We start from the raw sequence: 71,654 nt of genomic DNA on the forward strand, positions 1-71,654 counted from the left end.
GTCCCAGTTTTTTAGAGTTCCACCCCCCATGGCTTTTAGGGTGGTTTTCAGCAAACCATTGTAGTGTTCAATCTTCCCTGAAGCTGGTGCATAGTAGGGTATGTGATAGATCCATTCAATACCATGCTCTTTGGCCCAGTTTTTCACAAGATTATTCTTGAAATGAGTACCATTGTCTGACTCGATTCTCTCTGGAGTTCCATGTCTCCACATGATTTGCCTCTCCAAACCAACAATGGTGTTACGTGCAGTAGCATGTGGAACTGGATAGGTTTCCAACCATCCAGTGCTGGCTTCTACCATCGTCAGCACATACTGCTTGCCAGAACGAGATCGAGGTAAAGTGATGTAGTCAATCTGCCAGGCTTCACCATACTTGTACTTTGACCATTGCTCACCATACCATAAGGGCTTGATTCGCTTAGCCTGCTTAATAGCAGCACAAATGTCACAGTCATAGATGACTTGGGTGATAGCGTCCATGGACAAGTCAATTGACCTATCGCGAGCCCATCGGTATGTTCCATCTCTGCCTTGATGTCCAGACGAATCATGGGCCCACCAAGCTAAGAACAGCTCACCTCGGCGTTTCCAATCAAGGTCATTGTCAAGTTCAGAGTTGGTATCAGCTTGAGCAATCTTAGCAGCTTGGTCTGCCTTCTGGTTATGTTGATGTTCCTCAGTGGCTCTGCTCTTAGGCATGTGTGCATCTACGTGCCGCACCTTCACTGGAATTCTCTCCAGTCGTGCATCAATGTCCTGCCATAGATCAGCACACCAAATAGGCTTTCCTTTCCTCTGCCAACCATTCTTTTTCCAGTCCTTCAGCCAACCCCATAGAGCATTGGCTACCATCCACGAGTCAGTGTAGAGGTAAAGGATAGGCCAATTCTCACGTTCAGCCACATCAAGAGCAAGTTGAACAGCTTTTACCTCAGCGAACTGACTGGATTCTCCTTCTCCATCTTTCGTTTCGGTAACTCTCCTGGTTGGACTCCAAACTGCTGACTTCCATATTCGCTTGTACCCAACAAGACGACAGGAACCATCTGTGAACAAAGCATAGTTCTTTTCCTGATCAGAGAGATCACCATAGGGAGGAGCTTCCTCAGCACGAGTTATTTTCTCCTCTGGAGGTTTGGAACAGCCTGTGCCTTCCGGCCAGTTGGTGATCACCTCCACCAGACCAGGTCGGTCAAGATTACCCATTCGTGCTCGTTGGGTTATCAAAGCCATCCATTTAGACCAGGTTGCATCTGTGGCATGATGTGGTGATGAACCTTTGCCCTTGAACATCCAGTTAAGAACTGGCAGTCTAGGAGCTAAAAGCAATTGTGACTCAGTTCCAATCACTTCAGAAGCTGCTTTCACTCCCTCATAGGCTGCTAGAATCTCTTTCTCAGTTGCAGTATAATTTGTCTCTGAACCTCTGTAGCAACGTCCCCAGAAACCAAGTGGACGACCACGTGTCTCATTTGGAGCTCTCTGCCAAAGACTCCAAGTTGGACCATTGTCACTGGCAGCCGTGTACAGAATGTTTTTAATGTCTGGACCAGATCTCACAGGTCCCAGGCCCACTGCATGGACTACTTCTCGTTTGATCTGATCAAAGGCTGCTTGTTGTTCAGGTCCCCACTCGAAATTGTTTCTCTTACGAGTCACATCATGCAGAGGTTTGACAATCTGACTGAAACCAGGAATGTGTAGTCTCCAAAATCCCACCACACCAAGAAAAGAAAGTGTGTCCTTCTTACTGGTGGGAACTGCCATGGTGGAGACTTTGTTAATCACATCCTGAGGAATGTAACGGCGACCATCCTGCCACCGCACTCCCAGAAACTGAATTTCTCTGGCAGGTCCTTTGACCTTGTCTCTCTTAATGGCAAAACCTGCTTGCAACAGAATGTCAATGATTTTGTTACCTTTCTTGAAGACTTCCTCAGCAGTTTAGCCCCACACAATGATGTCGTCGATGTACTGGATGTGCTCTGGAGCTTTACCTTTCTCCAGTGCATTGTGGATGACTGAATGACAGATGGTTGAGCTGTGTTTCCACCCCTGAGGCAAACGGTTGAACTGATACTGGATTCCTCTCCAGGTGAATGCAAACTGAGGCCTGCACTCCTTTGCTATGGGAATAGAGAAGAAAGCATTAGCAATGTCTATGGTTGCATACCATTTAGCCTCCTTCGATTCCAGCTCGTACTGGAGTTCCAGCATGTCCGGCACAGCTGCGCTCATGGGTGGCGTCACCTCGTTGAGGGCACGAAAGTCAACTGTCAGTCTCCATTCGCCTGTAGGTTTACGCACAGGCCAGATGGGACTGTTGAAAGGTGAATGAGCTTTCTCGATGACAGCCTGACCCTCCAATTGATGAATCAGCTGATGAATGGGCAACAAAGAGTCACGGTTAGTTCTGTACTGCCTGTGGTGCACAGTTTGAGTTGCAATTGGCACTTCCAGATCCTCTATGTCATGATGTCCCAAAACTGCAGATTCATCAGAAAGTTCAGGTCTAATGGACAATTTCAATTTATCATCCTCAGTCTCTACAGATGCTGTTCCATAAGCCCATTTATGACCCTTAGGATCTTTGAAACAACCTTGTCTCAAAAAGTCAATTCCCGAAATGCAAGGCGCATCAGGACCAGTTACAATAGTATGTGTCTTCCACTCTTTACCAGTTAAACTGATCTCTGCCTGTATCTTAGTTAACTCTTGAGATCCACCAGTGATTCCAAAGATAGATATGGACTCTGTCCCTTTGCAATTGGATGGCAACAAAGTACACTGAGCACCTGTGTCAACTAAAGCCCTGTATTTCCGAACTCCTGAACTGCCAGGCCACCTAATAAATACATTCCAATAGATTCTGTTCTCTCCACTATCCCTTTCCTCTTCCTGGCTGGAGGCAGGGCACCCCTAATGCTGAACATGGCATGTGGGGTGTACACAGTGATTGGTGTTGTTGTGAGAGGAACTGCAACTGTTTGAACAATTGCAGTTGCTCTCGGGAGCTGAAGAAGTGACAGCTACCTTCCTGGCATTATTGCCTCTGTTTCTGCCACTCTGCAGTTCCCTGACTCTCTTTGAAAGAGCTGAAGTAGATTTACCATCCCACTTGTTCATGTTCTCACTGTACGTGTCACGCAGAAGTATCCACAGTGACGCACGTGATTGCTGCTGTCTAGGTGGAATTTGTCTCCTCCTGGGCTGGAATTGCCTTGCAGGAGGTGGGCGTCTGTTCCTGACTGCAGAAACATGCACCCACTCAGATGATGCAGGAATGGTATCCTTTACCAGATTAGTAATGTTTTTGAGATCCTCCTTCATTTCTTTCATGCTCTCTTTGATGCCATCTCTAATACCATCTTTAAGCTCTGTAGTCATAGTCTTTATGGCACAGAGTATACCAGAATAGGACAAGCTGTCCTCTATCTGCCTGAGCTGATCAGTGAATTCACCAACAGTGAAAGACCTTCCATTATCACTCCTTGCTAGGAATTTACTGGCCAAGATGTTAGCATAGGATGAAGGAGCAAGCTTAATAAGCTTCTTCATGAGACCTGTTCCCAAAGGAATATCGTCAGGCTCATGAGTACCATGATCTCCATAAAGCACTTCCTTCACAGCAAACTCCTTCAGAAGCTTAATTCCCTGCTCAACGGTGTTCCACTTCTTGGCAGCCCATGGCAAATCATCTCGGGAAGGATATCTCATAGCCACAGCCAACAAAAGGCGTGTCCACAAGCTAACCCTACCAAGAGGACTTGCTAGGTATTTGTCCACTCTACTCTCCTTGGTGTGTGGTCCCAGCTGCTTGGCAGACTTGTCTCCTACCTGCAGAGCATTAGCACCAATGCCACGGCATCTCACTAGCCAGCTTAAGATTGGCTCACCTGATTCCCTTGTGTATTCCTTCCTAACTTCCCTGACCTCTCTGAGTGGATCCTTGGAGCCCTGGATGTCATCTTCCACCTCCTCTTCCCCCTGTTGGTCTGGTGGTACTGGGCCTAACAGAACCTTCCTCATAGCATTCCTAAACTCATTGGAACCATCCTCTCTCTTGGCAGCTAACCTCACAGCGCTCCTCTCACTTGAGTATTGATGTCTCAGCACATCTGCAAGGTCTTGCAGACTAACTGTCTCCTCCTCCTCTTCTTGCTGCTGATCACCAGAGGTCCCCTCTCTTACATCCTCCTGCGAACCACTCTTTGTCTTAGCTTTTGCCTTAGCAGGTGCCAGAAAGGCCTGAACAGCAACAGACTTGGATGTGTCTGCTGGAGGGTTTGAATCATTAGGGGTCTGACCTGGAGCATTTCAATCATTAGGGGTCTGACTTGGAGCTTGTGAGTTCAAATCTGCCTTGCTTTTAACAGGAGGATTTTGGTTCTGGTCTGCTGGCTGGGGGTTCGAATTGGCTGAGCTGGTGTCATTAGGATTTGGACTGATTGGCTAGCGTTACCAGCATTAGTAGTATTATTTGCTTGTCCTTCTGGGGCTCCTGCCAATTTGTGGATTATTTTTGTTATCCTTATCATTGTTTATGTTATTGGTGGGAACATTGGCCGTGTTCCCAGCACTTGTAGAAGGAGGGGCAGAGGCTGGCAAGGGGGAAGCCGATAACTGTGTTCCCTTGTTTTGCTGTGAGAGAGACTGCTTCTGAGACACAGAATTTTTCCTAGCTCTTACAGAAGCTGGTTTTGAATTTTTCACAAATAATGCCAAAATTAATATGAATATTAAAATCATGAGGCAAATATTAAAAACTGTGAGTAGCAAAACAGTTTTACACGAGCATGTGCCTATGCAAACAGTTGGAATTCCTGTCTTAGGCTGAATAACTCTCATTAGAGCCATATTTAAAGCAGAATTTCCATTGATTGTCACATTATTGACCAGAGCTCCTGTAATATCCTTGATAATATTCTCAGAGATATTAAAACCAGCATAACCAAGAATCAAAACACCCCAGCTCCAGAACATATCTGAAACCTTAGCTTTAGCCTTATTATAAGCCAGATCAATAAAATAAGAAGAGAACTCTTTCTTGGCAGCGAACTTCACAGCGCTCTTCTCATCAGAGTACTGGGATCTAAGTATGTTTGAATCATAGAATCATAGAATCATAGAATCAACCAGGTTGGAAGAGACCTCCAAGATCATCCAGTCCAACCTATCACCCAGCCCTATCAAGTCAACTAAACCATGGCACTAAGCACCTCATCCAGTCTTTTCTTGAAGACCTCCAGGGGCGGTGCCTCTGCCACCTCCCTGAGCAGCCCATTCCAATGGGAAATCGCTCTCTCTGTGAAGAACTTCCTCCTAACATCCAGCCTAGACCTACCCCGGCAGAACTTGATACTGTGTCCCCTTGTTCTATTGCTGGTTGCCTGGGAGAAGAAGCCACCCCCCACCTGGCTACAGTGTCCTTTCAGGTAGTTGTAGACAGTAATAAGATCATCCCTGAGCCTCCTCTTCTCCAGGCTAAACAACCCCAGCTCCCTCAGCCTCTCCTCATAGGATTTGTGCTCCAGGCCCCTCACCAGCTTTGTTGCCCTTCTCTGGACATGTTCCAGCACCTCAACATCTTTCTTAAACTGAGGGGCCCAGAACTGGACACAGTACTCAAGGTGTGGCCTGACCAGTGCTGAGTACAGGGGAAGAATAACCTCCCTTGTCCTACTGGCCACACGGTTCCTGATGCAGGCCAGGATGCCGTTGGCTCTCTTAGCCACCTGGGCACACTGCTGGCTCATCTTCAGCCTACTATCTATCAGTACCCCCAGGTCCCTTTCCTCCTGGCTGCTGTCCAGCCACTCAGTCCCCAGCCTATGGCACTGCTGGGGGTTGTTGTGGCCAAAGTGCAGAACCCTGCACTTGGCCTTCTTAAATCTCATCCCATTGGCCTCTGCCCACCCATCCAGCCTGTCCAGGTCCCTCTGCAGGGCTCTCCTACCTTTCAACAGATCAACACCTGCTCCCAGCTTGGTGTCATCTGCAAACTTACTGATGCTGGACTCAATCCCCTCGGCCAGGTCATCAATAAAGATATTGAACAGGACTGGGCCCATGTCATGGAGGGTGGCAAAGCCCCTGAAAGGTCCCCATGTCATGTAAGTTACAGTGTCTCACATTGTAAGCCAAAAGCATCGTAAAACCAAAACAATCTTCCGGTCCCATGAGAAGTTTCCTCCCTAGGGAAGATAAAAGGCAAACATCGGTCTTGTTTTCCAGTTTTCGGCCTTGGTTCTCATGCACACTGACCACCTGCTGATGGGCCGAACTTTGGGTGGTCCTACAGGTTGTTTTGGTAAGAATTGCCCAGTTATACAGGTTGATTATAACTTTGTATCAATCTGTAATAATATAATAAAAATTGTCAGAACTGGTGAGCACACCTCTTTTGAACATTATAAAAATGGTGTGTCTGCCTGGATCGGAGTATGCTGTTGTCGCTGCTGCTACCAACCTACCAGCTACCAAGCCAGCTACCTGCCTGTGGCCCGTTCCGACTGATCAGCCTGCTCCAGCATGCTTGCATGGTTCAGCCTCAGCCCGGCGTAAGACTGCTAACGCCCGATCTTTGGAGGCCGAGGGCCTGCTTGGACCCAATCCTGGCTGGGGAAAAGGGACAACGCCCTAGTGGTGCTCCGAAACCCTGCTAAGCTGCTGACTGTGAGTAGACTGATGAACTCTAAAAATCAAGACTGAACAACTTCAAAGACTCAGAGAACTCCTTAAAGAATCATAGACTCTCTTTTATTTACCATTTTTCTGAAATGTTACTCTAGCCTCATCAAAGAATTCACGTGGGTAACTCGGTTCTTGGGAAGGGGATCTTCGCATTTTAGCAATAAATCACTTGTTCTTTACAAGTCAGCCTAGCGTGTTTTCCCCATGAATTTCCCGTGAAACTGCATTCCACGACAGCCCAGCACTGATCCCTGGGGAACACCACTAGTGACTGGCTGCCAACTGGATGTGGCACCATTCACCACCACTCTCTGAGCTCTGCCATCCAGCCAGTTCTTGATCCAGCACAGAGGGAATCTGTCCAAACCATGAGCTGCCAGCTTGGCTAGGAGCTTCTTGTGGCAAACAGCGTCAAAGGCTTTGCTGAAGTCCAAGTGGACTACATCCACAGACTTCCCCACATTCACCAGGTGGGTAACCTGATCATAAAAGGAGATCAGGTTGGTCAGGCAGGACCTGCCCTTCCTAAACCCATGCTGGCTGGGCCTGATCCCTTGGCCATCCTGTAGGTGCTTTGTGAAGGCACCCAAGATGACCTGTTCCATGACCTTGCCTGGCACTGAGGTCAGGCTCACAGGTCTGTAGTTTTCTGGCTCCTCCTTACGACCCTTCTTGTGTATGGGAATCACATTGGCCAGCTTCCAGTCTTCAGGGACCTCTCCAGTGAGCCAGCACTGCTGAAAAATGATGGAGAGTGGCTTGGCCAGCTCAGCTGCCAGCTCTCTCAGCACCCTAGTGTGGATCCCATCCAGTCCCATGGACTTGTGAGAATCCAAATGACGCAGCAGGTCCCTTACTGCTTCCTCATGGATTAGAGGGGGACTATACTGGTCCCTGACTCCATCCACCACTTCAGGAGTCCAGCTGTCCTGGAGACAACCTGTCCCACTATTGAAGATTGAGGCAAAGAAGGTGTTAAGCACCTCTGCCTTTTCCTCATCCTTTGTCACTATGTTCCCCTCTCTATGTAATAAGAACTGGAGGTTGTCCTTGGCCCTTCTCTTGCCATTCATATATTTAAAGAAACACTTTTTATTTTCCTTCACAGCCGTGGCCAGCCTGAGCTCCAAGTGGGCTTTTGCCTCTCTAATTTTTCGTCTACAAGACCTAGCAACTTCCTTGAACTTTTCCTGGGACACCTCCCCTCTTTTCCAAAGGTGATACACTCTTTTTAATCTTTAATTCCTTCAGCAGCTCCCTGCCCATCCAGCCTGGCTGCCTCCCTCGTCGGCTCGTCTTCCGGCTCAATGGCACTGCCTGCTCCTGTGCCTGCAGGAGTTCTTTCCTGAAGCAGCTCCAACCTTCCTGGACCCCTTTGTTTTCAAGGGCTTTTTCCCAAGGAACATTCTGAATTAGTTCCTTAAATAGGCTGAAGTCTGCCCTTTGGAAGTCCAGTGTGGAGGTTCTGTTAATGCCCCTCCTGGTTTCTCCATGTATTGAAAACTCTATAATTTCATGGTCACTGGACCCTAGGCAGCCTCCAACCACCGCACCCCCTACCAGCCCCTCTCTATTTGTGAGCAGCAGGTCAAGCAGGGCAGTCCCCTGGTAGGCTCACGTAACAGCTGGGATAGGAAGTTGTCTTCCACACACTGCAGAAACCTTCTAGACTGCCTCTTCTCTGCAGTGTTTAAGTCCCAGCAGATGTCTGGTAGGTTGAAGTCGCCCACCAGAACAAGGGCAGGTGATCTTGAGGCAGCCTCCAGTTGCTTAATGAGTAATAAATCAGCCTCTTCTTCCTGGTTGGGTGGTCTATAACAGACTCCAACCAGGATATCGGTCTTGTTGGCCTTCGCCTTAATTCTCACCCATAATGACTCAACTTGATCATCTTTGATTTCTACCTCCATGACATCCAGAGCATCCCTAATATACAGAGCCACTCCCCCACCCTTTCTTCCTTGCCTGTCTCTCCTGAAGAGTCTGTAGCCACTGATTACAGTACACCAATCATGTGAACCATCCCACCACATTTCAGTGATGGCAACAATATCATCGTTTTCCTCCAGCACCAGAGCTTCCAGCTCCTCTTGTTTGTTAACTATTCTGCGTACATTAGTGTACATGCACTTCAGCTGGGCTGCTGCTTTTACCCCTATCTCTAGCCTACCCTTTGATTTATCTCTGGTGCTGTCATGTTTTACCCCCTCCCCCTTCCATTCTAGTTTAAAGCCCTCTCAACAAGTCCAGCCAGCTTATGTGCCAGGGTCCTTCTCCCCTTCTGTGACAGTTGTATCCCATCTGCTGCTTCCAGACATGTGGCAAGATGAAGTTCCCCAAGATCAAAGAATCCAAAGTTATGTCGGAGGCACCAACCTCTGAGCCACTTGTTCATCAAATACGCTTTCCTGTTCCTCTCTGTATTCCAGCCTGTGACTAAGGGTATAGATGAGAAGACTACTTGTGCCCCTGCTCCGTCAACTGCTTTCCCCAGTGTCTTAAAGTCCCTTTTGATAGCTTTTAGCCCTCTGTTATTAATCTCATCATTCCCTGCCTGCATAACTAATAAGGGATAGTAATCAGAGGGCTGCACTACAGTAGGCAGCCTCCTGGTAACATCCCTGACCTGGGTTCCAGGGAGGCAGCAGACCTCCCTGTGGAAGGGGTCTGGCCGGCATATGGGGCCCTCTGTTCCCTTCAGAAGGGAGTCACCAATAACAATTACCCTCCTCTTTTTCTTCTGGGTACTTGTTCTGATGATGTTTGCCAAATCTTGAAGACTATATGTCTCCTCTTCCTCCTCTTGAGCACCATAGGTCCCCTCTCCTAAGTCCTCTTTTGAATCACTCTTTGTCCAATGTCATGTCTTAGCTTTTGCTTTGGCAGGTGCCAAGTTGGCCTGCGCTGAGACAGACTTTGACGTGTCTACTGGCGGGTTTGAATCATTGGGGGTCTGGCCTGAGGACTGTGAATTCCAATCTGCCTTAGAGGTAGGAGGGTTCTTGTCTGCTGCCTGGGGATTTGAAATGGCTGAGTTAATGTTATTAGTTGGAGGAACATCTTGAGTCTCGGTAGTCCCCTTTATTCCTGTCCCCTTTGTCTTCTTGCAAGTCTCCGTTTTTCAAGAACGGCTTGAGAGAGAGCCACTTCTTTGTCCGTAGGTGTTTATCTAGCTTTGACGGCGTCTTCCCTGGGAGGAGCCGCCCGTGTGTTACAGCAGCGACCCCGGAAGGCGCCACCCGTCTTTACGACAGTTGCTACTTCCGGAAGGAGCCTGTCTCTGCGGCAGCTGCCCCCGGAAAGCTCCCATCTGTCTTTAATAGCCGTATTTTGTAGAGATTTCTGGATTTATGTCTTTCCCGATCTAATATCGGTTGCCTGAAAACAAAAAAAAAGGGCTCCTCCTGGGTAACCCCAGGCCGCCTGCCATCTGCCCACCACCAGCAAGGGGTGCCTGAAAATGGCTTTCCCTCTCCAGTAGAGGGCTCCTGAGAAAGAGAAAGGAATAAAAATGGCTTTTCCCACCAGGGGACATCCTAGCGTCCGATCTCTCACGTCTCTGCCAGCTCCTTACCACGTGGAGGTGAAGTAACATTTCATCCCTTTATTGGGGCCCCAACGACCTAATGGCCGGGCTTAGAGCTTTGTCAATTGCGGCCTGGAGGCCTCTCGATGGTCCAGGATGCAGGCCTCAATGCGTAGCCACGCAGCAATACAGTGGTTCAACCAGCCTGTTCGGGCGCCATTTGTCAGAGTCAGGAGGTGAGATTGGGGTACTGATGAGTCGACACAGCAGCTTCTATGCAGCAGTACAATTTATTAGGGTAGTGCAGCTTCTTAAATAGTGCTCAGAGAAGGTGTGTACAATCAGTTTGGGGCTGGCACAAGTGGACAGTACAGACTGGCTCAGAGTTATGTGTAAGGTACACATAGGTTGCCCTGTGTCAAAAACAACCCGTGGTGTCCACCCCAGGGGGCTGGCAGGCTCAACCCCCTGTAGCTGTATCCACCCCAGGGGGCTGGCAGGCCCAGCCCCCTGCAGATGTGCGTGGATTGCTCACTTGTTCACAGCCTATTTTCCTGAGCCAGCAGTGCTCAAGGACACTCCCCAGCACGAGTTCTCATGTTTACAGCTCATGTCCTGCCACGGGAGAATTCTCCCACAGATTACCCTCATTAAGGCTGTAGATAAAGCTGAAGAAGTACTACTTCCATTTCCTGTAATGTTACTGGTGAATGCCCCTGTAATGTTACTGGTAAAAGACTCAGTGACATTAAATCCAATGTAGCCAAGGATAAAATCCCCCCAACTCCAAAAAATGGATGTAAGATTAGTTTTGATCTTCTTCAAAATTAGATTAAACAAAAGGTAACCAATTTGGACTTTGATCCAATTATAAACATGAAAACAGAAAATAGGCCACACAATAGCCCCCACTAAGCAAAATAACTTCATTAGCTTAATTCTGATTCCCAGAGTTAATTAACAATCACTCAAAATCAATTTGCCCCACGCTGAAGTGCCAAAAATAAAGGATGTGATGGTTTGGGTGTTCCCCGCCCCCCTACTTTAGAAATCACCCAGACTAGATTCAGCCAGCTCTGGAAATATGAATGAAGCTTATATTTACAGCTGGCATAATATACAAACAGATATTTACAGTATATACAGATATATACATAAATATACAAGATAAAAAAAGTAATACAGAAACACAACAGCCCTCCCAGAAACCTGAGTCCCCAGGAGGGGCTCTCAACCACTCCACCTTCCCCCCACCCCTCTCAACCTTACCCCAGTCCCAAGGAAGAATGGAGGTTCGGCCAGGGGGTTAGGAAGCAAAGTGGATTAGAAAAGAAAATGGAGGATGAGGTTATAGAGTGAGATTCAGCTCGGAGTTTGCCAGCAGCAGCAGAAGACTCCCTTATCTATGTTTTGCTCTTATTCTTATACATCTCAGCAAGCGTATGATTTTTTCCTTCCACAGCCTGTAATCTAGTTCTCACCAAAACATTCTAGCTAGCTTCAAACTAGCACGCACCTTCACTGGAAATCTGTCTCAAACAAGCACATTTAAGTATATTAATGTCAAAAGAAGGGGCAAGGACAACCTCCAGTCCTTGTTAGATGGAGATTGGAATATAGTAAGAAAAGATGAGGAAAAGGCAGAGGTGCTTAACACCTTCTTTGCCTCAGTCTTTAATAGTGGGACAGGTTGTCTCCAATATACCTGGCCTCCTGAGCTGGCAGATGGAGTCGGGGACCAGTATAGTCCTCCTGTAATCCAGGAGGAATAAGTAAGGGACCTACTGAGACACTTGGATCCTCACAAGTGCATGGGACCAGGTGGGATCCATCCTAAGGTCCTGAGAGATCTGGCAGATGAGATGGCCAAGCCACTCTCCATCATTTATCAACAGTCATGGCTCACTGGAGAGTTCCCTGGAGACTGGAAGATGGCCAGTGTGATATTCATTCACAAGAAGGGACAGAGGAACTCAAAAATTCCAGACCTATCGGCCTGACCTCAGTGCCAGGCAAGGTCATGGAACAGGTCATCTTGAATGCCATCACAATGTGCCTACGGGATGTCCAAGGGATCAGGCCCTGCCAGCATGGGTTTAGGAAGGGCAGGTCCTGCCTGACCAACCTGATCTCCTTTTATGATCAGGTTACCCACCTGGTGAATGTGGGGAAGTCTGTGGATGTAGTCTACTGTAGCAGTTGCGGGAGAATGTGGGCAAAGCTTACACAGAGCAGTATGATCAGAGCAATGCCACATGGACTCCACATGATTCAACGTGAATTCCACCAGAGACCTTTTGTGGTGGAGAGTCCCAAAGGTCACGAAACAGGCTTGAACATATCCTGTCTTCTCTGGACATGTTTACCTGCCTGTCTGCATTGCAGACGTAGGCGGTAAAATAGCGCAAAAGAAACCCAAAACAACCTAGTCTGGTTTAGTCTGGCCGCATAAGAGGGGTTTCATAAGACTGTCATGGAGGGTAGCAGAAGCCCTTAGCAGGCCTCCCTGTTGTGAAAGTTATAGTGTCTCATATTAATGCCAAGAGCCTTGCAAAACCAAAACAATCCTTCAGTCCCATGAGAAAGTCTCTCCCTAGTCGAGATAAAAGGTAAACAATAGCCACTGTTTTGGTTAGGGGGGAACGGCAGTTCTCATGCCCGCTCAACACCTGGTGTGGGCTGAACTTAGGGTGGTCTTAGAAATTGTTTTGGTAAGAATTCTCCAATTGTATGGATTGATTATAACTTTGTGCCAATCTGTAAGAATAACGTAAAATAGCCTGGACTGGTGGCTTACACCTCTTTTGAACATTATAAAAATGGTGTGCCTTCCTGGATCGAGAGCTTTTTAGCTTTTGCTAGCTTGCTTGCCTGCCTGCTTGCCTACTTGCCTCGCTCCTGCCCCGGTGACCTCTTGTTCCTGATCGGCCCTGCCCGACGAGGGACTCGCAGAGACCTGAAACCTGCTTGGGCCCGATCCTGACGAACAAAGGGACACCGCCCAGAACCTCGAACTTTGCTGAATTGAACTATGGAACAGTGAGTAAATCGGAGAAAGAACTCTTTACCTAAAGACTGAATAACTTTAAAGACTTAAAAGAACTCTAAAGAAATTACAGACTCTCCTTTATCTGCTATTTTCTGAAATGTTATTCTACAACTTCAATCCTAAAAGAACTCACGTGGGGAATTTAGTTCGGGAGGGGGATCTCCGTGTTTGAGCAATAAATCACTTGAAAATCCACAAGTGAGTCTCCACGTATTTTCCCCACAACCTCCCAAACTACCTTCCGTGACAAAGACCCACACCCCTGTCATGTGCAAGATGTACGCGTCCCCCCTTATTTGAGAGCAGCTTATGGGTTCTTCCTTTTTTGGGTATATTTGGGTGATTGCCAAAAGGTGATTGGGTGATATTGTGTCCAAAGAGGCCATTGGCCTTGGCCATTATTCTGTAAAAGGGGGTAAACAGGTAAATAAGGTGTTTGTTTGTTCGTTTGTTTGCTCGCCCACCTGCCTTTCCCCACTTGTTTGCTGCTGTTTTGCCACTGCTATGTAACACTTTGCACGGTAAAAACGTGGTTGGCCCACAATTTTCAGCCCGTCACCTCAGTCTGCCGTGCCAGCCCAGAGAGGGTCGCTGACCCCTGGTGCATGAAATCGGGCTATCTTAGCCTTCAGCCTGGATCCTACTCTGCCCAGCCGGCTGAACGTCTGATGACCTTCTGAGAAGCCATGGAGGGACTTTGCCCGTGTCCGTAAAGTCTCCTCAGACAACGTGCCCTAATCTTAATCCAGCAGCTGAGCCACATCACAGCCCACCTGGAATTCACCACAGGACTTCTACTGTATATTTTCCTGTGTACGTTTTGGAACACAGACATTAAGACTGAGGACTAGTGAGTATTCTGAATTCTCTTTCTTCAAGTTGCTAAAAGAATTTGGTTAACCTCACAAGCGGTGAATTAAGCCACAAGACTCTCTATCAAAGACATTTCTAAAACCTTTTCAAAATTCCATTGTATATAGACATTCTGTAAAATAGTTCTGCTAACTGCATCCAAAAATTTGTGTGTATAGTTGTAAATAAGTTTGGGGGAATTCTCTTTGTATATATTAATAAATTATTTAATAACTTTTACATTGGCCCCATTGCATTTCACCCCAAACTCAGATTTAAACTAGCCCCCCCTTCATAACACCTTTATTGTTCCTTCAGACTCCATTTATATAGTCTTGAGCATAGAGCACACACCTGCACATTAGCATAATCTAAGCAAGGACAACCCAGTATTTTACATACACCACGCTTTGTGTTTCTCATTAACTAGATGTCCACTTGTCGCAGAGGGGTATTCTGCCGCCTACACCGATTTTGGCGGAGAGGAGAAATTAATTGGTGCGTGATAATATTCTATAAAAATATATGTTTATTAAACTCAATATTCTGAACTCTCGCCACCCCCAACCACTGTATATTAATATTAAAAATATTCTACACGGTTATGAAAACATTCTAGGATAAATATCTACAGTAACTTATTAATAACTAGCAAACAGTTCAAACTATAAACAGAGAGAGGAATTTTCCCCACAGCAAATACCATTTGGGGTCTATATGCTATTCTCCCAGCAGAGTGGGCTGAAAACTGATTCTGCTCTATGGTAGAGGCATCAGTTATCACAGAGGCATTAAAGCATCCACTTACAATTCTGATTAATCATCAATCACCCTCTGGGGCTACGTCACAGCCTATGCCTAGTGTCCAAACTTCAGGGGAGCTCTGCCCGTGGACTTTGAGGCTGGAATCCTCTGGCTTCTGGGGAAATGACTGTCTCTGACCTTGTTCTCCAGGCAAAGGATGCAATCTCTGCCCTTGTCTCCTGGCTTCTTCCGGATGCTCTGTGCAGGGATTCTTAGGCAGGCAGGACCTCAGGTGCAGGAGCAGGATGTCGTGCTGTCTCAGCATGATCTAACGCTGGCCAGACAGGCCAATCGCATACAGACAATTCGGAGTCTGCTTCCTGGTAATTCGGTGGCAATGGCACATACCAGGCAATGATAGGCAGCGGGCATGCAAGGTATGCACGGCTGCTCAGGAGTCTGCGCTCCATAGGTAAAGGCAGGCAATACAGGATCTGGTCCTGATAACACAGTGGTGTGCAAGTGTGCACAGCTGGCTGGGAGACTATGGGCTCCACATACGTATATATAGGCAGGCTTAAGCGAGCTCTGCAAGTAAGTATGCAGGCAGGGGAGTCCGAGCCATCGGGAGAGTCCGAGCATGTTGTTTACCTGTGTACCCCCCTTTATTGAATGTGGGCCAAGATTAATGGCCCCTTTGGCCATTAGAATGACCAATCAGGTTGGCAGTCAGACAAACTTTACCATAATGGGCAAATGCCACTGTGCCTGGACTTCCCAAATATGGGAATCACATAGGCCTACACTGTTGGGGTTCGGAGGCTGGCGAGAGGCGAGATCGGGGTACTGACTACTCGAGACAGCAACTTCTATGCATCAGTACCCCGATCTCGCCTCTCGCCAGCCTCCGAACCCCAACAAATGGCGCATGAACACACTGATTGGACCACCGTGTCGCTACGCGACCGGCAGGCCTCTAGGCCATGAACAACGCAGTCCTAGGCCCGACCCTCAGATCGCTGGGGCCCCAAGGAGGGGCTGAGACATCGCTTCACCTCCACCCGTAAGGAGCTGGCAGAAACGTAAGAGATCAGACGCTACTATACCCCCTGGTGGGGAAACTCGCTCTTATTCCCCTTTTTCTCTTCTCTCTCAGGCAACCCGTACTAACCATGGGGGATAGTTCCTGCGAAGACGGGCGTGACCATAGATATGGGCATCTACTGAAATTTGGAATCGCCTATAGATATAGGGATTATTCAGTAGCGGCAGCTGCCGCGACAGCGGATGCGACCATACAGATGGGCGTTTCCCGGAAGTGGTAATCGCGCATAGACGGATCCTTCCGGAAGCAGCTGTTGCTGGAAAGCAGCGAAAAACCCCCCCCTTCGCTTACGGAATCTTGCCATTTAACGGAGCACCCCCCACCTCCCCCTTCACCTCCCCCGACCACCACTCGTAATGGCGGCTATCGGTAGCCACTCCCACCACCTCGTAATGGCGACTGCTGATAACTGCCCGGCGGCGGCAAACTGCAAAAGTTTCTCAGCCTGTAAAAGTTTTTCGGGACTGCTGTGCAAATTGGCTGCTTCCAGCCGCCACTGCCATGTCGAATCAGCCAGCCACTACGTCGCTTTCCTTCTGCGTACAATCGTCTGGAATGCCGCCCCCTTCCACCCCCGCCACGCTTTCGGAGCAATGGCAGCCGGCAGAAGCAACAAGCTCTTCAGTTTAAACTCTTTCTTGCCTTGCGTATGAACTGACTTGCTGGGTGCCACTAATAACCCGCTCAGGTACTCTGCTGAGAACCCTGATGGTCCGGCTTGCCGACAAGGAAAACACCAAACATACGGACAAACAGAAAGACTCTGGGGGACGGGGCTGGGAAAGCGACGGTCCGGACAAGCTGCGGAGATCGGCGGAGCCCCTTTCCCCCCCGCTTACAGAGTTGGAGATCAGCGGAGCCCCTTCCCCTCCCCTCCCGGCTTGTAAAGTTGGAAAACAGCACCGGCTCTGAGACGCGAGCACCCTGCCCCCTCTCCCTCCTCCTCCTCCCCCGCCTCCCTCCCCCAGCGCGTGGTCAGCCCGGCCCGCCTACACCCCCCCCCCCCCCCCCCCCCCCCCCCCGGTCCGGAGTCGAAGCGGTTTTGCCTCTTAAAGTGACAGACTCGCATTTTTCGTGTCTTACTACCTACCAGTATTGACGTCAATCTTAATGCTGTTTTCTATTTTTTTTTTTATTGTACTGGATCTTACAGGTTAGGAGTTTACCGAATAGGATATTAAATGATTACTAATTGTATTAGAATTTCTAGGAAGATCTTCTTTTCCCCTTGTGCTAGTTTGAAGCAAGCTGGGATGTTTTGGTAAAAGAACTAGATAACGGGCAGTGAAATGAAAACAATTGATGTCAACTTCTCTCACAGTCACGCTGAGAACTCTGGGAAGAAGAAGTAAACTTTCTCCATTTTGTCTCTCACTCTTGCTTTTGCCTTAGACCTAGTCACATCTCATTAACCTTGCTCCTACTAACCTTGCTCCCTAACCTCTTGGCTGCACCTCTCTTCTTCCTGAGAACTGGGGTAAGGTTGAGAGGGATGGGGGAGGTGTTGGGGTGGTTTGAAAGCCCCTCCTGGGGACTCAGGTTTCTGGGAGGGGAGTTGTGCTTTTGTATTGTTTATCCTTTGTATATTTCTGTATATAATTGTATATAACTGTATATATTGTAAATAGCTGCTTGTAAATTCTGCTAGCTGTAAATAAATTGCTTCATCTATATTCCCAGGGTCCGTCTGAGTTAGCTGGGGCAAATTCAAAAGTGTGGGGGGGTGGGGTAACCCCCAAACCATCACACCCCTCTGTTCTGATTCTGACTTTGCTGTGGTACCACACTTCTTGAATTTTTCTTTGCCTTTTTTTCCTATTTTCCTTCATTTCCTAGACCTTTAAGCTGCTAAGATAATATAGTTAAGGCTAAGAGTTTGTAATATGACAATTATGGGATTTTTTTTTTTTATATAGGGATATCATGGGATGTTCTGTTTTTGAGTTGTTTTTTTTATATCTGGGTAGCACTGGGATAAAAAAAAAAGGGGGGAGGGGAAAAAGGGGGTAGAAAGACAAGGAAGCAGGTATAAAGAAATTCTGCAGACAGGATCAATGGATTTGTTAGCCTAGGCACTCAATGTGTTTGTGTTTGTTTCTGTATTTGTTTGTGTTTGATCACCTGCATTTGTCTCTGTGTTTGTTTGTGTTTGATCCCTTATCTTCACAGGCATTAAGATGGAGACCAGCTTGAGTATGATTGGCCTGTCTTTTCTTAAAGTGAGCAGAAATCCTGCTCAGATGGCAGAATTGTGGCAAGATCTTGAAAGGAGTATTGAAATGATGGCTGTACGTATCTATGGATGATGAGGTCTGATCATGGTTACTGAATTTGGGTATTTTCATGAGTTTCAGTGATTGTGGTTTAATGGAATAGATTCAGTTTAGCATCCTTTTGTAAAGGCCAAAGCCCACTCAAATTGGCATAAGATGGCAATGTGACTTTTTTCTCTTGCAAGGGCCCTGCAAGAGATAAAAAACACGGCCCTAAATTCTTAAAGTAGATAAAGAACTGTGGGAAAAGGCCTAAGTAGAATACCCTGAATGCAACATCTAAGGCATATCTTTGTACTGTATTTAGAGGCTAGTAGTTCTTAAAGCACAATGGACAGACGCAACTCATAGCTAAGGAGTGCAGTGAAAACATCAAGATTTCTGAGGACTGTGAAGTGAATCCAGAACTGTGGGAGTCTGAGGAGAAATACTGGACAGCTGACAACATCGGCTGCCACACTGAACCAACAAAGACGACGGATTTGCACTCTCCAGTGACTGTGATGTTCGTCTGGACTTTTGGGTTTTTGAACGTTTGACTCACTGTCACTTGCAGAAATAGCTTTTGGGATTGTTAGCTGAGCTTGGTGGTTAGCTTGCCAGACTATTGCCACTAGCAAAAAAGGTTCTTAACAGATGCATTCTCTTAACTTTAGCATTATTAACCTGCACTTGTATCATCCATACCTGTATCAAACACGGCCTATATAAGATCGGACGTGGGTTGCTCAAAGAAAAGAAGGGGGTATTGTGGGAGAATTTCTCCCGCAGCGGAGCATGAGCTGTAAACATGATGGGAAATGTCCTTGGAGTCCAGCTGGCCCCAAGGAAGCTAGGCTGTTAGGCTGAGCAACCCACGCACACCTGATAGGGGATGGAATCTGCCAGCCCCTGGGGCGTACACAGCCTCAGGGGGCTGACCCTGCCAGCCCCCCTGAGGTGGGACCACGGGTGTTTGGATAAGGGAACCTATCTGCACCCTGCACGTGGCTTGGGGCCAATCTGTACTGTCCACTTCTGCCAGCCCCAGGCTGGTTGTGCACACCTCCTCTGAGGCACTACATAAGCCGCTGTATTTCCTTAAATTGTACTGATGCACTGATGCATAGAAGCTGCTGTCTCGAGTCGTCAGTACCCCGATCTCACCTCTCGCCAGCCTCCAAACCCCAACACTACACCAGGGAAGCACAAGCTAGGTGTGTGGGGGCTTACACAACATGTTTACAAACAGTGGTCCTGGGCAGACCAGACTTTATGGCACCAGGCCTATTTTGCCCCTTTTATCCATTAAATGTGTTTACCTCTGGTTTGGGCAGCAAAACATGTCCAGGCAGGGCAAGGCATAAATAAACCTATTTTTGGGCCTACAGGCTCTCCACGACACCACTATCTTTCCTTTCCCCAGATAAGGTATTCTGCAGCTGTGGGAACCAAGGTTGGAGTGCTCTGTTTGCTTGTTATTCCTTCTCACATTGCATTCTCACAATTCCCCCTTTTTGTTTTAAAATTAAGGCAGCATTTCTCATCCATCACAGGGCCCTTGCAAAATATAACAAACACGACACCTTAAACATTGTTATACAACAAAAACAGCTGTTCCCATCTTTTGCCAATGAGTGGGTCTGGCCCTTGAACAATAACAAAGGTCGATTGGCAGCTCTATTTTGCGGTTGCCTGTCTCATTGAACAGAATTGCTGAAAACTTGTTAAATATCTAATTCCTTAAGCATGATTAAAGCCTGTGCATAAGTAACTCCTAGCCTAGTGTAAGGATAATGCAGCTAATCATCCCATGCATGCACACTTCCCATTGTTCGTTCATGCTTATAGGCTATGATCATAAGCATGCTTGATGTCAATAAGGTTAACAACCATATTCCAGTATACATTTAAATTTCTTGCCACAGTATCTGCACAGCCATCTGAGCAAGACTTCTGCTCACTGCCAAAACCAGGCTGGACATAACAAGCTGGTATCCATCAAAGACCTGTGAGCATGCATAAATAGATACAAACACATTCATTCCCTAGGCTAACAAATCTATTGGCCTTTTCTGGAGTGAATTTCTCTGCATGATTTTTCTGGAGAATTTTCCTTCTCTCTCTCTCTTCCTGCTCCACCCCCCTCTCCTTTTTTTTTTTTGAATGCAATGGTGTTAACTTAGCATAAGCAGATGTTAAGTATTACTTCTCTTGTAAAATGATTGCATATTGTGTGCTGTGTAGGCAGGTCTATTTGTTTTAATATCTGAGCATACAACTGCATAAGTGTGATGGTACCTTTCAATAGTTGCAGTGGCCTATCACAAGCCATTTTATTTAAGTGTGACCTTGTTTTATGTATATGCTATAGAAAGCCAGTGCCTAATCTGGCATGCTGCAAGTGAAATCTCAGTGTGTATGTGAAAACTGAATCCGATAATCCTTGCCATATTAACTTTGCCAGTGTATCATAACAAGAACTGTTACCTCTCCTTTTTTTGACATGATCCCTGTCCTATAGCGCTACCTTTGATATAAAGAAAAACCCTAAAAAAATGTTCTATAATATCCCTATTATAAACTCAGCCTTAACTATACTAATGCTCAAAATCTATTAACTAAAAGAAAAGTTAAACCATTGAATCATTACTGAGGAAAACCAAAGAAATCCAAGATGTTACATTATGTAGAACTCTTTGAAAATGCCATGGCATGTATTAAAAAAAAACAAAGAAATCTTTAAGTCAATCAACCTAAAAGATAAATTGTTAAAATTCCTCCAAACTTATTCCAATTATAATATTCTATTACAATTAACAACCACTTAACATCTTATCCAGTAACTTTTAAACTCGAAGATCTACTACAATCAAAAGCTAAAAACATTATCAGGATTTGCATTCACAAGATGCTACCACTAAAATACAAAAATGCGACACTGCCACTTTAAGAGTGAAATGCTTCTCACAGAAAGATAAACTGCAAGAAAAAAGGGAGGGGGGAGGTTGTCCCAACGCCAGGCTGCATTGCAGAGAGCAGCACCTAGGCGGGGGAAGGAGGGGTTGGGGAAGTGGGGTGGTGGTGGTGGTGTGTCCCAGTGCCAGGCTGAGCAGCAGCCAGAGCAGCAGCCAAGCAGGGAGAAGGGCTAGGGGAAGAAGGGGGAATGGGGGGGCAGTATCCCAGTGCCAGGCTTCAGCAGCCAAGTGGGGGTGGGGGGGGAGGCGCTAAGGGAAGGAGGGGGGGAAAGGGGAGGCAAGCTGCACTGGGCTGAAAACCAAAATCAGTCTTTTCAGAAAGTGAATGGAGGCAAACAGAATCAGTCACACAGTTTTTCAAAGCTTTTGAGTATTTTTAACAGCGAATTCTGTGATGTGATCTAAGATGGAGAGGGAGGGGTGGGGGTGCTGCAGGCAGACAGAACCGTGATGAATGTCCCTCCCATCGCTGAAGCAGGACAGCTCTCGCTGCCGAATCAGCTTCTCCCTCTTGGCTTGCGATCGTCCCAGGCGATGCCGAATGACCTGGCACATTCGCTCCCTCAATTTTCCCAAGCTCTCCACTCTCCGCAGCCCAAAAAGTGATCTCTCTAGGTAGGTGAATTTGAGCCACAGATACCTCAGGGGATGGTAATTGACTATTTAGCACTTCTATGGCATTCAGCGCTTCATCAGCGGCTTCTAACACAAGTGTCCAGTTGTTAAACAGAAAGGTCTTTATCAGATTATCTCCCATGCCTGCTTCAAAGTGTGAGCTTCCCATTTCTTTCCGAGTCCTCTCCTTAAGGGCAGATTGCACATTTCTTTCAATATTGTTACTTTCATACCAAACGGGCAAAGTTCCAGTTCTACATTTTACAGCCTCTTTGGAGCCCTGCTTATTTCATCCCACAGGGCTTTTCCAATTGCATCCCAGGTGATCAAAGATCGCTCCTTTGCCCAGCAAATTACAGCCTTCCATGTTTGGCTGTTGCAAGATACACCTCTCACAGAGAGAAAAAAAAAATTGGAGGAGCTTTCACCACTGCTTTTTCTTCATTGAGCATGGACGCCCCATCTCCCACCTGATCGGGGCAAGATTCCTCAAATTCTTGCGCACGCCTTACCCAGCCACAACAAGCTCGTGGCTTGGATGGATTCACTCTGATATGGGTCAAGAACTGGCTGGAAGGCCAGATCCAGAGAGTGGTGGTGAATAGTGCCACATCCAGTTGGCAGCCAGTCATTAGTGGTGTTCCCCAAGGCCCAGTCCTGTTCAATATCTTCATTGATCATCTGGATGAGAGGATTGAGTCCAGCATCAGTAAGTTTGCAGATGACACCAAGCTAGGAGCAGGTGTTGATCTGTTGGAAGGTAGGAGAGCCCTGCAGAGGGACCTATACAGGCTGGATGGGTGGGCAGAGGCCAATGGGATGAGATTTAAGAAGGCCAAGTGCAGGGTTCTGCACTTTGGCCACAATAACACCAAGCAGTGCTACAGGCTGGGGACAGAGTGGCTGGAAAGCAGCCAGGAGGAAAGGGACCTGGGGGCTGAACATGAGCCAACAGTGTGCCCAGGTGGCTAGGAGAGCCAATGGCATCCTGGCCTGTATCAGGAACAGTGTGGCCAGTAGGGCAAGGGAGGTTATTCTTCCCCTGTACTCAACACTGGTCAGACCACACCTTGAGTGCTGTGTCCAGTTCTGGGCCCCTCAATTCAAGAGACATGTTGAGATACTGGAACATGTCCAGAGAAGGGCAATGAAGCTACTGAGAAGCCTGGAACACAAACCCTATGAGGAGAGGCTGAGGGAGCTGGGGTTTTTTAGCCTGGAGAAGAGGAAGCTCAGGGGTGATCTGCTGTCCCTGGAGGTGTAGTATGAATCTTGGTTGTGCTCAATATCACAGTATCACTGTATCACCAAGGTTGGAAGAGACCTCATAGATCATCAAGTGTTGGAGAATTCTTGTTAGCAGAGGACACAGAAATAATAAACAGAAATGATAAACATGAGCAACTGTGCTGAGAAACGGCCTTGGGACTCTACTAGCCCAGGAAATCAAACTGTAAACAAGTGAGCACCCCACACACAGCTGCAGTGGGCAGAGTTAGATAGCCAAGGGGGCTGGAGTAGGTGGTCTGGAGGGCTGACCCTTAGAATGTTATGGTATATTGACCTATCGATGCCTTACAAGTAACACTGTACCCTCTGATTGTAACCAATCTTGGTGGAGCATGCCTCTTGCTAGAATGCATATAAGATACAGCAGCAGAGCCCTTAGAGTTATTTAGGTTGGAATATTCCTGAGGCCACAATCAGACCTCAAAAGATCGACCTACACATAGACAGCAGTTTAAAAGTTTTTCAGGGTAACTTTCATACTAAGGATGAGGACAGCAAATACAGCGGCGCTGGGGCTGGCCCTCCCCCCTCCTCCCTTCCCCCCCCCCCCCCCCCCCCCCCCCCCCGGCTGCGGAGAGGCCCGCGGGGCCCTGTTCCCCCCCCCCCCCCCTCCTCCCTTCTCTCCCTTATCTCTGCAGGTTTGATTTTTTTTTTTCTCTTGCTGGAAGCAGCAAAGCCTTGGAACTGTTTTGAGCTGGAAAATTACTGAGCCCTCAGGAGATTGACTTACACACGGACTTGAGTACAATGACAGATGTCAGTTAGTTTATGGAAATTATAGCAAGAATAACGACGACAACTTAGAACCATTTTTGACCCTGTTACAGGTACGGATACACGCAGGTGCATCTTTTTGGCAACCAGATAATGACAGTTTGCACTCAAACAATAGCTAATAGTTCCTGACTGGGGTATTTACCCATCGCCTTACTAATTCCTTCTACAGACTAGGCTGCAACACCTTTTTGCACCCATTGCTCAGTGTCAAAAGAAAGAGAGGGAGATTGCTAGGAAATAGCAGAGATGCCAGTCCCACTGACAACGAGTGGAAATTCACACAGACACAGAAAGCACCAAACAGGACAGACTAGCACACTTATTACTAGAACTCAGATGCATTGCCTCTCTCAGCTAGAGCATGGGCACTGAAATCCACATTACAAGTCACTAACCAGATTCTGGACCAGGATAGGGAATGATAGAGCTTGTAGGCTAACGCCAGTCAGCTCCTTCCCCCCAATAAACTTGTTCAAACAGATAAAGACAGGAGTATTTTTGAAGGCCTTTTTTGATGGTACCATATTTTGGATTCTAGGAGTTTACTGGAGCAGCTGCTAATTACAATGGAATGAGCTTTGTGACAATTCTGATTTTTTCTTTTTCTGAAGAATACCATGGTATTATTATCTTCTTGAACTTTCTTTGCCTTTTCTTGAATTTCCTTCAGCTGATAGATTTTTAGAGTAAGATAAGTTAAGGCTAAGGGTTTGTAATATAACAATTTTGGGAATTTAGGATATAAGGATATTATGGGATGTTTTTTCTTGGGTATATCTGGGCATCATTGAGGGAAAAAAAAAAGGGGAGGAAATGGGTTTAGAGGAAAGCAGGATAGCAAAAGAAATTTTTTTCCTTTTTTCGAGATTTTTGTAATCACATTATACAGACCAGGCCAATGGATCCACTAGCCTAGGCAATGAATATGTCTGCATTTGTTCTTGTATCTTCTTGTGTTTGATCATTTATCTTCACAGGCCTTGATGAAGACCAACCTGATTATGACCAACCTGTTTTTTCCTAAAGTGAGCAGAAGTCTTGCTCAGATGGCAGAACTGTGAAAGGACTTGACAGGAGCACTGACATGATGATTGTGTATGTATGGATCATAAGGTTTGGATCATGGCTAATGAATTTGTGTATTTTTATGAGTTTTCAGTGATTGTGGTTTAATGGAATAGATTCAGTTTAGCACCTTTTGTAAAGGCCTAGCCCACTCAAATTGGCACAAGATGGCAATGTGGCTTTTGTCTCTTGCAAGGGCCCTGCAAAAGACAAAAACACTGCCCTAAATTCTAAAAGCAAATGAAGAACTGTGGGAAAAGGCCTAACAGAATAGCCTGAAAGCAACATCTAGGGCATATCCTTGTATTGTATTTAGAAGATAGTAGTTCTTAAGCACAATAGACAGATGCAGCTCATAGCTAGGGAGTGTGATGAGAACATCGAGATTTCTGAGAACTACAGAGTGAATCCAGAACTATGGGAGTCTGAGAAGAATGCTTGACAGCTGATTGATCTGCAAATCTACAATGACTGCCACACAGAGCTAACAAAGACGTGGCACACCTGCACTCTCCTGTGACTGTGATGTTAGTCTGGACTTTTGGGTTTTTGAACAAATGACTTACTGTTGCTTGCAGAAATAGCTTTTGGGATTGTTAGCTAAGCTTGGGTTGTTAGCTTGCCAGACTAATGCTACTGATGAAAGCTCTAACAGGTTGATTTGTAGCTGCACCATTCGCCCCTGTGTTGAACAGCCTATGTAAGTTGAAAGATCAGCCCAGGCTGCTCAAAAGAAAGAGAGAGAATTGTTGGAGAATTCTTGTTGGCAGAGGACACTCGGGTTCACGTGTCAGGAACACATCATCCCCCCAGTCTCCAGCCGCTTCCTGTGAGTCTAGAAGGACCCGGTCGATACACATAGTCAGCGATTGAGTCCCCAGGATCTCTCGCATATTTGACTTGTAAGTCACTGAGCTGTGCGTCTGTAAACTGCTTTTTGATAACGGTGGTCCCTGCACCGCCTTTTCTGCCCTTCACGGACTGAGTCCTTATTACAGGCAGCATGTGCTTCTGCACCATGGCGCCCTCCTCACCGGAGCTCTCTTCTCCACTAGCCACGGGGGAGTCCGGTCGGGACCTGCGCTTTCTGCGTGGCTTTGAGGCTTTCTGCCGCACAGAGGCACGTGCAGAGGAATTCTCTGAGTCTCTAGCAGAGTCTTTTGTGCATGGTCTCAGGGAACTCCTCTCCCCTGAAGAGCCCCTCGGGGCATTCTCTGCTTTTCTCCCCGATTCCCGCGAATCACTCAATTCAAATTTAGACACGGAGACTGAAGAGGTAGTGTCTGCAGGCATTACAAGCCTTTCTTTCATCTGGGCAGTCAGTGCCGCGGTCAGGCTCTTTGTCTGCGCCAGCATGTTTTCCCAGATATTTTGGCTTTTAGCTTTTTCTGCTAATAAATCCTTTTCCAAGGCCTGAATTCTTTTTTCATAATTTTCAAATTCAGCCAGAGTCTGGGTCATGACTGACCCCAGAACAACAGAGAAATGCTCCATTGGAGACTCAGTAATCACAGGGTCTGAGCACTCAGCTAATTTCTCCAGGATTTTCTCTGGATTTTTACTATTTTTCTGAGCCCAAATTAAATCAAGTCCTGTGATTAGGCATCCCTTTTCATGTAGAAATTCTATGATTGAACTACCCTGCATACACTGCGCCATAATGTTGCGGAGGGCAGGAATTAATTCGTGGCCGAGTCGGGAATTTATCAAAAATAGTTATTTTTTATTTTCCCAAAAAACCGCCCCCACAACTATATATACAAAGATTAATTTAGTTTGATAAGCAGATTCAGCTGCATGAGAATTAATCTACACAGATACCATCAATAATCTGACTCAGGCTGGCTCGTGCGGTCTGTCTTCCTCCTCCAGCAGCTGCAGGTGAATCGTTAAGGGTCATTAGGCACACAAAGGTGTCAGTAGGAAAGCGAATTCCTGAAGGTCTCTGCAGTCCAGCCGAGGGGAGTGTGTGAGCTCAGGCAGACACATACGTCCAGGCACAGGCAAAATCCAAAGCTGGAACCTCAAAGGCGGGAAGACCCCCAATATTTATAACCTTCGCTAGACAAAGGGCAGAGTTACCACACCTTAGGCGCGAAAGCGCACGGCCAATCCCAGCCTGGCTGCAGCGCGGGAACTCACGGGGCAGTCGTCCCCCCCTTCACGGGGCAGTCCTCCCCCCCTTCACGGCTGCAGGGCAGGCGAGGGGGGGGGAAACCAGGCGGCTTTTCCCCTTTCCCCCCGAAGTCCGGGCAGGAGAGGAATTTAGGGGTACAGTACTCCAGGACAGTTAGATAGCCAAGGGGGCTGGAGTAGGTGGTCTGGAGGGCTGACCCTTAGAATGTTATGGTATATTGACCTATCGATGCCTTACAAGTAACCCTGTACCCTTTGATTGTAACCAATCTTGGTGGAGCATGCCTCTTGCTAGAATGCATATAAGTCACTGTATCACAGAAATAAAGTGGATTATGACTATCTAACCACATTGGTGAACAAAGAGTCATTTTACCCATAGTGCTCCACTGGCAATCAAGTCCAACCTGTTACCACAGAGCTCAAGGCTAGACCATGGCACCAAGTGTCATGTCCATTCTTAATGCAGGCCAGGATGCCACTGGCTCTCTTGGCCACCTGGGCACACTGCTGGCTCATGTTCAGGTGGGTATCAATCCGCACTCCCAGATCCCTTTCTGTTTGGCTGCTCTCCAGCCACTCCGACCCCAGCCTGTAGCTCTGCATGGGGTTGTTGTGGCCAAAGTGCAGCACCCAGCATTTGGAGCTATTGAATGCCATTCTGTTGGACTCTGCCCATCTGTCCAGATGGTCGAGGTCCCGCTGCAGAGCCCTTCTGCTCTCCAACTCAGCAACATCTTCCCCCAGCTTGGTGTCATCTGCAAACTTGCTGATGACTGACTCCATGCCCTCATCCAGATCATCTATGAAGATGTTAAAGAGGATGGGGCCCAGCACTGATCCCTGAGGGACACCACTAGTGACTGGCCGCCAGCTGGATGTGGCACCATTCACCACCACTCTCTGGGTGCAGCCCTCCAGCCCGTTCCTAACCCAGCACAGAGTGTTGCCATCCAAGCCGCAGGCTGACAGCTTAGCCAGCAGTTTGCTGTGGGGGACAGTGTCAAAGGCCTTGCTGAAGTCCAGATAGCCCACACCCACAGGCCTCCCCACATCCACCAAGCGGGTCACCTGATCATAGAAGGAGATCAGGTTGGAGAGGCAGGATCTGCCCTTCCTAAATTCATGTTGGCTGGACCTGAGCCCTTTGCCATCCCTCAGGTGTGCAGGTTATTGCCCCCAAGATAACCTGCTCCATCAGTTTCCCTGGCACTGAAGTCAGGCTGACGGGCCTGTAGTTCCCAGGTTACTCCATCAGACCCTTCTTGTGGATGGGAATCACGTTGGCCAGTTTCCAGTCTCCTGGGACATCTCCGGTGAGCCAGGACTGCTCGAAAATGATGGAGAGCGGCTTGGCCAGCTCAGCTGCCAGCTCTCTCAGCACACTGGGATGGATCCCATCTGGTCCCATGGACTTGTGGGTGTCCAGATGGCTCAGCAGGTCCTAAACTACTTCTTCATGAATTTCCAGGGGAACACACCGCTCCCCGACCCCATCCCCCAGTTCAAGAGGCCTCTTGCCTTGAACTCCTCCCTCCTTACTGTTGAAAACTGAGGCGAAGAAGGCATTCATGACCTCATCCTTTTCCTCGTCATCAGTTATAGTGTTCCCCTCCTGGTCCAGTAAGGAGTGGAGGCTCTTCTTGCCCTTCTTTTTAGCATTGATAAATTTATAAAAGTGCTTTTTATTATCTTTCACGGATGTGGCCAGCCTAAGTTCTTGCTGGGCCTTAGCCTCTCTAATTTTTCTCCTGCATAATCTGGCTACCTCCTTAAAAACGTCAGGAGAAGCCTTCCCCTCCTTCCAAAGGCAATACACCCTCTTTTTTTCCCCCAATTCCTTCAGGAGCTGTTTACTCATCCAGGCTGGTCGCCTTCCCCGCCGGCTCATCTTTCGGCACATGGGAACTGCCAGTTCCTGTGCCTTCAAGAGCTCCTGTTTAAAGTAGGTCCAACCATCCTGGACCCCCTTGTTCTTAAGGACTGCTGCCCAGGGGACTTTGGAAATAAGTTTCTTAAGAAAATTAAAGTTTGCCCTCCGAAAGTCCAAGGTGTGGGTTTTGTTATAGTTCCTCCCTATCTCCCTGCATATTGAAAAGTCCACTATCTCATGGTCACTACACTCCAGGCAGCCTCCCACTGTCACATCTCCCACCAGCCCTTCTCTGTTGGAGAACAGCAGGTCAAGCTGAGCTTGACCCCTAGTAGGCTCATTTAACAGCTGGGTCATGAAGCTGTCCTCCATGCACTCCAGAAATCTCCAGGACTGCCTCCTCTCTGCTGAATTAAGTTCCCAGCAGATATCTGGCAGGTTAAAGTCACCCACAAGAACAAGATCTGATGATCTTGAGACAGCCTCCAATTGTTTGTAAAATATCTCATCTGTTTCCTCATCCTGGTTGGGTGGTCTATAACAGACTCCAACCAGGATGTCAGATTTATTAGTCCTCCCTCTGATTTTAACCCACAAGCTCTCAACCCCTTCGTCCCTCACCTCAAGCTCTGTGGGAAGGAGTGACTCCCTAATATACAGGGCCACCCCTCCTCCTCTTCTCCCTTGCCTATCTCTCCTGAAGAGACTGTATCCCCCCAATATAGCACTCCAACCATGCCTGTTGTCCCACCAAGTTTCTGAAATGGCAACTATATCATAGTCACCCTGGTGGATCAGGACTTGCAGTTCCTCTTGCTTGTTACCCAAGCTGCGTGCATTGGTGTAGATGCACTTCAGCTGGGCTCTCGATTCCTCAATTGACCCTAGTTTCCTTCCCACTCTCTCCTTCTCAGAGAGAGTAATTGCCTCACCCACCCCCTTCAGACCTAGTTTAAAGCCCGCCTAATGAGCCCTGCCAACTCCAGTGCCAGGACTCTCCTGCCCCTCCTAGACAACTGCACCGCATCAGGATCAAGCAGGTCCGACTCAGTAAAAGTTCCCCCAAGGTCGAAGAAGCCAAAGTGCTGCCGCTCGCACCATCCCTTGAGCCAGCTGTTGATGTCATAGGTTCTGCTGTTCCTCTCTGTGAAGTCCCTTGCCACAGGGGGAACTGAGCAGAACACCACCTGTGCTCCTGCCCCATCTATCAATTTCCCCAGGGCCTTGAATTCCTTTTTAATTGCCCTGGTGCCCTTCTTCTCGATCTCATCCCTGCCAGCCTGTATTGCCAGCAAGGGGTAATAATCAGAGGGCTGGATTAGGTTAGGGAGTCTCCTGGCGATGTCCCTAACCCGGGCACCAGGAAGGGGCGGACTTCCCTGTGAGATGGGTTGGGATGACAAATTGGTCCCTCCGTCCCCCTCAAGACTGAGTCCCCAACAACTATGACTCTTCTCTTTTTCTTGTTTTTTGTGGAGCTAGTAACCACAGTTAGTGGGGACTGCTCCACCCTAGGCATCATCCCGGTTGGATGCTCCTCAGCCCTCTCATCCTCCCTGCCCTCTGCCTGCAGCGCCTCATACTTGTTGTGCAAGGGCAGTGGAAGAGGAGGAGAGGGCCGGGGTGGACTTCCCTTACTGCCTCTGACAGGGATCTGTATCCATCCCTCCCTGTTTCCAGGGGCAGTTCCCTTAGCAGGGGCGTTCTGCAGTGCCTGCTCCCACAGATCCAGCTCCCTTTTGTTCTCCATTATCGACCTGAGCCTGGATACTTTGTCCTTCAGCTCAGCCACCTCATCTTTCAATTCTGCCACCAAGGTGAGAAGAAAGTTCACCTGCTCACACCTGGCGCAATTGTTCACCCCTTTTTCCGACGAGGAAGAAGATACGGCGGAGGGGAAGGAAGGCAGAGGATTGGGCATGATTCCCGCTGGCTGCGGCAGTGTATAGCATGACGACGCGGGCTGCGGAGGCTACCAGATGGATATGGAGGTAGAGGCTTTTTAACTTTTTTATTCTTTTTATAAAAGCAACAGCGACCTTTTAGCCTATGGCTATGCGCTTGGGACCCTTTATACTTTGCTGAAGGAGAAAGTAGGACTTCCATAGTCTGCTACGGGACGCAGTGATTGACGAGGAAGAAACGGCTGAAGCACTTCAGGAGAGAGACTATACCCCCCACTGAGTTCGATTTTCGGCCACCTAAAGCTCACTGTACTGCCATCGGGCATAGCGGTTCCTGTGGCTTCCATGAGATTTCACCACCGCCACCAGCAGAAGCCCTGTGACCAAGCGCTCCCCTGCCCCTCGCCGGGAATGCTCTTTTGCCAGGCTCGTGGGGCAGCTGTGAGTGCTGAGGAGCCCGATGAGAGCCTGAAGTGTGGAAGCTGAACTAAGACCATGGACAAAAAAGTAGCATGGTCTCACTGGAAGCCAACCAGCAGTTCTCTATGGCTGCCGCATGTGATTGGGGAGCCCCCGGCTGCTCAGTAACAGCAGCCGCCATAAGCACTCAGCCAGCAACAACAGCAACAGCTTTCTCAGTTTGAAAAGTTTCTCAGATCTCCTGCGTCCGTCCGTACCAACTGATTCACTAAGTGCCGCTGACTGTGGGAATGCAGAATGCACAAGAGTTGTGGGGTGCAGGTGCAGGACTGCTGTGGGAATGGAGTGAAGTGACAACAGGCAGATCCTTGTAATAACAGACCTTGGTTCTCACATGCAGCTGACCACCTTATCTCAGAAGGGGTAGATAATGGACCTCGCTAACGAGGATAACAAGACATGGACTTATACAGATGTGGAGAATCGTCCCTGACTAATTTTGCTAATGTGTAGGCGTGTGCTCTACTGGCTGAGTGTATAAATTCGGGCTGTTATGATCAATAAACTGCTTCAGCATAATTCATATTGAATCTTTCTGAGGACTCAGGTGTCACGGAAGATAGTTTGGGAGGATTAGGGGAAAATACGCGAAGGCTCACTTGTAAATTTCAAGTGATTTATTGCTCAAACACGGAGATCCCCCTCCCGAACTAAATTCCCCACGTGAATTCTTTTGATCTGAGGTTGTAGAATAACACTTCAGAAAATAGCAAATAAAAGAGAGTCTGTGATTTCTTTAGAGTTCTTTTGAGTCTTTAAAGTTATTCAGTCTTTAGGTAGAAGGGTCTTTTCTTTGATTTACTCACTGTTCCGCAGTTCAATTCAGCTAGGTTCGAAGTTTTGGGCGGTGTCCCTTTGTTTGCCAGGATCGGGCCTAAGCAGGCTTCAGGCCTCTGTGGCCCCTTCGTCGGGCAGGCCGATCAGGAACGAAGCAGGCAGCGAGCAGGCATAGAGCCGAGAGCAGAGAGAGAGAGCGAGCGAGCAAGCGAGCTCCCGATCCAGGAAGGCACACCATTTTTATAATGTTTTCAAAGAGGTGTATCCCACCAGTCCAGGCTATTTTACGTTATTCTTACAGATTGGCACAAAGTTATAATCAATCCACACAACTGGAGAATTTTTACCAAAACAGTTTCTAAGACCACCCCAAGTTCGGCCCACACCAGGTGTCGAGCATGCCTGGGAAGCAAGGCCAACAGTTAGGAAAACAGTGGCCAATGTTTACCTTTTATCTCAACTAGGGAGAGACTTTCTCATGGGACTGAAGGATTGTTTTGGTTTTGCGATGCTCTTGGCATTAATGTGAGACACTATAACTTTCACAACAGGGAGGCCTGCTAAGGGCTTCTGCTACTCTCCATGACATCAGGTGGCTCGCCTGAACCATATTGGTTTATGGGCGTGTTTGCTGTTGGTGCCCGCCAGCAAGCAATGATAGCAGACAATGCAGCCTGCAACAGCTAACAACAGCCGTGCGTACTAACTGATTTGCTGACTACCGCTGGTGACCTGCCCCCAGGACTCTGCTAAAGCATCTGCAAATGCAGACCCCCCTGTGCCTCCACCAACAGTAACACAGGAAAAAGAAAAAACCATAGACAAGCAGACTCAAGTCCTAGCAGCAGCTCTGACCCCCTATACCCAGTACATCAGCAAGAATTATGACAATCACGACAGTTTCGACATTCTTTTACCATTTGCTTCAAATGTGGGCAACCCGGTTATATAAGTATACAATGCCCTACCACTTCCAGATGGTGCAAAAAATGTAATGACCAGAGCTTGCAGACTCAGCGTGCAGAACAGCTGCGCTACGACATAAGTAGCTGCTCAACTTTCCAACTCAAACCGGCTACAGTCGGCAGCCTCGGACTGGATTTAGCAACAGCAGTAGAGGTTACCCTCATCGACACTCATCCACAGAAAATACCAACCCATGTAAAAGACCCGATAATTCTTAATAACCAGCCATACGGAGACTTACTTTTGGGATGATCATCATCAATTTTAAAAGGACTCTTTATTTTGCCAGGACTCATTGATGCTGATTTTACTAGCATTATCCACATCATTGCTCAGACAAATTTTCCACCAGTCTGCATACCGGCAGGCAGTAAAATTGCCCAGCTTATACCACTTCCAAATTTGTCAGCCGCTCTTACCCCTGCATCTCAAAATGAGTGTGGAGAACAAGGTTTTGGATCTACAGGGGAACTGGCAATGTTAACCATGCCTATGGGCCAACGGCTAATAGTTACAGCAGAATTCTCCGATGTTCAAATTAAGCTACAACTTAAGGTGCTATTGGACACCGGAGCAGACATTTCCATCATGACAGCACTAAAATGGCCTCCTTCCTGGCCAACCAGAGATGCCATTAAGGGAGTTGAAGGGGTAGGTGGAGCAGCAGCAGTTAAAAGAAGTGACCAGCGCATTCTTATAATGATTGACAATCGCACCGCCTCTTCCTTCCTAACAATTGTGCCGCTACCCCCAGGAGTCAATGCCTTAATTGGCAGGGATGTCTTGGACCAACTGGGTATGGTGCTGACTACTGACACACAGGATTTTTATTAGCGACCACTGCTCAGCAGTCTTTCCCCATTCCTCTCAAGTGGATAACTGATCAACCCATATGGGTAGAACAGTGGCCACTGACACAAGAAAGACTACTTAAAGCTGAGGAGTTGGTACAGGAGCAATTACAGCCAGGACACATATGGCCATCTTCTAGTCCATGGAATACTCCGATTTTTGTAATCCTGAAGAAATCAGGGAAGTTCCGTCTTCTTCATGACTTGCGGGCAGTCAATGCCCACATGCAAGAAATAGATGCATTACAACCAGGCCTACCTGCACCCTCGATGTTACCTGAGAATTGGGATTTGCTCATCATAGATTTAAAAGACTGCTTCTTTACAATCAAGTTGCATCCCGATGATTACCAAAGGTTCGCATTTATGGTTCCCACAATAAACAGACAAGCTTCTGCTAAGAGATGTGAATGGACAGTTCTCCCACAAAGGATGAAAAATAGTCCAACTTTGTGTCAACTATTTGTAGATGAAGCACTTTGCCCTTTGCGACAACTATGGCCTAAAACTCTAATATATCGTTACATGAATGACATTTTATTGGCTCGGGAGAAGCCTTTCTCCAAACAACAAGAGATTCAACTACAACAGCAACAACTAGCACAGAAGGGATTAAAGGCGGCTCCAGAAAAGTACAAAAACAGGCTCCATGGAAATATCTTGGATGGGAAATTACTAACAGTAGAATTAAACCACAAAAGCTTCAGTTCTATGCCCAAATCAACTCCTTCAATGATGCTCAGAAGCTCATGGGAGATATACAGTGGTTGTGACCACTCTTTGGGTTCTCCAATGAAGATTTAACAACTTTGCACCCATTTCTAAAGGGCACCGACCCAACCAAATCCATCACTCTTTCACAGGAACAATAGTAACGGGGACCGTAGGGATGGGGCTGGGAGACCAGACGGCTCAGACAAGCCACGAATCTGCTGCTCGGAATGTAAGCCACCACCCTCCCCCGCCTCCCTCCCTCTCTCCCATCTTTTTCTTTCCCTTGTAGTTGCTATGGACACAACTGTGCCATTCTTAAAGGAACAGGCTTAATTTCTGGTAGCTATTTCGTGAATTGAAATCCTGATGATGTTTCTGGGTTTGATTATGGTGAATCTTAGAGTTTGAGAGTTTACTGGATAAGATGTTAAATGGTTATTAATTGTACTGGAATTTTTAGGATAATTTTAACAGCGTAATGAGCCTTAGGTAATTGCAATAGAGTATGTTTAACACTTGGTAGGTATTATAATGGAATACTATGGTAAGAAATTGCTTTGTAAATATATAGGTTACTGCTTATTTCTTCTGTGCTGATACTAAGGATAATATGGTACCATATTTCTTTAATCTTCTTTGCTTTTTCTTCAATTGCTAGATTTTTAAGTTGACAGATAATATAATTAAGGATAAGAGTTTGTAATATTACAATTGTAGGATTTTTAGGATATAAGGATATTGTAGAATATTTTTTAGGATTTTTTTCTGTATATTTAGATAGCACTAGGATTATGTATAACTCAAAAAAAAGGGGGGGGGAAACAGAGGAAGGAAGGAAGGTAAGAATAGAGGAGAGAATTTTTTTTTTCCTCGAAATTTCTGCAGTTACATCATATAGACAAGGTCCATGGATTTGTTAGCCTAGGCGATGAGTATGTTTGTATTTGGTTTTGTGTTTGTTTGTGTGCTTGTTCATTTATGTTCACAGGCTTTTGATGGAGACCAGCTTGTTTTAACCAGTCTGTTTTCTTAAAGTGAGCAGAAAATCTTGCTCGGACAGCAGAATTGCGGCAAGATCTTGAAAGGACTACTGAAATAATGGTTGTATGTGTATGGATTAAAAGGTTTTGATCATGGTTAACGAATTTGGGTATTTTTATGAGTTGTCAGTGATTCTGGTTTAATGAATGGATAACTGCAAAATAGAGATTAAGATTAGCACCTGTTGTAAGGGCCATACCCACTTAATTGGCACAGATGGCAATGTGCTTGTTATCTTTTTGCAAGGGCCCTGCAAAAAGATGAGAAACACTGACTTAAATTTTTAGAACAAATAAAGGACTGTGGGGAAAAGGCCTAATAGAATGGCCTGAAAACAACATCTAGGGCATATATTTGTATCTTCCTTTAGAGATTGGTAGTTCTTAAGAACAATAGACAGACGCAGCACATAGTTAAGGAGTGTAATGAAAGCATCAAGATTTCTGAAAATTATAGAGTGAATCTAGAACAATGGAAGTCTGAGAAAGAATACTGGACAACAGATACATCAGTGAATCTACAACATCAATTGCAATACACAGAGCCAACAAAGATGCGGCACACATGCACTCTCCTGTGACTGTGAAGTTCATCTGGACTCTTGGTCTTTTGAACAAAATTACTTCCCGTCGCTTACAGAAAAAGCTTTTAGGATTGTTAACTAAGCCTGGCAATCTTGACTTTGGTCTAAGTCTATAATCAACTACTGCACTATTAGGTGACTGGCTTGGGTCTTTATCCCTCGGTGCTATGGAGCAATTGACATAATGTATCCAAAAAGAAAAATTGGCTCATTGTTGCAGAATTAACAGGACCCCAAAATCATTACCCCCTGTGCTAGTTTGAAGCAGGCTAGAATGTTTTGGTGAGAAAAACCAGATGATAGGCTGTGGAAGGAAAACAATTGTGATGTCTCATTCCCTCGGAGTCTCGCTGAAGAAGAAATGTAAACACTAGATAACACTTTTGCCATTTTGTTGTCACTCTCTGGCTGGGCTCTGGCTGAGCTGCAATCTCCTTAACCTCACCTGCTACTAACCTTGCTCCTTAACCTCTTGGCTGAACCTCTCTTCTTCCTTAGGACTGGGGTAAAGTTGAGAGGGGCAGGGGGAAGGTGCAGGGGTGGTTGAGAGCCCCTCCTGGGGACTCAGGTTTCTGGGAGGGGAGTTGAGTTTCTGTATTACCTTTTCATTTGTGTATTTCTGTATGTAACTGTATATATTGTAAATATCTGCTTGTATATTGTGCTAGCTGTAAATAAATAGCTTCATTTATATTCCCAGAACCGGCTGAGTCTAGTTTGGGTACCTTCTAAAGTGTAGGGGGGCGGGTAACACCCAAACCACCACATATTTTTATTTGGCATCCCCAATATGGGGCAAATTCATTTGAGTGACTGTTAATTAACTCTGGGAATCAGAATGAAGCTAATAAAGCAGCTATTTTACTTGGTGGGGGCTATTGTGCAGCCTGTTTTCTGTTTTCTTGTGTACAATTGGATCAAAGCCCAAAATGGTTATTTCTTGCTTCATGTAGTTTTTAAAAAAGTGTGGTGGTTTGGCTGTATCCCACCCCCTGTGCTAGTTTGAAGCAAGCTAGAATGTTTGGGTAGAAGAACTAGATAACGGGCAGTGAAATGAAAACAATTGATGTCAACTTCTCTCACAGTCACGCTGAGAACTCTGGGAAGAAGAAGTAAACTTTCTCCATTTTGTCTCTCACTCTTGCTTTTGCCTTAGACTGAGACACATCTTTCTAACATCACTGCTTTCTAACCCTGCTCCCTAACCTCTTGGCTGCACCTCTCTTCTTCCTGAGAACTGGGGTAAGGTTGAGAGGGCCGGGGGAAGTGTTGGGGTGGTTTGGAAGCTCCTCCTGGGGACTCAGGTTTCTGGGAGGGGAGTTGTGCTTTTGTCTTGTTTATCCTTTGTATATTTCTGTATATAATTGTATATAACTGTATATATCGTAAATAGCTGCTTGTAAATTCTGCTAGCTGTAAATAAATTGCTTCATCTATATTCCCAGGGTCCGTCTGAGTTAGCTGGGGCAAATACAAAGTGTGGGGGGGCGGGGTAACCCCCAAACCATCACACCCCCTGACACTTTTTAGAAACACCCAGCTAACTCAGACGGGCTCTGGGAATATAAATGAAGCTATTTACAGCAGCACAATATACAGGCAGCTATTTACAATATATACAGTTATATACAGAAATATACAAAGCAAAAGCAATACAGGTACACAACTCCCCTCCCAGAAACCTGAGTCCCCAGGAGGGGCTCTCAACCACCCCTGCACCGCCCCCTGCCCCTCTCAACCTTACCCCAATCCTGAGAAAGAATAGAGGTGCAGCCAAGAGGTTAAAGAGAAAGGTTAGTGGCAGTGAGGTTAGGGAGATGTAGTTCAGTCCGAAGCCAAAAGCAGAGTGAGAACAAAATGGAGAATGTTATCTAATGTTTACCCTTCTCGTTCCCACAGTTCTCAGCAAGACTGTAAGAGAAGGAGACACAACCATTGTTTTGCTTTTTTAGCCAATTATCTAGTTATTTTCACCAAAACATTCTAGCCTGCTTCCAACTAGCACAATCCACCCCTGTCTACTTCTCTCAGAGTACCGCTGAGAATTATCCAATCTAATCTACACCAATATTTACACTAATTGAATATCACAAGTTCAGTTCACACTTCATTCCAGTTATTTCAGATGTAGGTGATTCAAAAGCTCAGAACAGTTTGTCTCCTCACAGATGAGACAAGAACAGGGACTCCCAGGTGACATTGGGTTAGTGCTCGTGCACTATAGATTCTCTCACAGATTCTTTCAGTGTTGGACGCCGATGTTACCTAGAACAGAAAACTCCTAACAGCTTGTATTATACACTCTGAATTAAACTCTCTCAGCTAAGGTTAGATTTCTCTGTGGAATACACTAGATTTCACCATTCTCCTGCATTACCCAGTAGGTGTGACCAGGACCTTCAGCAGATACCACCCCTCGGACAGGTTTCCCTTCGCCCGAAGGAGAAAATACCCAAACAGTTTTCCCTAACAGATTCTTCTCACGTACAACAGGAACTTTATCACCGTCTACTGTTTGGACCAAGTCTGATTGTGCAGGTCCTGCTCTGTTTACTGAACCTCTACTATTTACCAACCAGGTAGCTTGTGCTAAACGTTTGTCCCAGCTTTTCAGAGTTCCATCTCCCATGGCTTTTAGGGTGGTTTTCAGCAAACCATTGTAGCACTCAATCTTCCCTGAAGCTGGTGCATAGTAGGGTATATGGTAAATCTACTCAATACCATACTCTTTGGCCCAGTTTTTCACAAGATTGTTCTTGAAATGAGTGCCATTGTCTGACTCGATTCTCTCTGGAGTTACATGTCTCCACATGATTTGTCTCTCCAAGCAAAGAATGGTGTTACGTGCAGTAGCATGTGGAACTGGATAGGTTTACAGCCATCCAGTGCTGGCCTCTACCATCGTCAGCACATACTGCTTGCCAGAACGAGATCAAGGTAAAGTGATGTAGTCAATCGGCCAGGCTTCACCATACTTCTACTTTGACCATTCCTCACCATACCATAAGGGCTTGATTCGCTGAGCCTGCTTAGTAGCAGCACAAATGTCACAGTCATGGATGACTTGGGTGATAGCGTCCATGGATAAGTCAATTTACCCATCGTGTGCCCATCGGTATGTTGCATCTCTGCCTTGATGTTGTCACGGAAGGTAGTTTGGGAGGTTGTGAGGGAGATACGTGAAGGCTCACTTGTGGATTTCAAGTGATTTATTGCTCAAACACGGAGATCCCCCTCCCGAACTAAATTCCCCACGTGAGTTCTTTTAGGATTGAAGTTGTAGAATAACATTTCAGAAAATAGCAGATAAAAGAGAGTCTGTGATTTCTTTAGAGTTCTTTTGAGTCTTTAAAGTTACTCAGTCTTTAGGTGAGGAGTTCTTTCTTTGGTTTACTCACGATTCAGCGGTTCAGATTAGCAGGACTCGAAGTTTGGGCGGTGTCCCTTTGTTCGTCAGGATCGGGCCCGAGCGGGTTTCAGGCCTCTGCGGGCCCCTCGTCGGGCAGGGCCGATCAGGAACGAGAGGTCACTGCGGCAGGAGCGAGGCAAGCAGGCAGGCTAGTGAGCAAGCAGGTAGGAGCAGGTACCAGCAAGCTCAAGCAAGCAAGCAAACAAGCTTCCGATCCAGGAAGGCACACCATTTTTATAATGTTCAAAAGAGGTGTAACCCACCAGTCCAGGCTATTTTACGTTATTCTTACAGATTGGCACAAAGTTATAATCAATCTATACAATTGGAGAATTCTTACCAAAACAATTTCTAACACCACCCCAAGCTCGGCCCACACCCGGTGTCGAGCGGGCATGAGAACTCCCGTTCCCCCTAACCAAAACAGTGGCCATTGTTTAGCTTTTATCTCGACCAGGGAGAGACTTTCTCATGGGACTGAAGGATTGTTTTGGTTTTGCGAGGCTCTTGGCATTAATGTGAGACACTATAACTTTCACAACAGGGAGGCCTGCTAAGGGCTTCTGCTACCCTCCATGACAGATGTCCAGGTGAGTCATGGGCCCACCGAGCTAAGAACAGTTCACCTCAGTGTTTCCAATCAAGGTCAAGATAAGAGTTTGCATCAACTTTAGAAATCTTAGCAGCTTGGTCTGCCTGATGGTTCTGTTGGTGTTCCTCAGTGGCTCTGTTCTTAGGCATGTTTGCGTCTACGTGCTGCAACTTCACTGAAGTTCTCTCCAGCCGTGCATCAATGTCCTGCCATAGATCAGCACACCAAATAGGCTTTCCTTTCCTCTGCCAACCATTCTTCTTCCAGTCCTTCAGCCAACCCCATAGAGCATTGGCTACCATCCACGAGTCGGTGTAGAGGTAAAGGATAGGCCAATTCTCACATTCAACCACATCAAAAGCAAGTAGAACAGCTTTTACCTCAGTGAACTGACTGGATTCTCCTTCTCCATCTCTTGCTTCAGTAACTCTCCTGGTAGGACTCCAGACTGTTGACTTCCATCTTTGCTTGTTCCCAACAAGACGACAGGAATCATCTGTGAACAAAGCATAGTTCTTTTCCTGATCAGAGAGATCACCATAGGGAGGAGCTTCCTCAGCATGAGTTATTTTCTCCTCTGGAGGTTTGGTACAGTCTGTGCCTTCCGGCCAGTTGGTGATCACCTCCACCAGACAAAGTCGATCAAGATTCCCCATTCGTAATCGTTGGGTTATCAAAGCCATCCATTTAGACCAGGTTGCATCTGTGGCATGATGCGTTGCTAAACCTTTGCCCTTGAACGTGCAGTTTAGAACTGGCAGTCTAGGAGCTAAAAGCAATTGTGACTCAGTTCCAATCAGTTCAGAAGCTGCTTTCACTCCTTCATAGGCTGCTAGTATCTCTTTCTCTGTTGCAGTGTAATTTGCCTCTGAACCTCTGTTGCTACGACCCCAGAAACCAAGTGGACGACCACGTGTCTCATTTGGAGCACTCTGCCAAAGGCTCCAAGTTGGACCGTTGTCACTGGCAGCCGTGTACAGAATGTTTTTAATGTCTGGACCAGATCGCACAGGTCCCAAGCCCACTGCATGGACTATTTCTCACTTGATCTGATCAAAGGCTGCTTGTTGTTCAAGTCCCCACTCGAAATTGTTTCTCTTACGAGTCACATCGTGCAGAGGTTTGACAATCTGACTGAAACCAGGAATGTGTAGCCTCCAAAATCCCACCACACCAAGAAAAGAAAGTGTGTCCTTCTTATTGGTGGGAACTGCCATGGTGGAGACTTTGTTAATCACATCCTGAGGAATGTAACGGCGACCATCCTGCCACCGCACTCCCAGAAACTGAATTTCTCTGGCAGGTCCTTTGACCTTGTCTCTCTTAATGGCAAAACCTGCTTGCAACAGAATGTCAATGATTTTGTTACCTTTCTCGAAGACTTCCTCAGCAGTTTGGCCCCACACAATGATGTCGTCGATGTACTGGATGTGCTCTGGAGCTTTCCCTTTCTCCAGTGCATTGTGGATGACTGAGTGACAGATGGTTGAGCTGTGTTCCCACCCCTGAGGCAAAGGATTGAACTGGTACTGGATTCCTCTCCAGGTGAATGCAAACTGAGGCCTGCACTCCTTTGCTATGGGAATAGAGAAGAAAGCATTAGCAATGTCTATGGTTGCATACCATTTAGCCTCCTTCGATTCCAGCTCGTACTGGAGTTCCAGCATGTCCGGCACAGCTGCACTCATGGGTGGAGTCACCTCGTTCAGGGCACGAAAATCATCTGTGAGTCTCCAGTCGACATTATGCTTGCGCACAGGCCAGATGGGACTGTTGAAAGGTGAATGAGCTTTCTCGATGACAGCCTGACTCTCCAATTGACGAATCACCTGATGAATGGGCAACAAAGAGTCACAGTTAGTTCTGTACTGCCTGTGGTGTACAGTTTGAGTAGCCATTAGCACTTCCAGATCCTCTGTGTCATGATGTCCCACAACTGCAGATTCATCTGAAAGTTCAGGTCTAATGGGCAATTTCAATTTACCATCCTCAATCTCTACAGATGCTATTCCAAAAGCCCATTTGTGACCCTTAGGACCTTTGAAACAACCTTGTCTCAAAAAGTCAATTCCCAGAATGCAAGGCGCATCAGGACCGCAGTATCACAGTATCACAGTATTATCAGGGTTGGAAGAGACCGCACAGAGCTCAAGGCTAGACCATGGCACCAAGTGCCATGTCCAATCTTGCCTTGAACAGCCCCAGGGACGGTGACTCCACCACCTCCCCAGGCAGCCCATTCCAGTATCTAATAACTCTCTCAGTGAAGAACTTTGTCCTCACCTCAAGCCTAAATCTCCCCTGCACAGCCTGAGGCTGTGTCCTCTCGTTCTGGCGCTGGCCACCCGAGAGAAGAGAGCAACCTCCTCCTGGCCACAACCACCCTTCAGGTAGTTGTAGACAGCAATAAGGTCACCCCTGAGCCTCCTCTTCTCCAGGCTAAACAATCCCAGCTCCCTCAGCCTCTCCTCGTAGGGCTTGTGCTCGAGGTCTCTCACCAGCCTCATCGCCCTTCTCTGGACACGCTCAAGCATTTCGATGTCCCTCCTAAACTGGGGGGCCCGGAACTGAACACAGACCAGTCAGAATAGTATGTTTCTTCCACTCTTTACCAATTAAACTGATCTCAGTCTGTATCTTAGTTAACTCTTGAGATCCACCAGTGATTCCAAAAATAGATATGTACTCTGTCCCTTTGCAATTGGATGGCAACAAAGTACACTGAGCACCTGTGTCAACTAAAGCCCTGTATTTCCGAACTCTTGAACTGCCAGGCCACCTAATGAATACATTCCAATAGATTTGGTTCTCTCCACTATCCCTTTCCTCCTCCTGGCTGGAGGCAGGGCACCCCTAATGCTGAACATGGCATGTAGGGTGTACACAATGATTGGTGGTGTTGTGAGAGAAATTGCAATTGTTGGAATAATTGCAGTTGCTCTGGGGAGCTGAAGAAGTGACAGCTACTTTTCTGGCATTGCTGCCTCTGTTTCTGCCACTCTGCAGTTCCCTGACTCTCTTTGAAAGAGCTGAAGTAGGTTTACCATCCTACTTGTTCATGTTCTCACCGTATGTGTCACGCAGGAAGTATCCACCGTGACGCACGTGATTGCTGATGTCTAGGTGGAATTTGTCTCCTCCTGGGCTGGAATTGCCTTGCAGGAGGTGGGCGTCTGTTCCTGACTGCAGAAACATGCACCCATTCAGATGATGCAGGAGTGGTATCCTTTACCAGACTGGAAATTGAGGTTTTAAGGTCCTCCTTCAGTTCTTTCATCCTGTCTTTAATCTCTGTGGTCATAGCGTTTCTGTCAGAGACTAGGCCAGAATGTGACAAGTTGTTCTCTACCTGCCTGAGCTGGTCAGTGAATTCACCAACACTGAAAGATCTTCCGTTATGACTCCTTGATAGGAACTTGCTGGCCAAAATGTTAGCATAAGATGAATGAATAAGCTTAATAAGCTTCTTCATGAGACCTGTTCTAAGAGGTATGTCATCAGGCTCATGTGTCCCATGATCTCCATAAAGCACTTCCTTCACAGCAAACTCCTTCAGAAGCTTAATTCCCTGCTCAACGGTGTTCCACTTCTTGGCAGCCCATGGCAAATCATCTCGGGAAGGATATCTCACAGCCGCAGCCAACAAAAGGCGTGTCCACAAGCTAACCCTACCAAGAGGACTTGATAGGTATTTGTCCATTCCACTCTCCTTAGTGAGTGGTCCCAGCTTCTTGGCAGACTTGTCTCCTACCTGCAGGGCATTAGCACCAACGCTACGGCATCTCACTAGCCAACTTAGGATTGGTTCACCTGATTCCCTTGAGTATTCCTTTCTAACTTCCCTGACCTCTCTGAGTGGATCACCGGAGTCCTGGATGTCATCTTCCTCCTCTTCCTCTTGCAGACCTGGTTGTCCCTGGCCTAGAAACAGGACCTTCCTCATAGCACTCTTAAACTCATTGGAACCATCCTCTTTCTTGGCAGCCAACCTCACAGCGCTCTTCTCATTTGAGTACTGGGATCTCAGCACATTTGCGAGGTCTCGCAGACTAACAGTCTCCTCTTCCTCCTCTTGCTGATCACCAGAGGTCCCCTCTCTTACATCCTCCTTTGGGCCACACTTGGCTTTTGCCTTAGCAGGTGCCAGAAAGGCCTGCACAGCAACAGGCTTTGATGTGTCTGCTGGAGGGTTTGAATCATTGCGGGTCTGACCTGGACTCTGTGAGTTCAAATCTGCTTTAGATCTAACAGGGTTTTGGTCTGCTGTCTGGGAATTTGAACTGGCTGAGATGGTGTTATCAGAAATATTGTGATTTTGAGCCTGTACTCCTGGGACACCTGGCAAACCTGGAGCATTGTTATTGTTTTGGTTTCTACCAGGGACATTGGCAGCCTTCCCAGAATCTAAAGAGGAGGGTGCAGAGCCTGGCTGGGGGGAAGGTATTTGCTGAGAAACTGTTACTGAATTTGGTTTTGAGACAGACACTTTCGACACAGACATTTTTCTTAGTTTTTGCAAGTACTGCATTCAAATTTTTCACACATAATGCCAAAATTAATATGAAAATTAAACCCATAAGACATAGATAAAAAATTGAGAGAAGCAACACCTAGACAAACATCTGGCATCCCAGTTCTGGGGTGAATTACCCTCATGATGGCTGTAGATAAAGCAGTGTTTCGATTGCCTGTAATATTATTGACACGTGCCCCTGTAATGTTACTGGTAAGGTTTTCAGTGACATTAAAACTAGCATACCCAAGAATAAAATCACCCCAAGACCAGAAAATGCTTGGAAGTTTAGCTTTGACCTTCTTAAAAACTACATGAAGCAAGAAATAACCAATTTGGTCTTTGATCCAATTGTACACAAAGAAACAGCAAACAGGCCACACAATTGCCCCCATCAAGTACAATAGCTGCTTTATTAGCTTCATTCTGATTCCCAGAGTTAATGAACAGTCACTCAAATGAATTTAGCCCCACGTTGGGGAAGCCAAATAAAAGATGTGGTGGTTTGGCTGTATCCCACCCCCCCATACTTTTTAGAAACACCCAGCTATCTCAGACGGGCTCTGGGAATATAAATGAAGCTATTTATTTACAGCTAGCACAATATACAAGCAGATATGTACAGTATATACAGTTATATACAAAAATATACAAAGTAAAAGTAATACAGGTACACAACTCCCCTCCCAGAAACCTGAGTCCCCAGGAGGAGCTCTCAACCACCCCTGCACCGCCCCCTGCCCCTCTCAACCTTACCCCAATCCTGAGAAAGAATAGAGGTGCAGCCAAGAGGTTAAGGAGCAAGGCTAGTGGCAGTGAGGTTAGGGAGCTGTAGTTCAGTCTGAAGCCAAAAGCAGAGTGAGAACAAAATGGAGAATGTTATCTAATGTTTACCCTTCTTGTTCCCATAGTTCTCAGCGTGACTGTGATAGAAGGAGACACAACCATTGTTTTCCTTTTTTAGCCAATTATCTAGTCCTTTTCACCAAAACATTCTAGCCTGCTTCAAACTAGCACAGAAGGTCAAAGCTAAACTTACAAGCATTTTCTGGTCCTGGAGTGATTTCATTCTCAGGTATTCTGGGTTTAATGTCACTGAAAATCTTACCAGTAACATTAAAGGGGTATTTGCCAATAATATTACATCCAATCAAAATACTGCTTTAACTACAGCCCTCATAGAATCATAGAATCATAGAATCAACCAGGTTGGAAGAGACCTCCAAGATCATCCAGTCCAACCTATCACCCAGCCCTATCCAGTTAACTAGACCATGGCACTAAGTGCCTCATCCAGTCTTTTCTTAAAGACCCCCAGGGACGGTGCCTCCACCACCTCCCTGGGCAGCCCATTTGTGAGAGTCTGATCCTCTCTCTTGTTAATCAACAAAGATAAAGATTGCATCGTCCCTCCTTAATCAACAAAGATTGCATCATCTCTCCTTAATCTTGTTACTTTTGGGACTCAGACTCGGTGCTTGGCCCAAAAGCTCAGAGATGCAAATCAACAGACAATACCTTTGAAACTCCTAGACCTCACCCTGGCTGGACTGCCCAGGAAGCCTCCATCTTATCTCAGCTGCCCCCAAGGGCTGTGTATGCAGGGTGTGGACAGGTGTAGCCGAGAGAGGGCGGAGGCCCTCCCCCCGGCGACGCCGGACCCCTGCGAATGTGTGAGAATGCACAGGAAGATGCCCTGGGGGGGCTGCAGCTGGACACTGAGCAGAAAACTGTATAAAAAGGCAGGAGAAATGCCTGCCAAAGTGTGGCATCCCCACCAGACAAAGCGTGGCACCTCCATCGGACCACCAGTGACATCTCCACCCGTGGCATCCCCACCAGACAAAGCGTGGTATTCCCATCAGACCACCATTCCCACCGGACCACCGAGGGCAGACCATCACCAGACCACCAGAGCTGCACACCACCTGAAGAACCTCTGACAAACTCCTCAGAAGATCATTCCTGGGCCACGCACCCGTTTCTCTCTCTCCCTTTCATCGGCGGCTGAGGGTAATATGATCACAGCCTTTTCCCCTTCCCTGCTCCTTCTTTTCTTCTCCATCGATCTCTTTATCTTTCTCTCTCCCCCTTCTCCCCTCTCTCCCTCTGTTCTGATCTTTCTCTCTCCCCCTTCTCCCCTCTCTCCCTCCGTTTTGCCCAACCTTATCCTTTAATAAACAGTTTCATGGTGATATCTGGTCTCGTTTGCACCTTAATTTCACAACACGGAATCCATAAGAACTGGTCTAGCTCCTCTGGACAGAGATACTGTTAATCTCTGCTCCTCCGGACCTTGACATTTTTTGGCGTCACGGACAGGATTCTGTGTAGTGAAAGTATCATCAGGAAACTGTTGCATTTCTGAGAACCCCAAAGTGTGCACGAGTGTGTCTGAGATGTACTCTGAGAGCAAAATGAATGCTTGTGGAGCAGAGTGTGGAGATTCTTCAAATGCCTAAATGTGTCTGCGTTCCCGGGAAAGAATATTTTGGGGTACAAGTGTTGATTTTATAGTGTGACCTTCCCGAGAATTCTTAGTACCCTGCGGTAAATAGGAAATATTGTGTAAAGTGTGTCCTCTTGGGGAGAGGTACCTCCACAAGAAGTCTAGTAAAATTGAGAATATTGGTAAAGTGTGTCCCCTTGGGGAAAGGTTCACAAGAAGTCTAGGAAACTTGTGAATATTGTGTAAGGTGTGTCCTGGGGGAAAGAATTTCCCCCGAGAACTCTCTCTGTTGGTAAAGTGTGTCCTCTCGGGGTGACTGTGGCTGTCCTCTCCGAGAAGCTAGATCTCTGCGTTCCCGGGAAAGAATATTTTAGGGTACAAGTGTTGGTTTTATAGTGTGGCCTTCCCGAGAATTCTTAGTACCCTGCGGTAAATAGGATTGTGTAAAGTGTGTCCTGAGAGAAAGAATTTCCCCCGAGAAGTCTAGTGAACCCAAACGGAACAGTTTCTCTGTTGGTAAAGTGCGTCCTCTCGGGGTGACTGTGGCTGTCCTCTCCGAGAAGCTAGATCTTGGTGTGATCTCCCTGGAGGAATTTATTGTGTGTGTGAGCTTTCTTTGAGCGGTTTTTGTAGGGAAGATTATTTGAGGTATAAGGTCTTTGTGTTGTTGTGACCTCCCCGTGGAGCTCTTATCTTAAAGGCAATGGCCACGGTGGAGAGGCTTTTCTGTTTGTTGGAAGCTCACGGTGCCCGCCCGTCTGTGGAAGGGCTGGGCTGGGCCCGTGAGAACTGGAGTAACTGTCAGAGTGTGGCGGAGCGGATTGTGGCCCTGCAGAAGGAGGCACGGGCCAAGTCGGGAAAGGGCAAAGCCTTCATCTGTGCAGTTTTGGGTGCGTGTTTGGCCGCTTCAATAGATGAAAAGCAAAGCCAAAACGGACGAGAGAATAAAATAATTTCCTCCTTGCAGGATCTGGTAGATTCCCTGCAAGGGCATATTGTAACTGCCATAAATAACAGGCACAAACTGGCATTCATGCAAGTTAAGGCTTTAATAAAGTTGCAGGAATCAAGCAATGTACAGGCCTGGGCGTGAGGAGAGACTCTGGTCTACCCCAACGCACCCCCTTTGCCTTCAGCTTTCTCTTTTTATACCCGGTTCTATTACATATTTACTAAGTTCTAAGAAAAGGTTGGGTTTTCTTTATCAGTTCTTAGGAATGTGAGATGTCTCTTCCACACAGGTCTCCTTTTATCCGGTGGTCCCTCTGGTAATCTTTGATGAAGTAAGGGGTCTTGCTTAAGTGTCTTCCTCATGAACTTCAAAGTCCTGGTTCTTCTATTTGCTCATACAGGAAAGGTGGCACCAGGAGGAATGCGTTTCCATTTAAACATGCAAAAGACTATCTCTTCTACATGCCTCCCTCCTTCGCCAATCTAATTACTCTTATCTTTAAGCTTATTGAGATGATGGTGCAAGCAGGAATGCAGTTTCATTCAAACCCCCCCCTTCCTCCTTGCCTGTGACCTCTTGCCACGAATTGATCGGATCAAACATATGATTCTATATATTTCTCACATAACTTTAAGAGACGAAGTGGCAGATCTTAAGGATAGATTAAAAACAGAACAGAAGTGGCAAAAGAGGTTTTTGAAGGAGGAAGAGTTAAAGCAGACAGAGCCTGCCTCCATATACCCCCAGGCAGAACTGGCAGCAGCAGAGGAAGCTGCGGCTCACATGTGTCCTCTCATTAAAACCGAGATGCTGTATGAGGATGAGGATGGCACCCCTGCCATCACAACGAAAGAGATACCCTTTTCTTCCACTGAGCTGGCCAAACTGCGTAGAGAGTTTACACGTTCGGCTGGAGAGTCTGAGGTGGAATATGTATGGCGTGTCTCTAAAACTGGAGGTGATCAAATTAGGTTGACAGAGGCTGAAGCTACAGGCTACTGGGGTGCTAATGTGTTCCTAACTACGGGCAATAGGAGTGGTCCCTGGAGCCTTACTCAGCGAGCAGCTTTCTGGGCTGGGGGCTTTGATTCAAAGGAGAGAGGAGAGCCTCTAGTTCTGAGGGGAGGCATGAATCAGATAATGGAAAATGTGCAGAAGGCAGCTTGTTTGCAAATGGTCTATGATCGAGAACTGAAACATCATTTTGAATCACCCCTTTCTCTCTTGGTGGACCCAAAGCGAATGACTCCTTTGGTGAGGGGACTTCCTGACTCCCTTAAGATGAAAGGCATTCAGCTTCAAAAGGAGATAGCTGACACCCCACATACCTCCCGAATACAAGCTACTCTGAGGGAGAACTTGACACCCGGGAGGAACCAGCCTGATTGCAGACAATGGACGTGGGAGGAGGTGGCAAGAGAGCTATTAGACTATGCCAGGCAGTATGGGGTGCCTGAGGAAGTTCATAAGCCTGAGCCTAGAGGCTTGAGGCATGTGGAAATTAATCACCCACTGCCAAGTGCAGATCCCCGGAGCCAGATGCTTCGAATCCCCAAACGACACTCGACTGGGGGAAGGGAGCATCTGAATACTAGACAGTATTGGTGATGGGCAGGCCAAAAGAAAGGGATCCCAAAAGAAGTGATTGCCGGGTTATTCACAAGGCAGTTAGAAATGGTTGTGAAGCACTGGCCTGAGCCCACCCTCGATAAGAGGACAGGAGTGCCACATAGGAACTGAGGCTTCACCCCTCTGTGGTGAGTGGGGGGGGTGAAGCATAGAGATGTCATAATTAACAGGCACAAACTGGTGTTCATGCAAGTTAAGGCTTTAATATAAAGTTGCAGGAATCAAGCAATGTACAGGCCTGGGTGCAAGGAGAGACTCTGATCTACCCCAACGCACACCCTTTGCCTTCAGCTTTCTCTTTTTATACCCTATTCTATTACATATTTACTAAGTTCTAAGAAAAGGTTGGGTTTTCTTTATCAGTTCTTAGGAATGTGAGATGTCTCTTCCACACAGGCCTCCTTTTATCCGGTGGTCCCTCTGGTAATCTTTGATGAAGTAAGGGGTCTTGCTTAAGTGTCTTCCTCATGAACTTCAAAGTCCTGGTTCTTCTATTTGCTCATACAGGAAAGGTGGCACCAGGAGGAATGCATTTCCATTTAAATATGCAAAAGACTATCTCTTCCACATGCCTCCCTCCTTTGTCAATCTAATTACTCTTATCTTTAAGCTTATTGAGATGGTGGTGCAAGCATGAATGCAGTTACATTCAAACCCTCCCCCCCCTTCCTCCTTGTCTGTGACCTCTTGCCACGAATTGATCGGATCAAACATATGATTCTATATATTTATCACAATCCCCCATTTGCTTTTTGATCAGATTGATTCGTGTTTTAGCTTCAAATCGGGCAATTACTTGCTCTAGAGAGTTTAACTCTCCATCTTTCCTCCTTTCTTTTATCGCCTGAACAATCATTATAGGTTGGGGTTTGGTTCTCTCTTCTGGGTTATGGGGTACAAGAGTCACTTGCATTCCTTGCACAACCATCGTGATCAGTCTTACAAACCATGGAATGAGACATGGTACAATTAATATCACAATCAGCACTCCCCCTCCCACTAAAGCCAATTTAGTCTAATTATTCTATTAAGCATATACATTGGGGTTCCATATCCCCAAGATCCATCTTCTGCCCACGTTGCAGGGTCATAATAGGCAATGATCCTTTCAGGAGGCCACTCGTTGTCTTTCCAATTTCCTATTTGGAGATCCCTCCTGGCCCTTCTTGGCTCGTCACTCTCAGTGTACAGCTGTTTGCCTAATCTTACTCCCTTGGAGACAGGCAACAGGAAGAAGCTGGGTCTCATTATTCCCAATCCGATAATATCCAACCAGGGCTGGCCACCCATTTATGATTTTGCTACCATTTTACCATGTAACCCCCTTCACATTCCAAATTCCCTATAAAATGACCATTACCCAGTCTCTGCCAGCAACTTCTTCCAATTATATTGGTTTGTAGGACCCACTGGTGCTTTCTGTTACCTCTCTCCACTTTCCAGGATGTTTGCTTCCATTGATTTCCAGGGCCATCGATCTCCTTGATTGGTACCTCCACAGACATAACAATTGGTTACATTCAAGGATTTTGCAATATTCTCAGATAAATTTACAAACAATATTTTTAGCAACTGTTGGAATTTCATACTTAACTCCTGATTCTATTTCATGATAAAATGAATGAAATACCAAATGTTGTGATTTTCTCTACGATACTGGCAGCACTGGCCAGGATCCTCTGGGCAAATGTATTTTTCTTGCACACTATAATAACATCTCCACCCCATATTCCCACAATTTGAAGCACCGTTGTTGTCAATAGCCTGGCAAGCAGCAAAAGTGACCCAAAGGGGTTGGCTGTGGTCAGTAGCCATTTGGCTTCTTCCTAACAACTTTCCTTTCTCATCATTTGCACTTACTTCTACCCACCAAGGATAGGAGCTCCTTCCTTTGGATCATAACAAGTGATTTTTAACGTCTCATTACCCCTGGTTTTTATAACAGGGATCTAACTTTCATCCTTCGTACTCATAAATTGTATGGTACACCAGTGTTTGAGACACAATTTTGCCCCTCCGAGTCGCAGCAGTGCAGTCACTGCAATTCCGGGCTTGTTCCAGGACAGGAGGCTTAACCCAAATATGCACAGCAGAGGTCCGGTCAGGGCCATGTCACTCGGCGGTCACAGCCCAGAGGGGTTGCAGCCCTCGGCAGACCTTCTTCAGCCGCAGTACTGGGTCCCACTCCGGTCTTGCCCTCTTTTTGTTTCCTTGGGTGCCTCTCACTGCCCTTTTTGCTTTCCTTGAAATATGTGTCACAAGTTAAATTAAAACACACAAACAAAACAAACAACTAACTAACAGGCAAAACAACAACAACAACAACAACAAAAAACCTCTTCCCCACTACACAATCCCTCCTGTTTGTAACAATTTCAACACCTTCGGTCAGTTTGAGTATTGGTTATGAAGTCTCAATTAGTGCCCCCCCCAGGAGTGATAAGTATTTAGAAATTCCAGCAGTGCTTAGCCTTAGTGTCACTTTGTTTCTCCTGGGTCCGAAGTCACTTGTCCCTCCTGCACAGGTGCTTTTACTCGTGAGGCTGTGTCCGTCTTTTCTCTGCTGTTCTGAGCGCCGTTCCTGTGGTGAGCAGCACAAGAAAAGAGCCTTCCCACAGAGTTAACCAAGTTTGTTCTTTCCAAGTCTTTATCAGTAAAGTATCCGTGCAGGACACCCCCCATCCAACGAGAGACTCCCTGAGTTTCCCTAGGTGAAGCTCTTAATAGAGTTGACTTAATTACTTTGAATGGGCCTGTAAGTGCTTTTGATCGTTTCAGCTTAAGCCAAGCTAAGCACAAACCCGAATCCACCTCCCAAACCCGGTACAATTTCACTACTGACTGGTGAGCTCACAGATCTCTATGCTTCACCCCCCCCACTCACCACAGAGGGGTGAAGCCTCAGTTCCTATGAGGCACACCTGTCCTCTTATCGAGGGTGGGCTCAGGCCAGTGCTTCACAACCATTTCTAACTGCCTTGTGAACAACCCGTCAAGCACTTCTTTTGGGATCCCTTTCTTTCGGCCTACCCACCACCAATACTGTCTAGTATTCAGATGCTCCCTTCCCCCAGTGTCGCCTGGGGATTCGAAGCATCTGGCTCCGGGGGTCTGGACTCGGAGGTGGGCGATTAATGTTCACCTGCCTCAAGCCTCTAGGCTCAGGCTTATGAACTTCCTCAGGCACCCCATACTGCCTGGCATAACCTAATAGCTCTCTGGCCACCTCCTCCCACGTCCCTTGTCTGCAATCAGGCTGCCTCCTCCCGGGTGTTAAGTTCTCCCTCAGAGCAGCTTGTATTCGGGAGGTAAGTGGGGTGTCATCTATCTCCTTTTGGAGCTGAATGCCTTTCATCTTAAGGGAGTCAGGAAGCCCCCGACCAAAGGAGTCATTCGCTTTGGGTCCACCACGAGAGAAAGGGGTGATTCAAAATAATGTTTCAGTTCTCGATCATAGACCATTTGCAAACAAGCTGCTTCTGTACATTTTCCATTATCTGATGCATGCCTCCCCTCAGAACTAGAGGCTCTCCTCTCTCTTTTGAATCGAAGCCCCCCAGCCCAGAAAGTTGCTCGCTGAGTAAGGCTCCAGGGACCACTCCTATTTCCCGTAGTTAGGAACACATTAGCACCCCAATAGCCTGTAGCTTTAGCCTCTGTCAACCTAATTTGATCACCTCCAGTTTTAGAAACACGCCATACATATTCCACCTCAGACTCCCCAGCAGAACGTGTAAACTCTTTACGCTGTTTGGCCAGCTCAGTGGAAGAAAAGGGTATCTCTCTCGTTGTGATGGCAGGGGTGCGATCCTCATCCTCATACAGCATCTCGGTTTTAATGAGAGGACGCATGTGAGCCGCAGCTTCCTCTGCTGCTGCCAGCTCTGCCTGAGGGTATGTGGAGGCAGGCTCTGCCTGCCGTTCTTCCTTCTTCAAAAAAAACAATTTTGCCACTTCTGCTCTGTTTTTAATCTGTCCTTAAGATCTGCCACTTCGTCCTTTAAAGTTACAATATGCCCTTGAAGGGAATCTACCAGATCCTGCAAGGAGGAAATGATTTTATTCTCTCGTTCGTTTTGGCTTTCCTTTTCATCTCTCGAAGCGGCGAAACACGCACCCAAAACTGCACAGATGAAAGCTTTGCCCTTTCCGACTTGGCCGTGCCTCCTTCTGCAGGGCCACAATCCGCTCCGTCACACTCTGACAGTTACTCAGTTCTCACGGGCCCAGCCCAGCCCTTCCACAGACGGGCGAGCTCCATGAGCCTCCAACAGACACAAAAACCTCTCCACCGTGGCCATTGCCTTTAACGTAAAAGCTTCACGGGGAGGTCACAACAACACAAAAGACCTTATACCTCAAAATCTTCCCTACAAAAACCGCTCAAGGAAAGCTCCCCCACAAACACTGTTCTCTAGGAAACACACAATAAATTCCTCCAGGGAGATCCCACCAAGATCTAGCTTCTTGAAGAGGACAGTAATACTTTTCCCCATGAGGACACATTTTACAACAAAGAAATTTCTCAGTTTTGTTTTTTTCTAATTAATTTTGAGGTAAAATGTGTCCCTTGATCTGAATCAATATGTTCCACTTCCCCATATCTTGGTATTGTATTTTCCAATAATACCTTTACCACCATGTGATAAATATATAGAATCATATGTCTGATCCGATCAATTTGTGGCAAAAGGTCACAGACAAGGAGGAAGGGGGGGTTTGAATGGAACTGCATTCCTGCTTACACCACCATCTTGTCATAATATTGATTGGACTCTGGCTTGTTCCACTTCAGCTGCCAATGTATAGGCAGGTCCATTGTCCATTTTAACTTTTTCAGGCATTCCTAAAGTTGCAGAAGCTCGTAAAAAATGTCTATGAACATCTTTAGATTTTTCTCCAGTGTGACAAGAAGCATAAAGAGCACCAGAGAAAGTATCAATAGATGAATGCACATATTTAAGAGAGCCAAATTCAGCAAAATGAGTTATGTCTGTCTGCCAAAGCTGTAAGCTTTGAAGTCCCCATGGGTTCATTCCTGAAATGCCTGTTGTAAAACTATATTTTTGGCAGTCTGGACAAGTGGCAAAAATGTCTGCAGCTTGTTGGGATGAGATTTTAAATTGTCGCTTTAGTCCTTTAGCATTTTGATGATAAAAAGAATGACTTAGTCTTGATTGTGCCACACAATCTGGCAACACTTGAACTGAACAAGTCAACAAAGTCTGTTCCCTTCAGCAATAAATCTTGGTAAAGGTGTGTGAGCGAATATGCATCACAAAGTAAGGATTCAGATGTTATTCTAAATTAAAAACTAGCTCTTGTAATAAAGAAAAGAGCTGTGGATTAGTAACTTCTTTTAGAACTGCTGCTTCTGCTCTTTGAACTATTCCCATCACATATGCAGAATTTGTGACAAGATTAAGTGATTGAGAGTTATTGCGAAAAACTCTGACCACTGTAGCCAGTTCCACTATTTGGAGAGATCCTGAAACAATAGAAACATCAGTTAGCCACTGATTAGAAGTTTCATCCCACCATGTAATTGCTGATTTTCCTGTTTTCCCAGATCCATCTGTGAAAAAGGTAGTGGTAGACAGAGGTATAGAACTTTTTTTTTAGCAGTGGAATTAAAGAAATGTTAAGATAAAACAATTTATGAGAAGGGGGGTGCATTGAAAGCTGCCCAGAGTATGCTTCAAGGGCAATCTGAAAAGACTGGCACTGTTGAAAGAACCATTGTAAATATGTTTCTACCACAGGAATGTAGATAAGGTCACGTCCTGCAAGAGAGAGCAGCCTGTTACGAGACTTTAGAATCAACATTGCAAACATCTCCTGCTGTGAAAAAATCGTCTTAGGAGACTGGTGAGGTTCAAAAAAAATCATTCAATTATGAGTAAAGGATCATCTTCCTGTGAATCCCATTGAAATATTAAAGCATAAGGCTGTTTGTCAGTATTTAGGAGAATTAACAAAAAATGTAATTCAGGGCAGAATCTGTGAGATTGTCGAGATTGAATTGCTACTAAAACATTTTGCAGAGCAGCCTGACACCGTGAATCTAATGACCTTGGTGCCTTTAGATTTGTGTCTCCCTTAAGCAGTTCAAAGGAGACAAGTCAGAGTTAGAGATTCCTAATAGAGGTCTAACCCAATTAATAGTCCCTAACAACTTCTGAACATCATGAACTGTTTCGATTTTTTTAAACTAATTTGCAGCATTTGTGGTATAATTGTTTGACTCCTGATTTTCCATCCCAGGTATCTCCACGGGGGAGCTGTTTGAACCTTTTCAAATGCAATACACAATCATGCCTTAACAATAGCAGACTTGACAAGGGCTACAGCTTTCTCCATGAGCTCTGTGTTTTGTGCTGCCACTAAGAGATCGTCCTTGTAGTGATACAGCAGAACTTCTGGCATTTGCATTCATACAGTGCTGAGAGCTCTAGCTACATACCACTGACAAATCGTAGGACTATTTTTTCATTCCCTGTGGGAGCAGAATCCACTGATATCTTTGCAACGGGGCTTGCATGTTAGTGCTTGGAACTGAGAAAGCAAATTTAGATGCATTGCCTGGATGCAGTGGAATATTGAAAAAGCAGTCTTTTAGATCAATAATAGTCAGATGCCAATTTCTAGGAATCATTCTTGGAGAAGGGAGGCCAGGTTGTAAGGCTCCCGTATGTTCCATCACTTCATTAATTTTCCTGAGATCATGGAGCAAGTGACACTTGCCTGATTGTTTGTTAATTACAAAGATAGGAGAATTCCAGGGACTTGTAGAAGGAACAATATGACCCTTTTCTAATTGTTCTGTGACTAATTCTTGCAAGGCGCTAAGCTTCTCTAAAGGAAGGGGCCATTGATCCACCCAAACTGGATCCTCAGATTTCCATGAAAGTTTAAGAGTGTCACGCGCCTCAATGACCCCTGTGGAAGAATTTCTCACCAGTTGAGGACATAAAGTCATAAACATGGGTAACTTGCACTGAGAACATCCTTGGTTCCCAGCGGGGCCAGGAAATCGGGATGTAAACAACTGAGCACCCCACACACAGCTGCAGTGGGCAGAGACTAGATAACCAAGGGGGCTGGAGTGGGTGGTCTGGAAGGCTGACCCTTAGAATGTTGTGATAAGTTAACCTATGCACACCTTACATGTAACTCTGGACCCTCTGACTGTAACCAATCTTAAGCTGAGCACGCCTCTTGCTAGAACGCATATAAGTCGCTGTATCACGGAAATAAAGTGGATTTGACCATCTAACCATATTGGTGAACAAAGAGTCATCTTCCCATAGCGCTCCACCGAACGTGTTCTCCAACATCTGGCGCTTGAACAGAGGAGTCAGGACACAAGCCGGCTGCAGGTGAGACTGCATTAGGAGGCCGGAGGGTTGGCCCGAAGAAGGAGGGGTCCGATCATCTTGTGGGACGTTCTCCGTATCGGAGAGAGTAAGCGTCATTCGGTGCCGCTGGGCCGGGTAGCGCTGCCCGGAGGTGGCAGTAGTCTGGACGTTCATTTCTGGAGTGAACAGTCCGTGTGTGTAAGGCAGGTAAGGCCCACAGTGGATTTGCTGGGGCACTGCGTCTGCTGGCGTATTTATCTCGTGAGAGAAGTTGCACTCTGAGAGCTGCTGGCCCGGGCGTATGCGCAGGGTCATGCAAGTAAAAAGCCTCCCATGGTTTTGAAATCGAAAGTGCAGCGGGAGGTTGGAGACGCGCTGTGGGATGCGGTTCTTAGCAACGGAAAAGACGCTGGGTCGCCCCGCCAGCTAAGTCCCGCCCGGCGGAAGGTGCTCCGCGCGTTACTAAAGATGAAAGCCGAAAGGAACGCGGCGGCGGTGGTTTTCCTGTTACTTCTTGCCCTGCCAGCCGTTGCAGAGAGCTCTGACACGTGCGCAGCGCCAGGTTTCTCCTCCATCCCCGCCCCGAGCGTCCCGAAGAGAGAAAGCTCTGTGCTTCGGTTTTTCGGTCTTGGCAGAGCTGCTTCCGTTAAAGGCGTGGCTGGGAAAGTTGCCAGCTCTGTGGTGGAGTTGAAAATGAGTGTACATCACGATCCCGGCGGGCACCCGTGTCGCCCGCCGCGCACCCCGCCTCCGCCCTCCTTCCCTGCTGGAGCCGCGCCCGGTAACCCGATTGTAGCCACGTTGACCGCAGGGACATCCATGAGAGACAGGTTAGAACGTATCCACGGCAGGGAGCGATGCGCGGTTCGCAACAAGGTTGCCGGCGATTTGCCTTTATAGTACCATCTATGACTGCAGCTGAGCCTGCGAGCCGCTCTGAGTACACAACTTTGCCGCGAGGCATGCAGACTACACCAACTCTCTGCTGATTGTTCGTTGCAAAGCACTGCAAGCCCCCCGAAAAGAACTGGGCATGTGCAATTGTTTATCACTATGTGAATGACTTTGTTTTCTGTCCCCGCTGACGAGTCTTAGTCTCCGAGAAACATCTCGTCGTGTTTCAGCTCTGTGGGCTGCGCATAGGAAGCTAAGGACTTTTTAATCGGTCTAGCGGGAGCGCTAGGAGAGACGCGCTTGGGACTGAGTTGTTGCGGCTACCCGTAGTGACTCACTGACACACCCATAATGGCGGCTGCCCGTAGCGACCCGCCAGCAGCCAGTTACAAATGCTTCTCAGCTTGAAAAAGTTTTCGGACCTGCCGCGCGGAGGGCGGCTGCCTGCCACTGTGTGTACTGTGTCGAATCTGCCGCTGTAGCCCGCGCATCCCCGCGGATGACTGCATGCGATACAGGACCAGACTTTTAGTTTTCAGCCGGTGAGAGACGCTACTGAAGGTACAGAGGAACGGACGGTAAAGAGAGAATGGACCGACGGCAGATGCGACCGCACCGGACATCTCGGGACCCTCCCTTTCCCGCGGCTCGGCGGAACAGTCTTCAGATCCTCCCCCCCCCTCCCCCGCCCGCCCATCTCCAATGGGCCGCATCACGGTGTTCACCCCCCCGCGAGTCTTCAGCAGCTGGGGGACTGAGTGAGATGCTGAGGGGATCGGTGGGGTGGGAAGGCTTTGTGGGTTTTCTTGAGTCGTTTTCAGAGTTTAGTCGATTTGCATTTGTATAGCTACAGGGAGATTAGCAGTTCCATGGCTCACACAGCCTAGCCTCTGCCTTTTTTTTTTCTCTCACTGTCTTGAAGGGTCTGAGAGGAAAGGCGCTGAGTTTGGAACTTTTCGGAGTAGATTTCATGTTGTGTACTAAGGATTGATAGTGGGATGGGAGAAGGACGAAAACAACAAGTGGTGGCTGACCTGAAACAGCTGGGGGTTGGGCAAGATGGAGGGCCGAGGACAAAAGCGGCACTGCAGCTGCTGGCCTCCTCCCCCTCCTCCCCCCCTCACTTGCCACCTGTGGAGGGCCCGCGGGGCCCCGTTCCCCCCCCCCCCGCCCGTTGTTTCTTTTATGGATTTTTTTTTTTTCCCTGCTAGGAGGCAGCGAAGCCTCAGAATTGTTTTGACAATGCCAGATATGAGGAGAGAGCTCTTCACTGAGAGACTGATTGGATACTGGAATGGGCTGCCCGGGGAGGTGGTAGAATCGCATTCCCCAGTGCCCTGGAGCTGTTCAAGGCAGGATAGGACGTGGCACTTGGTGCCATGGTCTGACCTTGAGCCCCGTGGTATAGGGTTGGACTTGCTGATCTATGAGGTCTCTTCCAACCCTGATGGTACTGTGTGTTGCGGAGGGCAGTAATAATTCGTGGCCGAGTCGAGAATTTATCAAAAATAGATATTTTTTATTTTTACAAAACCCGCCCCCACAACTATATATACAAAGATTAATTTCGTTTGATAAACAGGTTAAGTTGCATGAGAATTCTACGAGGATACCATTAATAATCTGACTATATATATTTGGAAGTCAGTTTTTGGAAAAGGCTTTAGCTATTAATTAATAGCGGTTTCTTACTAAATTAAGCTAAGCCAAATAACTCACTCAGGCTGGCTCGTGCAGTCGGTCTTCCTCCTCCAGCGGCTACAGGAGTCGTTAAGAGTCGTTAAGGGTCGTTAGGCAGACAAAGGTGTGCCTAACACCAAGGCAAGTCCTTTGGTCTCTCTGCAGTGCAGGCACAGGAGAGTGAGCGAACTCGTCCAGGCACACGCAAAATCCAAAGCGGGAACCCCAAAGGCGGGAAGACCCCCAATATTTATACCCTTCGCTAGACAAAGGGCAGAGTTACCACACTTTAGGCGCGAAAGCGCACGGCCAATCCCAGCCTGGCTCCAGCGCGGGAACTCACGGGGCAGTCGCCGCCCCCCTTCTCGGCTGCAGGGCAGGCGAGGGGGGGGGGAAACCAGGCGGCTTTTCCCCTTTCCCCCTGAAGTCCGGGCAGGAGAGGAATTTAGGGGTACAGGACTCCAGGACATCCCACCCCGGTGGTAATGAGCATCTTTGTCTAGAACTTGAGTGAGAAGTGATCCCCCTTCAATTTAGGAACCTATTAATATATATATATGGCTTAGCCTTTTCCAACATTAACAATAGGTAATACATTAATCGCCCCAACAATATTTAACAATACTTAACAAGGCTTAACAATAGCCCAAACAGTATTAAATAAAGCTACACAGTCAATTTGAAGATTGCTCTGTTCCTGGTAGAGCAACCAAGTTCATGGCAGAGCCTTAGATGCTCTGAGTCCATGGCTGGAGGTCACAGTCCGTGGGTCCGGATGCCATCATCCACTGGCCACCCCGGTGATATGACTCCATCTCTCGTGTAGCTGGTTCTCCTTTTCCCAGGTGCTGGTCAGGTGGTCAGGAACTGGTCCTCTGCCTCTACCTTAACCTGTAAGGAGACAAAACCTGCCTCGGCCTCTAAAGGCCAGGCTTAGCAATTAATAGTTGGGGACGATCCACCGTGTACTGATCCGGTGGCCTTTTCCATTTGCATCTAGGGCTTCCCAGGCATATAAGCCTCTGGGTTTACCCCATGCCATTGGCACTACCCCTATAGGTTGGCCTTTTGTACTGGGGCAGGTGGTCAGTGACCACGTGGCTCACCTAGGCAGCAGGTCTTTATTCTGGGGGCTTCTGTAGCTCTCCCCGTGACTGCTGACCATTAAAAGCTGCCGAGCCACTATTACGGTAATTCAGTGTTTTGCCTCCCGTGTGGGAGACGAGAAAGGGTTAACCTTTCTGTCTGGGGACGAGCTGCAGTTCCCAGCGGGGGGGCTGCCGCTTCTGGGCGAGCCGCTCTGGGAACCACCGCTGGGCGAGCCGCTGCCGCTGGCCCTGGCGCGGCTGCCTCTGGATTTTGCAGCCGATTTCTGAAGGCACCGCACTAGATCCTTCAGCTGCCAGTCTGCCAGCTGCCTTAAAACAGTTTTTGGTACCCCTAAAGTCAGGGCTTGTCTATACCAACTGTTCTTTTCTCTGGGTCTCCAGTCACTCTGTGGGTCTCTGCTCCTTCCCCTCGGGGAGAAGCCTGAAGGACCGGTCCCCCTGGGGGGGCAGTCCTGCACTGGCCGGACCTGCCTGCGCAGAGTCCTGGGATTTTCTGGGGGAGAAGCACGAGACTGTCTCTCCCCAGCCCCTTTTCCTTCAGGAGACCCAAACCCAAACTGCAGCCCGTGGGCATTCAAGTCAGTTAACAGTTCAGCCCAAGTCATTACGTGCTCTTTAGCACCATCGTTCTCTGCATTTTCTCCAAGCACACGTTCAATTTTCTCAACGTTCTTCATTACTTGGATTTGCAGAGTTGCTGGCAAACCCTTCATAATAGGGTGCAGTCTCTCCGGGTCCACAGGGGCATAAAACGGGCAATCGTAATGTCCCTTATCATAGATAGCCTGGACACAGGCAAGTCTGCGGAGAGCAGTGATGAGCTCAGAGGAGCTGGTGACCTTTAGTTCCGTCGGCTCCCCCCGGTAGGCTGGGCGGACACTGCTTGCCCAGTAAGCTATCCGAGCGGTGAGGCTGTGTGTCCCCTCGGGTTCACGTGTCAGGAACACATCGTCCCCCCAGTCTCCAGCAGCTTCCTGCGAGTCTAGAAGGACCCGGTCCCCACCGGCTCGGGACACTCGATACACATAGTCAGCGACTGAGTCCCCAGGATCTCTCGCATATTTAACTTGTAAGTCACTGAGCTGTGCGTCTGTGAACTGTTTTTTGATCACGGAGGTCCCTGCAGCTCCTTTCCTGCCCTTCACGGACTCAATCCTAATCACAGGCAACACGTGCCTGTGCACCGCGGCGCCCTCCTCACCGGAGCTCTCTTCTCCGCTAGCTACGGGAGAGTCCGGTCGGGACCTGCGCTTTCTGCGTGGCTTTGAGGCTTTCTGCCGCGCAGAGGCATGTGCAGAGGAATTCTCTGAGTCTCTGGCAGAGTCTTTTGTGCCTGGTTTCGGGGAACTCCTCTCCCCCGAAGAGCCCCTCGGGGCATTCTCTGCCTTTCTCCCCGATTCCCGCGAATCACTCCATTCAAATTCAGACACGGAGACCGAAGAGGTGGTGTCTGCAGGCGTTACAAGCCTTTCTTTCATCCGGGCAGTCAGTGCCGCGGTCAGGCTCTTTGTCTGCGCCAGCATGCTTTCCCAGATACTTTGGCATTTAGCTTTTTCGGCTAATAAATCCTTTTCCAAGGCCTGAATTCTTTTTTCATAATTTTCAAATTCGGCCAGAGTCTGGGTCACGACTGACCCCAGAACAACAGAGAAATGCTCCGTTGGAGACTCAGAAATCACAGGGTCTGAGCGCTCAGCTAATTTCTCCAGGATTTTCTCCGGATTTTTACAATTTTTCTGAGCCCAAATTAAATCAAGCCCTGTGATTAGGCATCCCTTTTCTTGTAGAAATTCTATGATTGAACTACCCAGCATACACTGCGCCATAATGTTGCGGAGGGCAGTAATAATTCGTGGCCGAGTCGAGAATTTATCAAAAATAGATATTTTTTATTTTTACAAAACCCGCCCCCACAACTATATATACAAAGATTAATTTCGTTTGATAAACAGGTTAAGTTGCATGAGAATTCTACGAGGATACCATTAATAATCTGACTATATATATTTGGAAGTCAGTTTTTGGAAAAGGCTTTAGCTATTAATTAATAGCGGTTTCTTACTAAATTAAGCTAAGCCAAATAACTCACTCAGGCTGGCTCGTGCAGTCGGTCTTCCTCCTCCAGCGGCTACAGGAGTCGTTAAGAGTCGTTAAGGGTCGTTAGGCAGACAAAGGTGTGCCTAACACCAAGGCAAGTCCTTTGGTCTCTCTGCAGTGCAGGCACAGGAGAGTGAGCGAACTCGTCCAGGCACACGCAAAATCCAAAGCGGGAACCCCAAAGGCGGGAAGACCCCCAATATTTATACCCTTCGCTAGACAAAGGGCAGAGTTACCACACTTTAGGCGCGAAAGCGCACGGCCAATCCCAGCCTGGCTCCAGCGCGGGAACTCACGGGGCAGTCGCCGCCCCCCTTCTCGGCTGCAGGGCAGGCGAGGGGGGGGGGAAACCAGGCGGCTTTTCCCCTTTCCCCCTGAAGTCCGGGCAGGAGAGGAATTTAGGGGTACAGGACTCCAGGACACTGTGCTACTGTGATACTGTGATAATACAGATGTCAGAAAGTTTATGGAAATGATAGCAAAGTATGACGAGGACGACAGTACAATTTTTACCCCTGTTACAGGCATGGACACGCACAGATGTATTTTTTAGCCACCTGATGATAACGGTTTGCACTCGAAATGATAGCTAGTAGTTCCTGGCTGGGGTATTTACCATCGCCTTACTGGTTCATTCCTTCTACAGATTACGCAGCAACGACTTTTGCACCCACTGCTCAGTGGCAAAAAAGAAAAAGAGGGAGATTGCTAGGACATAGCAGAGATGCCAGTGCCACTGACCATGGGTGGAAACTTATACAGACACGGAAGGCACCAAGCAGGACAGACTAGAACTCAGATGCATTGCCTCTCACAGCGAAGGGTGTAGGCACTGAAATCTACATTGCAAGTCACCAGACTCTGGACTAGGAACAGGGAATGATAGAGCTTGTAGGCTAATGCCAGTCAGCTCCTTCCTCCAATAACAGATAAAGACAGACTAGTATAGAAGTTTACTGGAACAGCTGCTAATTGCAATGAAATGAGCCTTGTGACAATTCTGACTTTTCCTTTTTCTGAGAATACCATGGTATTGTTATCTTCTTGGATTTTCTTTGCCTTTTCTTGAAGTTCCTATAGCTGATAGATATTTAGAGGAAGATAAGTTAAGACTAAGGGTTTGTAGTTTTGGGAACTTAGGACATAAGGATGTTATGGGATGTTTTTCTTGGGTACGTTTAGGCATTATTGAAAAGGGGAAAATGTGTTAGAGGACAGTAGGATAGCAGAAGAAATCTTTTCCTTTTTGGGATTTTTCTAATCACAGCATGCAGACTAGGCCAGTGGATCTGCTAGCCTAGGCAATGGATATGTCTGCATTTGTTCTTGTGTCTGCTTGTGTTTGACCATTTATCTTCACAGGCCTTGATGAAGACCAACCTGATTATGACCAACCTGTTTTTCCTAAAGTGAGCAGAAGTCTTGCTCAGATGGCAGAACTGTGAAAGGACTTGAAAGAAGCACTGACATGATGATTGTATTTGTATGGATCTTTAAGGTTTGGACCATGGCTAACGAATTTGGGTATTTTTACGAGTTTTCAGTGATTATGGTTTAACGGAATAGGTTCAGTTTAACAGCTTTGTAAAGGCCAAGGCCCACTCAAATTGGCATAAGATGGCAATGTGACTTTTTTCTCTTGCAAGGGCCCTGCAAGAGATAAAAAACACTGCCCTAAATTCTAAAAGCAGATGAAGAACTGTGGGAAAAGGCCTAAGTAGAATAGACTGATAGTAACATCTAGGGCATATCTTTGTATTGTATTCAGAGGTTAGTAGTTCTTAAGCACAATAGTCAGACACAGCTCATAGCTAAGGAGTGTAATGAGAACATCGAGTGAACCCAGAACTATGGGAGTCTGAGAAGAATACTTGACAGCTGAGTGATCTGCGAGTCTGCAGTCGACTGCCACACAGAGCCAGCGAAGACGTGGCACACCTGCACTCTCCTGTGACTGTGATGTTCATCTGCACTTTTGGGTTTTTGAACGAATGACTTACTGTCACTTGCAGAAATAGCTTTTGGGATTGTTAGCTAAGCTTGGGTTGTTAGCTTGCCAGACTAATGCTACTGATGAAAGCTCTAACAGGTTTATTCCTTTTTATTGTAGCACTGTTGATTCGTAGTTGCACCATACACCCCTGTGTTAAACAGCCTATGATAACTTCCTTAGCAATGAGGGCGGACACTGTGGTTCAAACGACAGTGACAAGGCTCATGTTAGACCCTTAGGTGCTTTTGGAGCAAACAATTGGCACAATGGTGTTAAAGCATCAAGAAGGGGCCGAGGTCATCTGTTGTGGAACAACAGAACCGCCAAGGCACTTCCCAGTGGTGTGTTCCTTATTTGTGGTGACAGAGCCTGGCAAGGCATACCAAAGAACGTTTACGGAGGTCCATGTTATCTGGGTGAATTGACAATGTTTGCCCCTCATCTTAGTCAGCTTAGGGACCTAGCCCGACGCCGGCCTAAGCGATCTCTAAAATTGAGTCCTAATTGCAATAGAATCATAGAATCATAGAATCAACCAGGTTGGAAGAGACCTCCAAGATCATCGAGTCCAACCTATCACCCAGCCCTAACCAATCAACTAGACCATGGCACTAAGTGCCTCATCCAGTCTTTTCTTGAAGACCCCCAGGGACGATGCATCCACCACCTCCCTGGGCAGCCCATTCCAATGGGAAATCACTCTCTCTGTGAAGAACTTCTTCCTAATATCCAGCCTATACCTACCCTGGCACAACTTGAGACTGTGTCCCCTTGTTCTATTGCTGGTTGCCTGGGAGAAGAGGCCACCCCCCACCTGGCTACAATGCCCCTTCAGGTAGTTGTAGACAGTAATAAGATCACCCCTGAGCCTCCTCTTCTCCAGGCTAAACAGGCCCAGCTCCCTCAACCTCTCCTCATAGGATTTGTGCTCCAGGCCCCTCACCAGCTTTGTTGCCCGTCTCTGGACATGTTCCAGCACCTCAACATCTTTCTTGAATTGAGGGGCCCAGCACTGGACATAGTACTCAAGGTGTGGCCTGACCAGTGCTGAGTACAGGGGAAGAATAACCTCCCTTGTCCTACTGGCCACACTGTTCCTGATGCAGGCCAGGATGCCATTAGCTCTCTTGGCCACCTGGGCACACTGCTGGCTCATCTTCAGCTTACTATCTATCAGTACCCCCAGGTCCCTTTCCTCCTGGCTGCTCTCCAGCCACTCAGTCCCCAGCCTATAGCGCTGCTTGGGGTTGTTGTGGCCAAAGTGCAGAACTCTGCACTTGGCCTTGTTAAATCTCATCCCATTGGCCTCTGCCCACCCATCCAGCCTGTCCAGGTCCCTCTGCAGGGCTCTCCTACCTTCCAACCGATCAACACCTGCTCCTAGCTTGGTGTCATCTGCAAACTTACTGATGCTGGACTCAATGCCCTCGTCCAGATCATCAATAAAGATATTGAACAGGACTGGGCCCAGCACTGACCCTTGGGGAACACCACTAGTGACTGCCTGCCAACTGGATGTGGCACCATTCTCCACCACTCTCTGAGCTCTGCCATCCAGCCAGTTCTTGATCCAGCACAGAGTGAATCTGTCCAAACCATGAGCTGCCAGCTGACAATGTTCAACTATTATCCACAGCTGCTCATGTTGCCTTAGCTGTATTTCTACCAGGAGGAGCAGCTGGAAAAGCATTAGTACAGCTAGAGAGACTCGCGTGTTGGTCAACAAAACAAGCCAATGTCACCACAAAGGTTTTAGGACAACTATTGGTTGATCAAAATAGCCTTCGCCATGCCTTGTTGCAAAATCGAGCAGCCGTTGATTTTCTTTTGCTAGCCCAAGGACACGGCTGCGAGGACTTCGAAGGGATGTGTTGCTTGAATTTATCAGATCATGGTGAGTCCATTCACAAGAGTATAACCTGGTTGAAAGGTCATATTGACAAGATCGAAAAGGAAACATTGACTTTTGATGTCTGTTTGCAGAACCTGTTTGGGACAATCCCGGGGTGGTTAAGCAGCTTATTAGGAGAAGGCTTACAGTTATTTGTCATTTTCATAATAATTTTGCTATGCGCTTGTATTGTCTTTGCTTGCATTAAGAAGAGCTTAACTAAGGTAGTTAGCCAGGTGTGGGTTGCTCAAAAAGAAAAAGAGGGAATTGTGGAAGAATTTCTCACCAGTTGCGGACATAAAGTCATAAACATGGGTAACTTGCACTGAGAACGTCCTTGGTTCCCAGCGGGGCCAGGAAATCGGGATGTAAACAACTGAGCACCCCACACACAGCTGCAGTGGGCAGAGAGTAGATAACTAAGGGGGCTGGAGTGGGTGGTCTGGAAGGCTGACCCTTAGAATGTTGTGATAAGTTAACCTATGCACACCTTACATGTAACTCTGGACCCTCTGACTGTAACCAATCTTAAGCTGAGCACGCCTCTTGCTAGAATGCATATAAGTCGCTGTATCACGGAAATAAAGTGGATTTGACCATCTAACCATATTGGTGAACAAAGAGTCATCTTCACATAGCGCTCCACCAAATGTGTTCTCCAACAGACCCCTCCTAAAAATGTGTCTCTGTTGGGGTCCGGAGGCTGGCGAGAGGCGAAATCAGGGTACTGAAGACGACTCAGCATCTTGCTATGCATCAGTACAATTTTATTAGGGTAGTGCAGTGTCTTATATAGTGCTCAGAGGAGGTGTATCCAGCCAGCCTGGGGCTGGCACAAGTGGACAGTACAGATTGGCCCAAAGCCACGTGCAAGGCGTGCCAAACAACCTGTGGTTCCCACCCCAGGGGGCTGGCAGGCTCAGCCCCCTGCAGGTGTGTGTGGGTTGCTCACAGTCCACAGCCTAGCTTCCTTGAGCCTGCAAGCTCAAGGACATCTCCCATCTCAAGGTCTCATGTTTACAGCTCATGCCCCACTGCGGGACAAATTCTCCCACATGTCTCCAAAGAGAGACCCCATTGTGAAAGCACATCACAACCCCATAGGATCATGGGCACGGGTAGCACAAAAGGTTTAACTGAGGCTACTTGTCCTTCTGGTCCTATAATTTTAATTAAGTCAAGACTGATGACTTTTATCTGCACCTCCAATTCCAGCCAAAATCTGTGAGACTTTAGTCAGGGGCCAATGAAGAGGCCATTTAGCTTGAGAAATAACAGTAACATCAGCTCCAGTATCTATGATTCCACTCAAAACTATTTTCTGGGACCCTCTAAGAAACGTACATTGATATGCGAGGTGTTTGAGAAATAGAATGCACCCAATATATTTCTGGGACACCTGTTGAACCAAAACTTCCCTCTCTTTCCAATCCAGAATCAAACCCCTCTATGATTCTAGGAAATAGCACTAATTGCTCTATTTTGCTACCCTGGGGTACCGTGCAAGGTGGAAAGGGTGTCCACGCCATGATATTAATTTCTTAACAATCTGAATCAATTACTCCAGGAAGCACAAAAAAAACCCTGACAATGTTGTAGAAGATCTACCTATAAGCAATGCACACATGTTAAAGAGAAGAGAACCAGAAATATTAGTTTCTAGCAAATGCACAGAGGAATCAATTAAGGTTACCGTGTGTTGTGAAGGGGTTCGTCTGGGTTTTGGGGGAATGAAATATGAGGCCGAATTTTAAAAGGGTTTAAATAATTTAATATTATATACACGAGGAATCTCCCCTTCCCCAAACTTATTTACAGCTACCCCACGCAAGTTCTTTGTATGCGGTTCCGAGATTATATTACAGAATGTCTATACACAGCAAATTGGGAATTTAGCAGAGGTTTGAAAGGATTTAGGAAGAGAGTTTGTGGCATGAAAGTGCCACTGGTAAGTTTATGCTGGCTTAGATCGAGTTTACTCAGTTACTCACTGGCTGGAGTCAGTTTCAATGGTCCCAAATATCGTGGGTTTGAATAGTTCAGCTCAGGGGTGTTGTGGAGGCAGGAATTAATGTGTGGCCGAGTCAGGAATTTTATACAAAAATAGTTATTTTATTTTCCCAAAAACCCACCCCCAAAACTATATATACAAAGATTAATTTAGTTTAATTAGCAGATTGAGTTGCCTGAGAATTATCTACAGGGATATCATCAATAATCTGACTATTTTGGAAGTCAGAAGTTGGAAAAGGCTTTAGCTATTAAATTATAGCGTTTTCTTACTAATAAAGTTGAGCCAAAATAACTCACGATCAGGCTGGCTTCCTGGTGAGGTTTGTCTCTCTCGTTCTCCTGCAGAAGCTGTCGGAGAGTCGTTAAGAGGTATTCAGCTCTTACAAAGGTGTCAATGGGGAAGCAATCCTTTGGAAGCTTTCTGTATTCACCTTAGGCGAGCGATGGGGGGGGAGTCTCAGGCAGACACGAATGTCCAGGCATGGACGAAATCCAAGGCGGGAACCCCCAAAGGCGGGAAGACCCCAATATTTATACCTTCGCTAGACAAAGGGCAGAGTTACCATACCTTAGGCGCGAAAGCGCACAGCCAATCCTGGCTCAATCCCAGCGCAGGCACTGCACGGGGCACTCCTCATGCGGGCAGGACCCCTTTGCTCACCCCCTTCACGCCTGCAGGGCAGGCGAGGGGGGGGGAACCAAGCGGCTTTCCCCCTCCCATTCAAGCCATGGAGGAATTTAGGGGTACACAGGACTTCCAGGACAAGGGGTTATTGGGGCACGCTGTGTTGGAGAACACGTTCGGTGGAGCGCTATGGGAAGATGACTCTTTGTTCACCAATATGGTTAGATGGTCAAATCCACTTTATTTCCGTGATACAGCGACTTATATGCATTCTAGCAAGAGGCGTGCTCAGCTTAAGATTGGTTACAGGTGATAATTGAAAGGTTACATGTAATGTGCACATAGGTTAACTTATCACAACATTCTAAGGGTCAGCCTCCCAGACCACCCACTCCAGCCCCCTTGGTTATCTAGTCTCTGCCCACTGCCTCGATCACCGGCCCTCTGATGTCGAGTGGCCTCCCTGGTCGCCTGCCGGGACCACTCTCTCTCCCACAGGAGAAACTGGGAAGGTGTCAGGATAAGACTGGCTAGATTGCGGCAGTCCGCAGGCATGCAACGGTCAGCGGAAAACAACCAATCCAGCATCTGCCTAGCGGGTTCCGATCGCACCCCATATTCCTTAACAGCCTTCTGCACCCGCTCCAGGGGCTTCCACTCCCAGGCATCCCAGCGCGCGTTACCATCCGCCCCAGTTATTACGGGAAAGGCGGTGGACTGTGCCGGGTGCCACTCCCCCTCAAGAATAGCATTCTTAATGACACCGGACCACTTCATATTATGCTGAGATGCCATCTTTCGGGTCTCCTCGTCTGGCTCTGGCATCTCAGAGGCGCTCAGCCAACGAGCGGCCAGATGATGGGGCAGAGGGCGCCGGGGCGGGTAGAGTCACCGGGCGTATCGGCCCTGCAAGTTGCCTAGTGCGGTCTGGAGTCCATTTTTCTAAGAACTTAACTACCTGATCCAGCGTCCGCTCAGTGTCGTCAGCAGAAGCCGTGGGGGACTGATGGCCGCTGACACACGCCGAACCGCGGGAGCACGCCCCTGCGGCCGCAGCGCCACCATCAGGCTCGGAGGTGCCAACGGCCGGTTTATCGGGCACGTCCGGTGTATCGGGAGCGGCTGGAGCGGGGCGGGGGGGCGGGGGCAGAGGCGGTTCATGGGGCGGGGGACATGGCTGACTGCCCGAACTGTCCTGAACACTCTTTTTCAACTCTGCCACAGAGCTGGCAATCTTCCCAGTCATGCCCTTAACCGGAGCCGCCCTGCTAAGGCCGAAAAACCGGGCTACGGAGCTCTCCTTCTCGACCACCGGCAGCGACGGGGCATTCGGGGCGGGGGCAGAGGAGGAAACTGGCGTTGCGCACGCGTCAGAACTGTCTGCCACAACCAGCGCGGCCAGAAGCTGAGAGACTGCCATCACCGCGTTCCTCTCGGCCTTCATCTCCAGCAACGCGTGGAGCACATTGCGCCAGGTGGAACCTAGCTGGCGGGCCGCCTTAGAATCCTTTCCATCGTTAATAACTGCATCCCACAACGTGTCTCCGACCTCCTGCCACGCGTCTGGCTTAAAAACCATGGGAGGCTCACTCACAAGGCCCCGCAACTGCGCCCAGGCCAACAGCTCACGGAGCTTCTTTAGATCTGATGGAAGCCCTCTCTTAGAAAGAATACACGCCAGAAAACCTAATGCCGCCTCAGCTTCCGTGACGGCCTATCTTACACACGGGCTGTTCACTCCGGAAATGAACGTCCAGACTACTGCCACGTCCGGGCAGCGCTACCCGGCCCAGCAGCACCGAATGACGCTTACTTCCTCCGATACGGAGAACGTCCTACAAGATAATCATCCCCCTCTTCTCCGGGCCAACCCTCCGGCCCCCAACGCAGTCTCACCAGTGGCCGGCTTGTGTCCTGACTCCTCTGTTCGAGCGCCAGATGTTGGAGAACACGTTCGGTGGAGTGCTATGGGAAGATGACTCTTTGTTCACCAATATGGTTAGATGGTCAAATCCACTTTATTTCTGTGATACAGCGACTTATATGCGTTCTAGCAAGAGGCGTGCTCAGCTTAAGATTGGTTACAGGTGATAATTGAAAGGTTACATGTAATGTGCACATAGGTTAACTTATCACAACATTCTAAGGGTCAGCCTTCCAGACCACCCACTCCAGC

General features: G+C 47.4%; 2 protein-coding genes across 2 annotated transcripts; one reads left to right on the forward strand and one right to left on the reverse strand.

Moving 5' to 3' along the window:
• Positions 1-34,825: 34,825 nt before the first annotated feature.
• Positions 34,826-51,893, forward strand: LOC135192880 (uncharacterized). Its single transcript, XM_064176257.1, has 4 exons — positions 34,826-34,879; positions 47,938-48,326; positions 48,825-49,787; positions 51,764-51,893. The coding sequence occupies exons 1-4, from the start codon at positions 34,826-34,828 to the stop codon at positions 51,891-51,893; spliced, it is 1,536 nt and encodes a 511-aa protein (XP_064032327.1).
• Positions 51,894-70,304: 18,411 nt separating this feature from the next.
• On the reverse strand, positions 70,305-71,057 carry LOC135192881 (uncharacterized). The gene has a single exon (XM_064176258.1). The coding sequence runs from the start codon at positions 71,055-71,057 to the stop codon at positions 70,305-70,307; it is 753 nt and encodes a 250-aa protein (XP_064032328.1).
• Between the last annotated feature and the right edge of the window lie 597 nt (positions 71,058-71,654).

This window comes from Pogoniulus pusillus, chromosome W, assembly GCF_015220805.1.
Source record: "Pogoniulus pusillus isolate bPogPus1 chromosome W, bPogPus1.pri, whole genome shotgun sequence".
Classification (NCBI taxonomy): Eukaryota; Metazoa; Chordata; class Aves; order Piciformes; family Lybiidae; genus Pogoniulus; species Pogoniulus pusillus.

Bases quoted from the DNA above. Each gene is read 5' to 3' on its own strand.
- LOC135192880 (XM_064176257.1), top strand. From the start codon at position 34,826: ATGGGGCTGGGAGACCAGACGGCTCAGACAAGCCACGAATCTGCTGCT. The intron at 34,880-47,937 runs GTAAGCCACCAC...CTTATCTTAAAG, and splicing joins ACGAATCTGCTGCTCGGAAT to GCAATGGCCACGGTGGAGAG. The intron at 49,788-51,763 runs GTATTGGTGATG...TTTTTATAACAG, and splicing joins GAGCATCTGAATACTAGACA to GGATCTAACTTTCATCCTTC.
- LOC135192881 (XM_064176258.1), bottom strand. From the start codon at position 71,057: ATGGTTTTTAAGCCAGACGCGTGGCAGGAGGTCGGAGACACGTTGTGG.